A 72,089-nucleotide genomic window follows, 5' to 3' on the forward strand; every position below is an offset into this window, starting at 1 on the left:
AGAATTTTGTATCTTAAAGTAGTTTTTAAGGATTAAGGGCAACATCAAGTCCTCTACTTCAAAAGACTTCTTGCAACTATTCCAGCCGTACCCCTTCTTCCAGGTCCTTTGGCCGTTGGTCATACTTTGTTCTATCAAATGTGAGGTGGGTTTTAAAACACCATATAGCACTCTGAATACATGAAGTTCCTCCTTCAATATAGTGCTGCTTCACAAAAAAATATACACTGAGATCTGAAGATTTCTGTTTTTACTGTCTGTATGGGTGTCTAAACTGATGAACCACTTAGATTCCTGAAGTACCTCGTAGCAGACGGAGAGTAAATGAAGTGATAGTGTGCTGTCATTGCAACCTTTTTGTTTGCATATATTTTCAATTTAGGCTTAAGCATTTTGGTGAAAATTTATTTCTGGATAATGGGAGGCAATTGTAATAATTTTATAATTACTTAAAAATTAGGATCATAAAAGTTGTCTTTTCAGTTCTTATCTGAAAGGACAAAGCACTTGCTTTAAGATATTAGGTAGCAGAATTTCTTGCCAGAATTAGAGGCATCTAGCCTGATTCTCCATCTAGCCTGATTCATGAGTGCACTCATAATGACCATGAAGACCATTCAAAATGGCTGTTCAACCATCTGAGAGAGGAACTGAGTGGGGCTTCCCTGGAAGCAAATACGCTTTTCAGCTTTCGAGATCTGGTCATGAAAACTGCAGCAGTCCTTCATTACTTCACCCTGCCTGCTAGGGTGAAGAAAAATAATTTCTTGAGCACATCAGAAACACTCCTGACCTTAACTGAGAACAGTAATGTGCTAGCTGTAAAAGTATAGCATGTGTCTAACAGTTTGCAGGTCTCTTTCTGACCACCCCTCTCATCTTTGAGGTTTGTCTCTGCACAGACACAATTTTCCCTGAGGAATTTCTTTACTATCTCAGGCCTGCAATGGCACTTTGAGACAAGGTCTTCTACATAAAAAGAGTTTTGTTTCTGACACATAAAATCTTCTTGTGGCACAGGTAGTCTCATGCAGCAGGGATGCTCCTTACACCATATCTCCTCTCCCAGTATTCGTGTCAGCGAGCGGATCCTAGTCTTTAGCTACCTCTGGCTTGCTGACAGTGGCAACTCTATCTGTCATCCACAACTTCTCTGTTTTTAGCCTTTTTATGTTTACCATGGAAGAAGTCACCATTTCAGGCAGCATGCCTCCAAGTAAGTAGCAACTCCCACTAGTGAGAGGCCCCTACACCTTCTCATTCAAGGATAAATACCTGCTCTTCCCCAGCTGATTTCTCCAAGTGTATTGTCTTAATAACACTCCCCATTCTTTGTGATGTATTCCAGGACTGTAAAAGCTTCTGTCTATTCTGGCTTTTTCCCCCCCTCACAGTCCTATGTTCTACACTCTATGTTCTCAACGGGCACGTTACGTCTTGCTTAACTGTCATCAAAAGCAACCAGTTGTTTCTCTGTGTGCAGTTACACATCTGGCTGTGACCATTCTCTTGGTTAAAGCAGTCTTTAGCCAGGCAAAGGACTTTTAATTCTGCAAATTCCCTGTGCTATCTTATCTTTTAATCTCCAGCAGAAACATGCTGGTTGAACCTTACTCTTTTACCTGTTCAGTAAAGTGAGTCCCTCTCCTTGACAGTAACTTCAAAAAACTTATTCTTGCTTGTTTAATAGGCTGATATTCAAGTGGCTGGGTGGTAGGAACACAAACACTACAGCACTCTTGAACAAATCCTTTGGGACCTTCAGGCTTCAGTTGTCCTTGTCACTACAGTGCCACACACTTACTACTGAAAAATATTTCTTCCTCTCTTAATTCTCTTTTCCATGCATCATAAATGGAATAATAGGTTTTTTTACCTTTTGAATTTCTTGCTTCAATATTTAGGGAAGATATGAACTTGATAAGAACCCAATTTTAAGGATCACCACATCTGTTGATGTATAGTAGCTTGCTGTTAATCATATGTATCTTAATGGCCACAATCTGAACCAGATTATGATAAAATGCAAATAAAAATATTTAACCCATTCAATATACAACAATGTTACAGATGGTTGTAAAGAACAGGTAACAAAAGGGCGTTACTTTATTGAATTATACAAAAATCAGATTTTTCTGTCTTTTGTCAGTATTCAGTTGGAGACTCTTTCATTCAAGATGTGTCTCCATCTTACTGCGTAACTACTTTCTGAGGACTTCCTCCTGGACAATCAGATGTTCTTTCTAAGCCACACTGAGCTTTGTTTGTTTGCTTTGGTTTTGTTAGTGCAAATCTTTTCATAGGAACTCTTCAAGCCTGTAATTTCTCAGGATCCTCTAGGGCTTCCCTTCCCAAATAGTTTTTTCTTCCCAAAGCTTGTCTACCTGTAATGATCTAGAGGTAGTTTTGACGTTCTTCTTATTAAATTATAGACTGTTTTATTTTTTTCTTTGGAAACGCGAAGTCATCTGTTCTTGAATTGCCTATTAACATCTCTTGAACTCTCTTAGTAGTAAGGTGCTCTCTTCCTCATTTGGTTACTAAATGTGTGCGTTCCAATGTAAAATGTCTCCACATACAAAGCCTTAAATTTGACACCAACCTGTAAACTGAAGAACATACCTAATTCAAGGTTATAGACGGAAAAAGAATGCCTGCCATTCATTACTAGCTCTTAACTGAGATCAGTCATGACATTAGTCAGCACTTTGGAATGATAATGGCCTGGGATAAATGTTGCCCAAACTAGTCTTTGAGGAATACTGTAGCAATTCCCAACAAGCATTTGATCAGTACTTTCCTATGAGGGAACAGACAAAGCTGTTTTGTAGGAAATATTATAATTAAAGTCATAACTGAACTATTCTACAACTACTGAGGATAGGTGCAAGTGCTTAGATTAAAATTCCTGAAACAGAACTTGAAATGTGTGGATATAATTATTGCATCACAGAAAATTAGTCTGGGAAGGATGTTCTAAGCCCTCTAATCCTTCCCCCTCTTCTACTTCATGACACTCCAAATAAATGTCTGTTCAATGCTTTATATTTAGTGATAAATACTATGTCCCAGGGAATTGCATCCGGAGTTTAGTTAAAGTTTCCCAACACATTGTCTAAACCCTTGCTGAAACTTGAGTCCATTATTAATTATCTTACTAGCCCTGGACATGGAGAATGAAATAACATCTATTATTTTCTTCTACATGACCTTTTTGATTTTAAGTACTACTTTTTCTAACCTCTGCCATGTCTTTCTTGACTAAGCAAGGTCAGATCCTTTGGTCATTTCTTGTCATTCATGCTTTTAAGATCTTTTCTTTTGCTTCTTTTCTTTCCTGATGACTCTGTCCAAGCAGTTACTTGTTTTTTCAAATGCATCACAACAAAACTACATATAATAATGAGATGCTAAGGAAATCAGAATTATATCGCTCTTTCATCTGTTACTCCAATTTGGCATTTTCTTTTTCATAACATAGCAATACCCTGTTGATTCCCATTCAGCCTGTGATAACATCCTCTCCTCACGCTTTATCGATGTGTTAAGTGATCTTTGAAAGATCTCTGGTCTGACCTTCCCATGTATATTATATTCACTATTAGTTCTATATATTTTTGTACTTTGTCTTCCAGCATGGAAGTCAGACTTGTTGGTCCTTTGCTGTGCCAGTCCCTAATAGCCCTTTTTTAAACTATTTGTATTTATTTCTGTGAAGCACATTTTAAAATTATTAGATTTCTTACTTCATTTCAGAAATTTCATTTCTGAGTGTCTGTAGACCTCAAAAGTCAATATTGCCTGGGTTGGCTATTTATTAATTTTATGTTTATTCTAAAAACTCAGTTTGATGCTCAGTTCAAAAAAGTTCTGTGGTTTGTAAGAAGCATTCTGAACTCACATGTTCTGAACCTTTTAAACTATTTTCTTGTCTGTGTGTCATGAATATGAATATGAAACATCACTACATTCATGCAAGTTCCCATTCTGCCACTTCATTCCTCTCTGCTGTCTGAGTTGTTGATAACTGAGTGTGGAACCAGTTTTGCATCTCCCCGCAGTAGTTCTTTTATATTTCCCTAATTTGTTGATGAAAATGCCATGTGAGATAAAAGCTTCACAGAAAACAAACTGTATGACTTCTACTGTTTCTCCATCTGTATCAACTTTTACAACATCATAGACAGAAACTAGATTGCCTTGTTACAGTTTGTGCTTGACAGTCAAAGTTGGCCAATATTCATCATCGTGTTTTCCTCAAGCGCTTACAAATCTGATTTGTTTGCTGACACTTTTCAGATTAATTGAAGTTAAACCAATTGTTCTGCTATTTTTAAATTCTCCTTTTCCACTTTGTAGTTTCAAGATGTGTGGAATGGAATCGGGTTAGTAAGATTCACAGATCCTACAACATATATCTAACGACAGGAATTTTAATTTAATTTTTCTACATTTATGTCCTTTCACAGATATCTGGGTGTCATGACATTTTAAATGATTGTAAGTACCAGACTTTAGTTTTAGGTGTTATCTCAATATTGAGAACTCAGCCAGAACACTGCCTCTTAATATCTGAAGGAGCTTCAACCTCATAGAGTCAGATAATATTACCAACTACACCTTTAGCAAAGTTTCATTGCCCTCTCCTGTGAGCTACCTGCAGGAAATGTATACCACAATGGCACGGTTGTCTCTGGAGACAGAGACCAGATGGAATGTGGACACCCTCTGCACCTTTAGCTGTCTCTTTTAATGAGTTCATGGAACATGGCTTCTTCATAATACTCTTTAGTAATGGACATGTGAGATGATGCCCTCTTGTTCAGTCACTGCTTTCTGGAAGTAGGATCAATGAAACTTTAAAAAACTGAATAAATATTTTTCTTCCTTCAGAACCCAGCTCTGGCTCTTGTTTCATTTAGTCACCTGGCATCTAAAAACAGAAGGGTAAAGTCTGCCCATTAGGCAGAGTTTCAAAACAGACCCTCCATGTATAGGAGGTAAGGCCTCTCTGATTTTTCTACAGGCCTGGTAGATGGGGTTGTTATTCAAGCTCTACTGATCTGAAGGGGGAAAAATCATAGTTCTGAGGATCTGTTGTCTTATTTGCAGCAAGAATGGTGGTTGGCTTATTTTGCACTGAAGAAAAGGGAAGTTTTCTCTGGCCAAATCTGACACTGTAAAAAGTTGGAGTGAGATCTTTATCCCTTGGAAATCAACAAGATTTTCATACACAGAAATTTTGTGTTATGTCCTAATGGATTTTAGTGGAAATAAGATTTCGTAAAGAAAATAAAATTCAGTTATTTTTTTCTGGAACTGAGCTACTCTTCTAGATTATATTAATTTATTTTGTCCATTTCAAAGGCAAAGCTACTTTAATCAGAATAGTCTTGAAAACAGTTTAAGCTAACATATTGTCTTTTAGTCTGTGATAGGATTCCAGTGGACACATCATCTGTTACCACCACTCTGTTAACTTCCATTAGAGGCATAATATCAGACAACCATGTGGGCCATGACAGCAACATTTTAAACTGTTGTAGTAATGGATGCAGCAGCACATAAAAGAGTTATTACTGAGTTTTTGCTAATCATGTTAGGACTAAGACTTCAATTAAATCTGACACAGAACTGAATCCATTTGAAAATGCTGATCCATGTGCCAAAGTTGTTTGATACAGAAACTGAGGAAGGCCTAACTCTTTTCCTTAAAATACAGCAGTCTCACAGGAGACTGTTCTAACTTCCAAAGACACAGTGGTCAGACTCCTTCCTGAGAGAGACTTTTGGCTCTTCAAGGGCTAGAAATAGCTTAGTGAAGTTTTTGGATTCACTGATTTGGATGTTGGCAAGTCTCACAGGCATTAGGCAAAAAGTAGACCCCCTAAGCTGTTTTATAGCTTTCTTTGAACTATGCTAATTTAACTTTATTCTGTCTTAAAGAAAGCCATTTTAAAAAAAAAAACAGCATTAGCCGCAATGCATGCTTAATGCTTATATAGCTACAAAAAAAGTTCCTCTAGATAAGTGATGAAATTTCAGACGCAGTTTTTAAACTGCATATTTTCATTATAACACATTTTTATTAAATACAGATGCTAAAGTTCCACCATGTAGCTTTAACACAATAATTGGCTAGAACTGTGTTAGTTTTGTCTTTCTTAAGATTATATTTGGGGACAGTTTAGCAGATGTCTGAATTACACTTTTTTAATAACAGGAACAATGCACAATTTGAAGACATGTCTTTAAGATTCATTTTTGGATTAAAACCTAAACAAACAGAACACAGGCCTTAGGCAAATCCAAGAAATAAAAAAGGAAATAAATTGGATGCAAAGGCCCATATGCTGTGTACAAATCAGGTCTATTATCTGTGCTTACCTTATGGCAGAGATATCATTTATAAACCATCTTTATTGCTGAGCAGAGATAAAAACAGTATGTTAACAGTACATTATAGCTTATCTCTCACAAACAGGTAAGGAATCTGCTCTTCCTTTAGGAATAAAAAAACCACCAGAAAACAAAAACTATGTGTGTATATTTACTGTGTTTATTTAATTGCAGCACAGTGCAAACATAACTAACAAGAAATATCAACTTCTTCTTCCATACACGATGTATCCCATCTGCTCCGCCTGAGCAATACCAGCTCAGCACCAGACATCTCTTCCCAGGCACCTCAATATTAGAATTCAATCACACGGTAAAATTATTAAATCAAAAGGCCAAAAGGGTCAAAACTAATATCCCTTGAGGTTGAAAAATGTCCAGGCTAGCTCAACAGCTGGTGGCTTGAAATATATTTTGATGATTAGGATGAATGTTGGGTTGGTTTTTTCATTTCTTTGATTGTTTTAATATAACTTCTCTGTGATTGCAAAAGACTTCCTACTTTCAGATATGCTGTTGAGTACAGGAAATGCTCCTGCTCATACATATGGGAAAATCAAATTAATCTAAGCTTTTCTGATAGTGTTTTAATGTGATCCTACTCTTACCATCATCCTCATTATTTAAAGTCAATCAAGGTTGGTGACGTTGTGATGTACATTGGGGGATTAAATCTTTCATATTTTCATTAGCAGAGGCAGACCCTGTGGTTAAAAACAACATAAAAAGTAAAAGAGAAAGGGAAGGAAACAGAAAAGAAATGGAAAAGAGATGGAAAAGAAATGGAAAAGAAATGGAAAGGAAGGGAAGGGAAGGGAAGGGAAGGGAAGGGAAGGGAAGGGAAGGGAAGGGAAGGGAAGGGAAGGGAAGGGAAGGAAAGGGAAGGGAAGGGAAGGGAAGGGAAGGGAAGGGAAGGGAAGGGAAGGGAAGGGAAGGGAAGGGAAGGGAAGGGAAGGGAAGGGAAGGGAAGGGAAGGGAAGGGAAGGGAAGGGAAGGGAAGGGAAAGCAAGAGGGAAAGCAAAAAGCAAGGAAAAACACTGGAATATCACTCTGTTTCTCCTACATACTTTCTGTGTTGGTTTACTCATGTCACTCAAACTGTTACTGTAGTATGAAATCTACATTGATGTAATGATCTTTGGATTCCTTGTCTTTGGATTCCTTGTCTGTAAAATAGGGAGAAGATGGTGACATGCAGTGTAAAAGCGCTACAAAGCTAAATCTATTAACACATAAAATTATTCTAGGTCAAGCAAAGAAGGATATACCTTCATTACATCATCTGTTTTTGTATATCTTTACTATACAAGTACTCGCACCATCTGCTGCTCACAGCATAATGTAATACTAACCTTGTAAAAGAATCTCTTCTGATTTGATGTAATACATCTTTTTCAATGAGAGTTTTGGAAAAATTCCCAGCTTAATCTAAGCACACCGGCATATTGGAAAGCTAGCAGTAATGTTTACCAACTACACCTAACAGTCAGCAAACATTATTTGTTCTTCTCCTGCAATACATTGTTTATATTATGTTCCATTAAAAAATGTGACTGAACAGCAGGAAAGAAGATCACCTGTTTGACTTTTTGATGCAAAAGTCTGGATCCTTTTTGGAGATGGAGGGAGATCTTATGCGTTTTTAAGGGCAGGAGTTCCTGTGAAAGTGAGGGATGTCACAGAGTGTGTGAGGGGTCAGCAGGGACTGAGGCAAGGGGCAAGCTGGGAGCATCCAGCAGGAGCAGAAATGAGGAGGATCCTGAGAGCAGTAGGAAGCAAATACATAGCCCAGTCAAACAAACACAGAGTGAGGACTGTGTGGAGTGTGCTACAGCTCAGATACCCTGGAAATTGCTGGAGTGACAGAAAGAAAGAAGGAAAAAATCCACCCTGCAAAAATATGCATGTGTGGTAGATTTTAAAACTTTTATTTTAATCTGTCACTACTGTGGGTATCATATGTTCTTCACATTCTTAAAAAAAACATGCATTAGGTCTTGTCAGTGGAATCTAGTGAGAGGATAAGAAGCAATAAGCACAAATTGAAATACAAAAAATTCCATTTAAACATCATAAAAGTAGAGTGTTGTTTTTTTTTCCTGAGGGTAACTGAACAGCGGAACAGATTGTCCAGAGATGCTGTAGAGTCTCCATCCTTTGAGATATTCAAAACTAAACTGGACAGAGACCTGAGTAACCTGCACGAGGTGATCCTGCTTTGAGCAGGGGGTTGGACTAGGCCAACCTCAACCATTCCGTGATTCTGTCTTGGGATATGTTTGGGAGGAAGGGGAAGTTGCTATGCTTATTTCAATTAATTTCCCCCCCCTCCCCGTGTTTATTTAAGGAAAAAAAGTGTGGACATATCTATCCCTAACCCGTGGCTGACTTGTGCTTCCACAGCAGACACCTGACAGTAGCCAACATCCCTGTAAATATGCTGCTCCATCAGTAGGTCCAGGTGACTACCACAAATTGAAGGTGCAGGTGCAGAGAAGGCAGCAAAGGCCACTAGAGGTCACACAAGCTATTTAAAATAATATAAAGCAAGTCATTTATACTCCATTTGGGAGTCTTTTCCCCTTCCACTGGCTCCCCTTGCTTGGTGGTCTCAGGTTATATCCCTTCTTGATACAAGGCCATGGTCAGGTAAGTTTAGCTTGTTTTCTTCCTGAGCCTGTTTTTCAGCTCTGATTTAGTCATGTGGAGATGGTATCACTTTATGGAGAAAATTCCACTGTGATCACAGGCCATGGAAATGTCAAACATTAGTAAAAAATATAATCTCATGTTAGCTGAGAAATGTTTTTCCTGCATTCCAAATACAGACTCAGTGAGTGAACAAGACAGAGTACGGGAGAGCGAGAGTGAGCAGCAATAACAACAGTATTCATCTTCCCCAAACTGATGCAGCAATCAGCTTTACAATTTCCAGGATCCATTTCACTGGGTTTTATAACAGGAGCTGAGATGAAAAAGAAATGAGAGTCTTTAATGATGAGACTGCTCCACCCAAAGCTTTATCATTACTTTCTCTCTACTCTAATATCCAGTCTCCTGACTTACAAATTTGCATCTTACTTTCTCACTACTGTCCTTTCTTTACATTTGCTTTACTGTCTGTCACATGCACATGCAGACAGAGAAATAAGGTTTCAAATCCAGATACTCCTAAGGTTAGGTTGCATTTCTGTTTATTATTATGGTCTCCCCTTGTCCCTTCTCTTACTGTCTATTTTTCCTAGAATGTCTATCTATGGATTTTTATTTGAATTAGTGTGTCAAACTGCTTCCTTCAAACAGGGCAAAGGAACATATGTGTGGAAGAAAGAAGGCAGAGCTGTGCAGAATTGCTAAGAGATGCAGTGTTCAATTCCTGCATAAAGCATAAAATAGCTAAACATTCCACTTGGAAAAAAACTCAAGCAAACAAACATACAAACAGGATTATTTTAATCCTCTACTTTGTTTTAGCTGGAGTTATCATTCGTAAAGAACATCCCTCATAATTAGTTCTCCAGAAATTAATTCAAGACACTTTTGATTCCTATTCCTTCCTAAATACTTTTAGGCAAGTTACACCAGCTATCCCCATGTCTGGTATATCAACTATGCCATTTCTCTACCTCAGTCCAATGATGACAATGACTCAATGTGATGGTACTGATGATAAGGGTCATATAGGTAGTGGTGAATGAGATTTGGATTTACTGTTATATGAAGATACTGGTTTGGAACATTGCAAGTTATTCATTAGGACAAGGCATTTTTATTTGCACTGTTTTCAAAGAACAGGGAGAAAGAAAGAGAGCACCTGCAAAAATCAGAGGGTGGTTACTATAGAAGAACACCTGGTAACCAGAGGGGACCCTAAGTCACTTCTATGGTCTAAATTAAGGCTGGGGCCTGAGCTTGCTGCTGTCCTTAATGAAGGCAAAAGCTCTAAATACCAGGCTCCTTAAATTAGTCCCTTTTTCTCTTCTCTGCATTGCATTTTGTAGAGGCAAAGAATAACTTGGGTATAAAAACATCTGTGTCATATCCCTTAATATATTTTGTGCTCAACAGTGACCACAGCAGAATATTTCCTTTGCTGAAGCCTCCAGTAAGAAAGCTAATGATCCATTAAAACATCTCTGCTTTAATGCATGCTCTGTCTTGCTCTACAGAAATTCCCAGAGGAGGGAGGAAGAAGCACAGGATTTAGTTTTATGCAGCAAAGAACAATGGGACATGGATTAATTTCCTTTCCCCCATAACAATGGTCTTTTGGATATCATAACAACAAGGAATTTGCAATGAAAATCTGAAGAATGAGCTGATTGCATATGGCAGGTTACCAGATGGTTTTTAGTTAAATAGTTAATTAAGGAAAAAGGAGTTATATGACTTATGAGTTGCAGATTTGTAGTTTCCTTCATAACCAAAATAAACAGTCTATGAGAATATATATGGATGAAACTTCTTTAACATAAATCACTTAATTTATGAGTTCACTGGGTACATAGGACCCAGTTTCCTGTACTTTACAGAATGCATTTTGCATGCAGATGCAAGTTAGACAATTCTTGTTACCTCCCTTCCTTCATCTTTCTCTCTTTTTCTCTTTCTGTCCATCATTTTCCCTCCCTCCCTTTTCCTTCCTTCGTTCCTTTCTTCCTTTTTGTTCCTACTCTCTCCCCCTCCTTATATCTCTCTTTCTTTCTTCTGCAAAACTTATTTTTATGTGCAATGTAGAAATTATATTTTGTATCATTTTTCAGAAAAAAAAAAGAAAAGAAGGAGTTAAAAAGTCAGGAAATAATTTTGGAAACCTCGATTGCTTACAGTAATTATTTTGTTGATCTGTTGTGGCTTGTAGACGAGTGTGTTTTAATAGGTTTTAATAGGTTACTAGGACAGAAGAAATTAACTGTTTCGGAACTAACAGATGGGCATGGGCAAAATGATTGTTTCTGACTTTTCACCATTTAGGCTGTGCGCTTCATGCAGGGCAATGACTTCAAAAATTCCTGCTGATTCTGAATCTCGTTTAGTTTTGTACAGGCACATGAGTTTTAGGATAGGGAGGCTGGCAGAAGTGACTCTGCGCAATCTGTAATATCAGACAGCATTGTGTGAAACATGCTAAATGTCATTTCTGTAGAGGCAGAGTGATGAGGGGATGAATGTTATTTGCACAAGGGATGGCTGCAGATGATCTCATTAATCTTTCATTTTATGGACACCGTTTCAAAGGCAGAGAAAAGTGACTCAGAGTGTACAAATGGCATAAAGTCTCGTCTCTGGCCACTCAGGGTACAAGCAAGCATGGTTCAGAGTATGCTTAAATGTCACATTTAGTTGTTATCCCTGGCTTTGAAGAGCTTTGCAACTCTACTGGAGCCTGGAAATAAGGCTCGCATAAATACAGAGCAAGATGCTCACTTTTAAGTCCAGGTGAGAAATATTATTAGGACGCTCCATTAGGATGTATTACTAGGGTTCCTATATCACCGGAGGATGTGCACAGATGCATTGCCACCTGAGACACTCTGCAGCCAGAAGTCCAGGAACAGCATGAGACAGACCTTTATGCATTAACGGCAGCATTCTGCTGCTGACGTTCAATTATTTCTGCATATTGCACACAGAATAACTCCAGGAATTGACATATTATACTCTTATACTCCTGCTCTTGTGCTGGTGGTGAGAGCTTTAATTTTACTTTTATTCAGACCCTCTGCTTTTTTAAACCTGAAAATAAGCTTGTGCTTGAGCCTAATAGTTTCTCCCCTACCCCCCAACCCCAAGCCCATCCTATACCACTGAGTTAGTTACTGGCTCAAGGCATCTCTAGAGGTAGATTGACCACTTAGAATCAGAATTGTAGAATCACAGAATCATAGAATCAATCATTTGGGTTGAAAGGGACCTTTAAAGGTCCTCTAGTCCAACCCCCTGCAATGAGCAGGGACATCTTCAGCTAGATCCGCTTAGATAAGTCTGCTTTGGCACAGCTGAAAGTTCATCTCACTGAAACCCTGACTCTTATGAAAAGCAGTGAAAGTTTCACAAAGAATCCCATGTCCAGTAAACAGCTCACTCTCTTAAGGAACTACTTTAAATGATCCTACAGGTTTCTAGTAGGATTTTAGCTGACCTTTACCTAAGGAGCACCTCTACAGAGCAGCACATCTTCTGGTTCTCCAGGGTAGGACTTAAGACACTGTGTACCTAACTGTGTAAACAGCTCAAGTCAGCATCACTACATATACAGCTCAGGTGGACTATATAAATCCACTGGAAGTTCATAATTTAAAAAAAAAAATCAGATATAGATGAAGCACAGACTTTAAGGGAACAGTAGCTCCTCTTCTTCACCCCTACTCACATTAGTCTTATTTAAGGAAACAGTGAGGTTTGTCACACAATGCCAGGGCAGACTTTTCTGTTTTCTCCTGTTCTGGACACCTTTGGAGGCCCTTCTGAGTGCTTGGTGTGACACAGTCGCTCTGCCCACATTTGTTGAAATATAAATATGTCCAGAAAGAAAATATGTGTTTTCTCTATGTATTTCAGCATGTATCAAATTTCTTCTGAATTTGCACCTGTTACCTGAAAAATAAAAGCAATCTCTAAGATTTAGTCTCCCTAATGTCTTAATCCTATTTTAACTTCTAGGATGGTTCTACTGAATAACAATTTCTGTTACAAATTTTCCAGTTGATACATAGGACAAAGATTTTAGAAATTTGAACTGAAGTTGCCAGAGGAGATCTAACATATTGCAGACCTCAGTAAGAATTACATTTTTCTCTGTGTCACTACCACCTAAGCATTAAAAAACAGTGCTAGGTAATTATTTTCCTTATAACTTTAACTGTACTTCAATAGAAGATTCTTAGAGTCTTTTACTTCCCTTACAGTACCACCCAAAAGATTAAAACTTAGTTGGAAGTTTGTCACCCACAGCATGAACTCAGCTTCCACACTCAGACAGGTACAATATGTGTATATATGCACAACACTGCTAAAGAATAGTGTGCTATTTGCATTGTCAGGGGACCAAGCCAGCAGATTTTTTCTGGTGTGAACAGAACAGAAAATATTTTTAAACATTTTTATTTTTTTTACTTTCCCTACTCCTCCAAGCACAATATTTACCTGCAGCCAGATAGTATCAGTTCTTTGTGTGTGCATGCAGCTTGGGAAGAGCACACAAGGAATCTTTTTACTCTTTTAAAGCTTGTATAAGTCCAGGTGGAATGACTGCTCTCTGTAGGGAAGGAAAGTTTCTATATCAAAGATCTTTGAACCTCAAGGTGGTCAGAGCAGAAAAATATTGGGAATATGACCTGCCAGAAATCAGCCAGAAATGTCTGATTTACCTACAAATAATCCTCCTGCAAGTTCTAGGAAGCAGCCAGGCTCTCGTAAATGTCTCTAGAATTACTTTTATCTCACTTTTAGTAATTGGTTAGATATCGGGTTGACAGTGTTCCTTTACTTTCATTCAGCTCAACAACATCTTATGTACTTTTAAGGACTTGCATCATTTCTACACCCAGATAAGAGACTGCAAATTTATGAACTACTTTATTAACCATTGGCTTGCACCTCTAATACAATAGAAGCGATACCCAATAGGACTGTTGAAACATTTTTTTAGAGCTATCTTGGCATGCCCTATTTACAGCAGGGCTTGAGAGACCATATTCTGCACTCATCTCTAAAACATAATTCTATTCATCTGTATGGTAGGAATGTAATACTTTATTATAAGCCCAATGAGGCTGTGAGCTTTAATCATTGTTTGTAAAATATTCAGAGAGAATGGCTTAAAGGAAGCGTGTGAAATGACATTGGCTCCTATTATGAGTTGTATCTCCCTGCTGATGCATATACCAAGTCCTGCTAACATAAAATATAGCATACAGTGAAGCAAGAAGGGTTTCCTTCAATTACTTATTATTTATTTCATATTTACTCAAGCAAAAAACATATACAGCATAAGAGTGGGTAATATTAATGCACCCAGCATTTTTTTTTTTCAAAATATTTGAAATTACTTTATGAAAAGCACATTGGCTGATTTTACTTTGGATGGAACTAAATCTCCTAAGTTACTAACACTTGACTTATTTTTATATTTATATATTTATATTTATTTATATTAAAGAAATTTACATCAACAAAACTTTGACAGTGTGACTATTCTGGTTCAAATCCCTTCTGCAGATGTTTTTATAAAAGAAGAGACAGGCATTTTTGTGAGAACACATGGCTGAAAATGTGATAAAAACAAGATCATCAACTTGTTTTGTCCCTCTGAAGAGCATCAAACAGTAGGAATTTGCAGGAGGTAGTTAAATCACAGTAGTACAGAATTCATTAGCAAAGGCAGAGCTATAAAGTAACTATATTACAAGCCTTTTTAACATGTATAGAGGGTGCATCCCTGTCTCCTGTGTACATCCATTGGCTTGAGTCACACTATATGTGCAGATATTTTGGATATCATTATCTGTACCTTTTTCGTCTGGTTGGCTATCATGGGAAAATGAATGTGTGAATAAACAAACAGGATTCAGCTGCTTGCACATATGCATACAGAAATCAGTACCATCCCTCCTTCCCCAAAGGAAGAATTTTTATAAGCATTGTTTATAAGCTTAATAACATAGACATACTTCTTGTACGACTAAAAACTGGTAGTATTATTATGCCTTAAAATCACTCCAACCTTTAAGCATCATTAGATAATATATCCTTTTATTCTGAGAGACACAGAAGACGGAAATTTATTTAGTATATAACAGCGTCCAGAATCTGCCTTCCACTCTCATTGTGGAGTATTTCACTCACAGGAGTGCCACAGAAAGTCCATTAACGTCAGCTGTTTTTGTAGCACAATGCTTTGCTCACCGGGAGGAGGATAGTTGACATCTGCCTGCCTCTTTGCCATCAGTCACAGTACTTGAGAGTTATCAAGACAAGGAGCCTTTATAGGCTGAATGCCCACACAAACTTTCCAACTAGCAGCATCTACAGGTATATATGCATAAATATACATTGGATTGTGCCTAGTGCTTATTCAGTACCTTATGATTTTCAAACACTGATCATTGTTTTCCTGCAAAGCTATAAAGTGATAATTAGATGAATGAAATGTGATAGAGAAAAGAATCTACAGATAATAAAATTAATAGAAACTCTCTCTCTCCTTCTTCCCCCCTCTTCTTGTCATACACACATGCGGTCACATACAGTCTTTTCTGGCATTCACTGAATTATAAAACATATATCTTATGCTCTGAAAGCAGACTTCTTTTTTTCTCTCTGTCTTTCACTGTGGTAAAAAGGGCCACTAACAAAATTAATTGAGTACTTTGTAGATATTTATAAAAAATTCTGCCTGGCAATAATAATGGATTAGCATAGTACTCTACCTGTCCGAATGATGTCAGTGTGCTTTGTGTGTTATGTAGAGACATCATATTTTTACTGAGAAGGTGCTTTTTTGCAGTGTTGCTGGATATTACAGCCAAGCGGACAACCTGCAGAGAAGCTTGTGTGCCCAATTAACCCCTTTTAACTCTATGCAATTACTGTTCACATCCATTACACTTTTGATGAAGAACAAGCATTAACAATCACGCCATGAGCCAGTGCAAAATTACAACTTTAGCAGCAGTGGTGCAACAGCTGCCAGGGTATAAGAAAATAGTAAGAATAAGATACTGAGTCATTATACCACCCATCACAGAATTTTTACAAAATGAAAGAGATTATGCACTACTGGGCTGATTGTTTGGGCAAGTGAACAGGGGATATAAGGAAACTGAGTTTCAGTCTATAGCTCAGGCAGAAGCTAGATTGCTTGCTCTCATAAATTCAGCTATATTAAATGTAATTTCTATCTTATATTCATGCACTGTTAGGTAAGTTGTACATTGTCCCTATCAGAATCTGGAACAGAAAATGCCCCCAGGGCATGGGTTCTTGGTCACTCTCTCTGTGTGATGAGTTGAGCTGCTGAGAATGAAGAATATTAAAAAAAGAATCCTAACAAATCCACGTCTTGTTCTTTCCAGCACAGTTCTTAGTTTCTGAGGAGAATCTAACCAAAATACTATGTGTTTCTGAAAGCAAGATGAACTCTTATGTAAGACAATGTTAGAAACATATTGCTTGCTTCAAAACCAGAGTACAGCAAAAGAGTATCAAGAAAATAAAAATTTAGCTGTTGTTTTCTAATTTCCAACAGTAAAAAATGAGATATATGACCTAGGAATGGGAGTCCAAAAGCTTTCTACCTGGAGAATCCAGGCTAGAAATTTAAGAGTCTTGAGTTTAAAGTTGTTGGACTGAAATCTTGGGTGCTGCACACATGGATACTAAAGAACAAGGCAGAAAGTGTGGCCATCTGAAGGACGTCTCTACTGTGACTGGTATGTTCAGTGTACGTCATGCTGGCAGGTCAGGTCAAGGAGAGCCACAGCTGGCACTTTCACTGTGCTGTCAGGAAATGATGCTGCAGGAAAATCTGCAGGAAATCTGCAGGAAATCTCTTCCACACAAAAGTTATACAGATTATGAAATTTCAGAAGGTCATGCTTGCCCTGTAGCTGCCTGATCATCAGATGTGACACAAAGGTAAACTGCAGTAGTATATGCTTAGGAGCATGGAGGGGGGTGTGTGTGTGTGTGTTAAATTTTGTTTCTGCAAGTCCCTATTAGATATTGTATCAAACCGAATAAAGTTAACATTTTAGAAACAAAAAAAAAACAGCGAGTGAGAAGTCCTAGCACAGCAGTCTGCATACAATACTATGCAAAGCAGAAATGTTTCAGCCATTCTACAAGTAAAACAAACAATTAAAGGCCTAAAGCAATGCGAGTAACTTGGTGTAGTAGAACTCCACTTGAATCCAGAGAATTGGTATCAGCTATAGAATTATTGCATAAAATAAAAAAGAAATTGTTTGTATGTCATTTTCTGGTTATCATAAAAAGAACTGGTAGGTACATAGAAACTGCAGTTACCACTGATCATGCATTCCAGAGTGCATTCTTGGTAAACCACAGCTTCTGGTCTGCTAAAGCAGCATTGTAGAGCCAGAAAAGTTTTAAGAAAACCACACATAGAAGTGTAATATGAGCCTGGAAAATAAAGGCATGCTTCACTTATCTCATACAAATTTTCAGAAAACAGCAATAACAAAGAAAAATAAAGAGAAGGAAGCTTGGAAGAAAAGCTGGCAGAAACAAAAAATGTTACATTTTAGTTTGTAAAAAGAAAGAATAAAATGTAGGTGGCTCATTCGCTTGTTCAAAACCAGTTTCTGATGACTTTGGAATGTAGATGGCAAACGGCTGACTGGGACTGGCTTACATTCAAGAATAAAAATGAAGGGTCCCAGTGAAAGTGTATCCAGAGAATCAGGAGAAGTTTGATCAGAAATAGTTTATTTCCCAACTGTAGTGAACTTGGACAATATTTAAGTTTAAATAGAAGTTATGCTTCAAGCTTTCATATACTAATCTTTTCACGTAGATTTTGAACCTGACCTGAGTAGCTGTAGGATAACTATACCTTAGGATAGTCTTTCTGTGTACATGCTTGAGTATTTGAGAGCACTGTATGTTTGAAATTTGTTGTTGATAAAACCTGGTTAATTTGTGTTATCCCAAGCGGCCAACTCTGCTGTGAGCCACCAAACCAAACCAAGAGGAAAACCATAAGTAACTATCAGAAGATGAATTATTGTTAATTATTTCTTTTTTATTGAAGGGTCTGCTATCATTCAGAAAAAATAAATTTCCTACCACACAGTTACTATAAAAATAAAAAACAATCGCCAAACTCTTGCCAGTCAACACATAAGCAACCTGTTAGTACAAAACTAAAATAAAATTTACAAACCTGCATATGCATTGTCAGGGAAGGTTTACTTGATCATCTCTTGTATAACTGTGCCTTAATTAGATTGTAAGAGCCTCAGGAATCATGTTAATTTTTTAATAAGTTTGTAGAAACTGGCCTGCATACTAAATAGACCTTTGGTATAGTACTGTAATAACAGTATTAGCAAGTGACATCAGTATTAACTACCACAATAAATGGAAGCTTTCCTCCAATTATATTTAAGAGCTTCACTAGTCTGAAGGAAATCGGTAGAATCAGTGACATGGGAATTTAGACTTTTGCTCCCACTGAAATAAGCCTATCCCTACAGGCAGGAGCCCATGTTCCTTAGGAGTTACCAGGATGTAACTATAATGTAACAATACTCTCTTCTTCTTAGACATGCTCTTTCTTTGAGTGCTGTCACTTGACAGAAAAGGTTATTCTGACAGATCAGTATCACCACAGTATTTTCACTCCCAGCTAAGCTGGTATTCAGGGAGCTTGTGATTCATGAGGCCAGCACAAAGTTACCTTGACAGCCACAGGAATGAGACTTACCCAAGTGTGAGAGATCACAGTAACGTGAAAAGAGTCTCCTTCTTCCTCAGTGACTTGGACAACAAATAGGTTATGTGGAGTAAAGTGCAAGCCCTTTGGTGGTTTCATCATCTCAGAGTTGCCCCACCAACTGCAAGGGTGATGTGCGACATGTTACGGTCTTGGCTTCTTTGCAGCTGCAGTTACATTTCTTTACAGAATTTGTACGTTGGCACTAGGAAAAGATTATAATAAATGAAGTGTTGATTTCAAAATTTCAGACACAAAGATCTTTTTTTTTTTTTTATCCTGTTTGGCAAAGGTGGCTTTAATTTGATTTTCACAAGTGCAAAAACCTGCCCCCTCAGAAGTTGGTCAAACTATTAATTTTACAGCAAGGACAACAGAGTACAGTAAAAGCTTTTCACAAAGCCAGACAGCTTAACCTAATTAAACGGCTGTTTTGACAGGTGGTTTTAAAGTGGAATGAATGTTATTGAGAATGGCTACAGAGTCATATATGATGAGTGTCTGCGTGTTTATGTGTGCAGGTGAAAATATGACTGTGCGGGGGGTGACAATAGATCTGTGTCCATAAAGCATTTTTTTTTCCCCAAAAGCTGCAGCTGTTCAAGATTTATAGATTTATTTCAATTAATTGTGTTAGATATATTGACTCAGGTGAATAACTACACCTGGACTATAGTAAAAGAAAGATGTTTATGAAGGTCTGTGATGTCATTCATCAGGGAAAATGAGATGTGCATTTTACAAGGGGAAACGAACCTTGTAGGAAATATATAAACATTGTCATAAGGGATCTGATTTCTGGTTCTGCTCAATATCACAAAATGTCTCTGCCCCATTAAAATGGTGCATTTGTAGTAGGAGGTAGTGAACATTCAGGTCTCCAAAAGCATGCTGAAAGGGCTGTGAATCCATCAGAGTTTCAGCATTTTGCACAGTGAGCCAGATTAGCTGTCTTGATGCTGCATGCAGAAGTCCCCTCCTCATCCACCTCCTGTCTGCATGGATTCCCAGGCTCTCCCTTCTGCAGCTGCTATCTACATATGCAAGTCTGGCTTGCAGAGAGTTAGCCAGATACAGTTGCCAAAAGAGTGAGGGCCTTAGGGTCTAAACTGCTATGTAGTCTCTCTATCCACTTCTGTTTAGTTCAGATAAGATCGTTATTAGTTTAGCTTCACTTGTAAAGTCTTATGTTCTCAAGTATTTTGATACTGTCTTCATTGTACTCTAATGGCAAGGAAGAAAGTTTGCTCTACTGTAACCTATGCACACTTTAAAGGAATATTATCTGTTGCCATAAAGTGATGACAATGAAGTTTTAGTCTCAGAACAAACATACTGTAAACAAAGTAATCTGGCAAAACTATGGTATGTTTTGGGCTGAGTTTATCTATCATGCTAAGAAAGTACATTTCCTTCTAGAAAGGTAAAGCTGTTATACCAATTACTTTTGTGCCTTTGAAGACTTTGTTTGGGTTTGGTGGTGTTTGTTTGGTTTTTTGCTTTATACAGTGCTTGCTAACCTGTAGTTATGCAGTGGACACAGTACAATATATACTTTAAGCTCTATTTTTTTAATATCTCCTAGGAAATTACTGGCAACAAGTAATTCTGAAGAATATGCAGGCTGCCTTAAGTTCACTTTCAGTCTTCAGTACTCTGATTATCACTCTGTTGATATTTCCAGACCTCCATAGCTCATTCTCTATTAGCTGTAGGATCTATTATGTCACTGAAACTGAAGAAATCCTTAATTACCTAAACATTGCTCTGGTAGGTCTGTTGGCTATTTCTGTTTTCTTGTGTGAAGCTCAAAAGAGAGTTCTGCAATGTGGTCTGATGGATTTGAAGCAAGGAGATCATCTCTAGTTTGTGACTACCCACCTGGGCAACCTCAGGTCCACCTTCAATGTCTCTTCCTCACATTTCAGTTAGGTACTTTCATACTTTCTTCAAATTTAGAAAGTATTCTCTTTAAAGATGACTTCAGCGTTCTCCCACTTACAGCACACTTGAAACTATTTTGTGCCATGATGCCTACAAGAAACTTTAAAGCTCAGGCAACCACTATCAGTGAAACCACCCACCATGTTATTCAATAGTCTCGTGGTTCCTTTGTGTTCCTTAGTCTGGCTGAACCTATTAGTTGTGTCTATGGCTGTGTCTCTCCCTTCTGCTCTGAGTTGTGCTTAGCACAACATTGTGCCAATGAGCAGATCTCTGAAGCTCTCAAGGGACCGAGAGAACAATGAATTAGCTTATATGTGCCTTATATGTGCAGTTTTGCCCATGCAAAAGTGAGAATTATACAAGATCATTCATAAAAGCATTCTGAAGTGTGCTGAAAAGACAGTCTGGTATCCTAGTGACAATTTTTGATCTGATCGACCATAAAAATCCCATTTCCACCAATCAGTCAAAATTCTTATGTATACAGACCCTACTTATGTAATATTTAATAAGCTAGACAAATGTTTTGCTGTATTATTTCCAAAATAACTAAAACTAAAGTATAAGGAAGTCTATCAGGACAATTTCTTATAGAGAAAGGTATAGTAAGAGCAGTACCAGCTCATCTAAAACATTTCACTATGTTTCAGAAACTTTGCAAACCATGTTAAAGTAGCATAGAAACCCAGGCTCCCCGGCCACTCAATTCTAGGTCTTCATCAGTTCTGTCAGATAAAGGGAGAATTGTAATGGTAGATATGGCTTGTGAACTTTTAGCCATTCAAAACATCTGAGAACTCTTCACTCCTTTGCGACAACTGTATCACATGTTAAATGGCTGTTATGGTATTGTGGGTTTGAATCAAGTTGGTGATTAAAATTGAATAAAGTTCAAGCAGACTAAAGAAATATTTAGCGATCAAGGAGAGTTAAGAAATATTTTGTACAAATCATCAAAGGGCGACAGAAAAAAAATTAAGCATATTAAGCAAAACATAGTAAAATCTCATATGATAGAGGAAAAGGATTCTACATTTTACATATTTCTGATTTACATGTACACATAAAGCTACCTCTTTTTCATAACTATGTCTGAATATTTTGCTCTTGGTCTGACTATTAATCATTTTGTTCCACCTCACACTGCCATTTGGCTTTCCTCCAAGACATTTCAGCATTTTTTTCTCTGTGAGTCTCTGTCTGTGAAGATAAAAATAATTTGTATTAAGAGGCAAAGTTTCCACATTCTTTTCATGATAATTGGCACCCTCTATTTTTCACTCAGTGCTGCGAGACCCCTAAAAATAATGTCTGAAGAAAATCCAAGTAGGACAATGAGATTAAGAATCTAAGTTTTACTGCATCCTTGGCTGGTCGTATAGGTGAACACAAGCCAGCAACAGGTTAAAAAGCCCAGGTACTCACTTTCATTATACCTGGATCCAGGAAACTATGTTGTCCACTTCAGCGGCTGGAGAAAACTTTCATTTTTTGTCCAAACTTGGCTGATACTCATGGGCAGCAAGTTGTCCCAAAAGAGTCCTTGCCAGAACAGGCTGTTAGCTATATAGTATATCCACAGGTTTTTAGGTATAACAGGCAATCCAGGGAAACCAGAAGTTATGACAGAAAGAGTGGGTAAAAAAGGGAGAGAGGGCAGAGTCACGGTTTTGAGATCTTTCCAACAGGGGTACAAATCAAGGTTACCAACAGGACCCCCTGCTTTACTGACAGTGTTCAGGGAATTTGAAGTAATCTCAAAATATGAGCACACTTCCAAGGAGCACTGAAGACTTTCAGTTCTTACAGGTTTCAAACAATAACAGAGAAATTTCAGGACAATATAGACTTGGAATCTACTGCATTTAGTGACAAATTAATTCAGAGAAAAAAAATGTTTCTCATAAAGAAGAAAGCTGTCTTCTGTTTTCTATAGCTTCAGGTTCCACTGGGAATGGAAACAAGAGGTTTTTACTGCAGAGCGAAAGGCTGAAATCCACTGGAATCTTGGCATAAAAGTAAAGAAAAACAAATCTAAAATGGGGCAAGGCCACCAAGGCCAGAACTGCAGGTAAGAGATCTAGAGAAAGGACTCTCAGGGAGACAACACAAATCCTTGAACTTGGGCTATGTGTAACCTACCCAGGAACTGGGCTGTAATCAAACACAAATGCCGTAATTTGTCTGCAATTAACTCTAAGGGCCAGAGGTACTTCAGTTTGAAAGGAATTCACTGGACGTCTCCCTTCAACATAGTTTCAAGTGTGTCCTATCAGAGTAAATCTAAAAGTCCTTAAAAGTTTGCCTCCATAACGTATTTTCTTGAGGAGAAATGAACACCCACCCTACACTATATTAACATTATGCATTCGGGTTTTCATTTTTCATTGTGAAACAGCTATAACTGCTCTACAGTTAAGAATGGTCACTGGTTTGATTTTCTGCCAGCCATCTTCCAGTCGATCCCTTTTGTCTCCCACTCCAAAACCAATCTCTCTGATATTTAGCATGCCCCATCTCAGCTTCTCAGCTGAGAATACTGAAAGAAAAACCAAGCAAGGCATTTTTAATTGCTTGCATTTCATAAAAGGCACCTATCTTTTACTGTATTTAAAACAGAATAATGCTAACTTTTCTCCCCTATTCTAACTTCAAAACTTATTTTCCTTTAAACCCTAGATTTTTGTTGTTGGAGTTGATTAATGCCTTTGGACAGGGTAGCGTAGGGGTTACAAAGATACAAAGAAATGCTTTTTCATACATACAGTGCAACAGTTGAAAGAAAAAAAAACCTCCAATGTAATGGACCTGATTTTCGTTTACACAGTTTTGGCAGCATAAAAGATCTTAGAGTGGGCATAAATTTTATTTAAATACACTTTAGGGTTCCTTTCTGCTGCCAGAATATGTAAAGGGGCCTTTATGTAAATAAGGATCAGGGCCAATGTATTTCAGGATTATGTTTCTTTGGAAATCTTTGCTATACCTAAACTCCATATTTTGACTTCTGGGACTACTCACAGATTAAGTGTACAAGATTCGTACTCTGAATCAAATGAAATCAGCCATATACATCCAACAGCTTATTTCCATTACAGAATAAAGGAAAGGGAGAAAGACTGGGAGGGTAAAGCCCAAGTAGTAGTTTCAAGACAGTGGGAAAATGCAAACATTAATTTTAACAAAGATTTTGATTGGGAATAATTAACAATTCTGAGTTCCTTCTTATACGCATTTAGGTACTAATGATGTTTCTGCCATTTCTTGCACTATTACCATATTAATGTCTTCTAATGACACTTTCATGATGACAAGTGGGAAAAAAGAGAAGTGGAAAGAATGGAAAAGTTTCCCAGAACTCATAATTCTTTCTGGGAATAAAAGACGCTTCATAATAACCCTGGAAAAAATTATTATTTTGATGAAACATTGAAGGATACATGGTGAGCAGCTACAGTGACTAAAATTTATGAAGTAACTTTTCTCTATCACCTCATAATTCAAATTGTGAGGTAGCCACATTAAGTTCTGAAGGTCTTTCCTCTGTCACAGGGGACAAGGCATCTGCTGTATCTTTCAGATAAAACGCATTAGTCTTGAATTCTAGTATATTTAGCTTTAATGACACCTGAAAGTATCACTAATTATTTTCTTTATGGACTTAATAATTTACATGTTGATTTTTATTAATACTGACCTTTAAAGTGTGCAATTAGTTACATTTTTATAAAGTTTTCTTCTCCAGGCAGATCTCAGTAATAAAATGAGCAAGAATGTTTCCTATGCAACAGCAACACTAAACTATCCAGTTAGAGTTTTAATATCACAATTCTTAAATGAATCATGTCTAAAAGGCTGGTATAAGAACACTTTAACCCTTTGCAAGGAATAATTTTGTCAAAATTTTGGAATAATTTTTATTAAAGAGAAATGTGTTGTTATGTTAAAAAAGAAAAAAAAAGGAAAAGGGGGGGGGGTAAGAAATGTAGCTAAGAATAATACCTGACAGAGTTAAGGTCTTAATATATTATATAAACTGTTAGCAACGGAGTTCCTGGGAGTACATAATGAAACTGGGAGTTTTTAATTTCTAAAGCCACAGTTCTGAATCTCAACTATGGTTTGTAATGTCAGTGATGCCAGCAGTGGTTACAAGAAGGTAATTCAGATAGCTTATCTGAAATGAATCATGCAGTCTCATCACGGAGTAAATTCACAAGTGCCCTGGATACCTGCATTCCTACAACAGGCTTATCTACCTGAAAACTCTTCAGTCAAACATCCAAGTGTTAATCACCTCCAATAGGATCCCAAATGCTGGATGATGGACCTTGGCTTCCCTTGCGGAGCACAGAGAGACACATCAGTCACTAATTCACAGTGCAATCTGCCCTCTCCTTCCACAGTGTTCCCTCACATACAAAGTGGGGAAAGCCTGAGATAGCTAATAAAAACTGATAAAAATGGGGAACAACTACTTCTAATCCAAAAGCAAGAGGAATTTCTGTTTTCATAAGATTCAGAGCCCAAATTCTGTCTTGGGAATAGGCATTGATGCCTGTCCCTTTGAGAAGACTGACCATGGACCTCGGTATAAAAATGGAGCTATCAGAGGAGAGAAGGCTGGTACTACCATATCACAGAATCACGGGTTGGAAGGGACCTCAGGGGTCATCTAGTTCAGCCTTCCTAGGAAGAGCACAGTCTAGACAAGATGGCCCAGCAGCCTGTCCAGATGACTCTTGAAGGTGTCCAACGTGGCAGAGTCAACCACTTCCCTGGGGAGATTGTTCCAATGGGTGACTGTCCTCACTGTGAAAAATTTCCCTCTGGTGTCCAATCAGAATCTCCCCAAGAGCAACTTGTGTCCATTCCCCCTTGTCCTCTCTATGTGACTCCGTGTAAAAAGGGAGTCTCCACCTTCTTTGTAGCTACCCCTTAAGTACTGGTACATGGTGATGAGATCCCCTCTGAGCCTCCTTTTCTCAAGACTGCACAAACCCTGTTCTCCCAGCCTATCCTCATATGGCAGCTTCCCAGTCCTTTGATCATCTTGGCGGCCCTTCTCTGGGCCCCTTCCAGCCTGTCCACATCCCTTTTGTACAGCGGGGACCAGAACTGTACACAGTCCTCCAGGTATGGCCTGACAAGCGCTGAGTAAAGCAGGATAGTGACTTCTTTATCTCGGCTGGCAATGGCCTTTTTGATGCAACTCAGCATCCTGTTGGCCTTCTTGGCTGCAGCAGCACACTGTTCGCTCATGTTGAGCTTCCTGTCCATCAGGACCCCCAGGTCCCTTTCCACAGAGCTGCTCTCCAGCCAGGTGGATCCCAGTCTCTGCTGCACTCTCAGATTATGTTTTCCCAGATGCAAGACCGTACACTTGTCCTTGTTGAACTTCATAAGGTTCTTGCTGGCCCACTCTTCCAGCCTATCCAGATCTTCCTGCAGAGCAGCTCTCCCTTCTGGAGTGTCTACTCACCCACTTATTTTGGTGTCATCTGCAAACTTCATCAGGGTACACTTGATCCCATTATCCAGATCACTTATTAAGATATTGAATAACATTGGGCCCAGTATTGATCCTGGGGGACTCCACTTGTGACAGCTTGCCACTTGGAAAAGGAGCATTTGGGTGCGGCCTGTCAGCCAGTTCCCCACCCACTGCACAGACCACTTGTCTAGGCCATAATGCATTAATTGCTCCAGGAGGAGGCTGTGGGGGACCATATCAAAGGCCTTGGAGAAGTCCAGGTAAACAATGTCCACCACACGCCCCATGTTAACCAGGCAAATCACATTGTCATAGAAGGCCACCAGGTTTGTCAAGCACAATCTTCCCTTAGTGAAGCCATGTTGGCTTTTTCCAATCACGTGCTTCATTTGACTTGTGATGGCCCCCAGCAGGATTCGTTCCATAACTTTCCCACAGATTGAAGTAAGGCTGATGGGCCTATAGTTACCCGGATTCTCCCTCAAGGCTTTCTTGTAGATAGGGGTAACATTTGCCTTCCTCCAGACCTCTGTGACATCCCCCATTCTCCACAACTTCTCAAAGATTATGCAGTGATGTCACCCAGCTCTCTCAACACCCTCGGGTGGATGGTGTCAGGACCCACTGATTTGTAGGGGTCAAGCTCCCGTAATAATTCACGTATTAACTCTTCCTTCACTGATGGTGGGTCAGTGTTTGGATCAACCAGCAATTTCATTCCCTAAGCCTGGGACGCGACAGTGCTGGTAAAGACAGAGGTGAAGAAAGTGTTGAGGACCTCTGCCTTTTCACCATCGTTGGTGACTGACTCTCCTTTTCTGTTTAACAGTGGGCCTATGTTTTCCTTCTGTTTCTGCTTGTGATTGACATACCTGAGGAAACCTTTCTTGTTATTTTTGGCATCTCTGACCAGTTTCAATTTGAGCTGGGGTTTTGCTTTTCTAACTGCATCTCTGCACGCTCTGGCAATGCCCTTGTAGCTCTCGACAGATAAACCTCCACTTCTCCATCTCTGATATGCTTCTCTCTTCGTTTCGAGCAGACCCAGGAGCTCATGGTTGAGCCAAGGGGGCCTCTTGCTCTGCTTACTTCCCTTTCCTTTATAGGGGATATACTGGTTTGTGCTTCCGTGAGAGAGTTCTTGAAGAACTCCCAGCACTCACTATCTCCTTTATCTTCCATGGAAGGATCCCAGGGAATCCTTCCCAGCTGAGCTCTGAGCAAGTTGAAGTTTGCTCTTCTAAAATCTAGAACCCAAGGCCTGCACGGCCTGGTGATTAAAACATTTGCTTATGGGCTGCAGGCCTATATTCTGTATCTCTAGCTCCAGGCTTAGAATTTGGGTTAGAGGTAGGGTTGAGTTGAGAGCATTAGAAAGCCCAGAGCTCCAGCTGGATCAGAGCTGGAAAGAGAATGCCAAAGGAAGGGGTTGGATGAAAAGTAAAATATCCTCTTGGAGCCCGTTTTATGCCCCATTCCAGCTGGAGTTCTTGGCTTCTCTCTCACAACCCAAGCCCTAATCCTAAATCTAAACCTAACTGAAGGCTGAGGCAACATTTACCCAGACAAAAAGTTTAGATTTGGATTAAGCGGGGGAAAGATGTGAGACCCATAGATAGAACGGGCTAAGAAGATGTTGCCAAAGTAAAGTGAGGGCTGTTATAAGAACCCTCTCAAAACCAGTCTTTGCAGCAGGAGCTACAGCCTGTACTTCCTATGCCAGAGCCTCTGTCTGGAGTCTCAAATCCATATTTTCCTCTTAGAAAAATATTTTAATCGTTAGACTTCTCTGTTTGGAGGCTTTTAATCCATTGCAAAAAAAAGGTTTGATTCATGTGTTGAATGGGAGCATAAGCTGCATGTCAACTCTGTAGCCTCTCAGTTGGCCTTATTAGTGTAGACTTAGCTAAACACCCATGTGGCTTCTGGACTAATGCTGGCTTATGCCAGTTGGCTTAGTGATCATCAAGTGGACATACGATGGCATTCACTGATCCTTCTATACCTGCCTTACACAATGCCTCATAAAGAGGTCATCTTCAACATTTCATAAAAATATGAAGAACAATCTCACTTTATTGCACAATTAATGCAAAGTAACTTTTTTAATGGAGTATTTTACCTAGGGCAGGTCTGCTATAATGGAAGTAGTTTTCACAGTGATTTATGTTCTTCAGGAACCCAATGGACATGAAGAATGAAGTGGAAGACTGTAAAAAGCTGAAGATATAGAGAACACAGAAATTTGAAAAATACCCTTCAGACAACTGTAAAACAGTGAAGAGTACTTTCTACCATCCAGGGCAATATAATTACTGACATCAAACAGATTTTTCTGTGGTGGCTAAGACTTATACCACACAGATCTCTTATGGAGGTTATCACCTCCTTGACTGAAAATGGTATGTCTGGTTTTGTACCTCCTACAGTTCTGTACCTCTTACGGCTGAAGAAAAAAACCAGACAGTTTACCCTAATAGGTCAGTCTTAAGCTACGGCCACTTACTCTGTTGTACAGGGTATAACAAGATTAGTTAGCATCAGGTAGAAGAGCAGGGAAGATAGTTTTGTAAAGCACAGATAACAGAACTCAATATGTCAGTTCATATGCCGTCTTTCTCGTTCGCCAGTGCAAACTTATCTGTCCTGATATACTTTCTGTATATTTTATATATATGTGTATTCACACACACACATATAGTATGGTCTTTTTTTTGCAAAGTGTGTAAGCTAAAGGAGTTTAGGGCTTCACCATGATTTGCCTTCTACTATTTTCTGAAATCTTGTGCCTGTGAACTATTCTGGTACAGAGTAGTAGAAGAGTTTTCAAAGTGGAATTGAGCTTATGTGTTTAAGGACTGTTTTTTTACTTATAATAGCACATATCAAAAATCAATAAACATCATATTAATATTAGTTTCTTTTGATTCCTCATGTCTCAATTTGTTAGGTAACTATACTTACTTGACAATAAACAGGCACACATACTGTATGCAGAATGCATGAAGTTACAGGTCAAATAAACTTATACACCTATCAATAGGATGACAAAGATTAAAATTCTGAAATAATTCTTCCAAAAATAGCTATGGTACTTTTAAAATAAGCATTAGTTCATGTTTGCGTTGTGGTTTTTTCTGTTATTACTTAATCTATACCTAATCTATAACCTGCTATAGGTTACTTTCCCAGACAAGAGGCTGAGTCATCATATTTTTGTTATTGTTTGCCCTGTACAAAGAGGCCTGGCAGATATTTTTGGTTCAATTCCAATCACAAAAATTCCCTCCTTCCATTCCCCCATATTTTTTATTTCTTCCTCTCAAAATTTATGAATAGACAAAATAACTGATTTGTGCCTGACAATATCTCTGGATCATCCAAAATTGTAAATTAGGAGTTTTCACATTATTTTCACACAGAGACAAGACGTCAAATGTAACCAATAGTTACATGCAGACTTCTTTAAGTGAATATGTGTACAGTACTTGTAGCACACTGAAGTAAGTGAAAAGTTATTTTAATCAAGCTCCCTTACAGTACCTGCAAGACATTGAAGAGTGGGATGCATGGGGCAGTCCAATGACCTATGGATATTTGTTTTCTTGTGATAAATTTCTTAATAAGTTAGTTGAAGATAGAGGATCACTACTACTTTTTTTTTCTCTCTCTCTCTTAGACATTGCTGAGTGCTGAAATAATTTCTGTCAGACAGGGTAAGAAAGGACAAAGTTGCCTATGTATGTAGCAGAGGTAGGTGAAATCCCCTGACAATTTCAGGAATATGCGTATCCTGAAAAAGATCCCTGACTACATTTCTTCATAAAGCCTCATTTCTGAACACGCACTAAGGCAGTGGTGTGGATCTGTTCTTCTTTCTGCGCAAGCTTAACAGATTTAACAGATACATAATTAATGCTTGGCAAAATGCTGAGAGTGAAGCAATCATTATTACACCTATTTCAAACTGAGGTATGCAATGTTTAAATGTCTAGTCAAAGGTGAAATTCAATGACAGACCTGGGAGCAAAATCCAGGGCCTTGGATGTAAACCGTTTGCTCCAAGTATAGAAAACATTTCTGCAATAATTTATATCCAATCCACTCTGTATTGACATTGAAAGAAATGAAGACAAAAATATTTTCACTGAAAGCAGGCCAAAAGGTGATTGTACATCTATTTCAGGAGACTAAATTTTGTCATATCTGTCCAGAATAGGGCCAAGAGACTATGAAGTCTCTCAGTGTTGTACTTGAAGTGATAAAAGAAGAAATGCAATTAACTTGTCAGACATCAGAGAAACCCAAGGTTATTTCCCTTTGCTGATACAGAGGCAAAGGAAAAGAGAGAATGCTCTTTTCATCTCTTTAGTTCTTAAGTAAATACTCCATTCTGAGGAGCAAATGATATCCATTTTGTATTGAAAATGTAACCACTAGAGGGTATCTCTTTTCAAAGTCACTACACACAATTTCCAGGGCTTTGAGCAATGCTAAATGATACAGACAAATCTTGCCTTCAGATACACTAGGTTAGAGGAAGAAGGAGAATATTAAAGTGTCATTGCCTCAACTGGTTATCCTCTGCATATATTCTTCTGCAGATTCTTGGCAGTGTTGCCAAAATGAAATTGTCCCTGTTAGAAGAAAAATAAATGATTTCAGTATAAAAATGTATTATAATATATTGATACATATTGATTCTTGTCTGCTGTATTGTGCAACATCGCAATGAAGGATTGATACAATTTACTGTATTTCTAAGTTAACCCTTCATATATCCACAGCTCTCACCAGTCAAGGCATATTACTATTGCCTTGAAGTTAAAGCCATTTAGATGGCCAGAGTTATTAGCAAGGTCAAATAGATATGCAGGTAGAATTCATTTGTCAGATATTTTCTGCTTCTCACGTGCTCTTTGGAATTCTGATTTTGAGACATTGTTTGGATTCATGTGCAGCAAACTAGGGAGAAGCTGTAAATGATGGAAAAATAACACCGTCATGATGATTTTGAACCTATCCCCATCTAATAAAGAGAATGTGGGCACAATATCCACGTTCTCTGTAATTTGAACTCTGACTTCTTATAGAAAACCATGAACGTATAAACTGCTTATCTCTACCTCTGTTTCCTCAGCTAAAAAATTATGTCATTTAATTAGTTTGCAGGTTGGTATTATAATGTGACAGCTGATAAACCTTCAGTCCTTTGAAGACACTGTCTGCAACAATGCACATTGTCAAAGTGCATTTGTGCTTAGAAAACCATACAGCATCCTAGTTTCTCTTACCAAAGTACTCAAGGAAGTCATGTGCCTTTCTTCATTTTCTGATCACCTTTGGCTTCCCAGATCAAATAACACTAAGGCTATTTGTAGATGAACAAACTGGATACAGCTGTTACACAGATACAGATCAAGGCTTAAAATCAAACAAACAAGGATTTCTAGATGGTCAGGTTGTAAAATGGGAACATAAGACACCCAAGCTGCAGTACAACTTGCTAAATACTGCACCACAATGTTATACAAGATGCTAGGATAATTATTTTTCTCATTTTGAAAGTGAAAAGCATTTACATGAAACAGGTCAACCATGACATATTACACTGAATTTCTCTCCCCAAGTTATAGTGATTTGAAGAATCTGTCCTGAACATTTTGGCCAAACACAATTCTGAAGAATCTGGATCTGTAAACACAAGTATCTTCCTGACATGTTCCCCAGCATAGCCCTGTTTTGGCCTCTGTGCTCCAGAGAAGCTTTGGCAGAAGGCAAATTCCAAGTCCTTTGTCTGTGGGACCACAGGACATTTTGAATCCAGCTTTAGGGAAACGACTGACTTTCCTTGTAACTATTTAGGGACATTTACATCACAAAGTTGATGTGCTTTGTTGCAGTGTGGCTGGTTTAGCTCCAGCCAGCAACTAAGCTCCTCCCAGCCCCTCACCCACTCCCCCCAGCAGAATGGGGGAGAGAATCAGAAGGGGAAAAGTGAGAAAACCTGTGGGTTGAGATAAAGACAGTTTAATAGGGAAAGAAAAACAGTAATAGTAATATTAGTAATAATAACAACAATAATAATATAATGAAAAAGAAAAGCAAAAGCTGTGCGCACAAACAAAGCAAAACAAGGAATTCAGTCACTCCTCCCCATGGGCAGGCAGGTGTTCAGCCATCTCCAGGAAAGCACGGCTCCATCACACATAACAGTTACTTGGGAAAACAAACACCATCACCCCAAATATTCCCCACTCCCTTCTTCTTTCCCCCAGCTTTATATACTGAGCATGACATCATATGATATGGAAGATCCTTTTGGCCAGTTTTGATCAGCTGTGACCCATCCCCTCCCAGCTTGTTGTGCTCCTGGCAGAGCATGGGAAGCTGGAAAAGTCCTTGTCTAGTATAGGCACTACTTAACAACAACTAAAACATCCATGTGCCATCAACACTATCCTCATACCAAATCCAAAACACACTACAGCTACAGTGAAGAAAATTAACTCTATCCCAGCCAAAACCAGGACACAGCAAATATTTGGCTTCACTGAAGCTGAACTATCTGAACTCAAGCTCTTTCATGACCCAAACTTGATCAGGGTTGTTTAGTTTTTTCTTGTATTGTTACATAAAATTGCTTTGCTATGGCTTAAAGAAAAGCTCCTGGAATAATATATTGACAGATCAACATGAAGTTCTCAGTGAGCAGCCACTGAAATTTAACAGCCAAGTGCTTTCCTTTCTTTAAACCTAAAAGCAACTGCCTCTGCTTCCTAAATTGTAATTAGCCATAACTGATTTTTAAAAGGAAACATTGTGGAAATAATCATGCAAATCAAATGAAATATGCCAGGATCTGGATCCAGTCTTATCAAATTCCTTTATTTGATATAAAATAACGTCATTAGGGGCAGGTGCATCCTGAGATGGGTTTTGTCTCTGCTAACTCTTGATGGTTCCTTTTGGGTGACTGGTATAAATACTAATGTAAGACATGCTGAGCATTAAGGAAAGAATGGGATATTTAGGAAACTGTGGTAGCAGTTGGCATCAGATGATTGAAGTTAAAAATGTCTTGCAGACAACCAGCTATAGCTATACACTATAACCAAAAGTAGAGAGTAAGTGGTAATGCATAGTTAAGAAGAAAGAGTAAAGAATTTGTTTGGAGTCAGATTTATTTAGTACACTAATTTCATATTTGAAAAAGGTAATAAAACACATGGTTCAAAACCAATTTTGTGGTATTGCACATACCTATAAAGTCAAAACTTAGAAAGTACTCTGGAATGGTTAGTCAGTGTATAGAACAGTGATTTAAGACTTTAGGTTAAGACATGATTATCAAAAATCCTCAGGTTCCACTGAGATCATTGTAAATTTTGCTCCACGAGTACTTTGCAAAACCTAAACAATTCATGTTGATGCCCATATGAGACCTGAGCTCTTTTGAAAATATGACATTTACCTCAGTGGGGCTACTTAATTGAATTAAGATACTTAACCCACCCTGGAACAATGCAGTGTAATACACTTGCAGAGAAACAAGACAGAACTTAAGTGTTCAATACAACAGTGCAACCTTGCAAGCAGAAAGTCCAAGGAGATCTAGTAATGGGGACAGGAATAAAAATTGCTGCTTGTAATGCTGTATGGAGGCTGAAAAACATAGGGAAAGCTGAGACTTTTTACAGGGTAATACATTGTAGAACCTCCTACAATATGTTTTAATAATAATAATTATACTCTATTTATAAACCATCTCACCTGGAAAAGCACTTAGGGTGCTGAATAACAGTCATAATGCCGTGCCTGACTGACAAAGCCCTGAAGCCGTTACATACACCTCTAACTCTGATGAAACCAGAGCTGCGCTGTTACCATGATAGGGAGAACCTCACAGTTTTAAACTAGTAAACAGTAAATGTTGATGAACTATTCAGATAAGAGAGTGACAGACGGATATTGTTACCTAGAAAATCATGAATATTTATTAGAAAATGCATGGAAAATTACTTTAGATGCAAGTAGCCTTCTTAAACACTGATAGGATAATACAAAAAATTGGGATAACTTCTTGTTTCTCATATCCTAATTCCTTCATGGCTGGCTTGTGGCAATACAGGTCAAGGTCTAGTAATCAGTGACATACAGATGAAGCACAATTAGGCAGAAGTATATTTGCCTTTCAAATTGTCATTGATTCAAAACAAACTTAACTGTAATCCCGTGCTTTCAATGTTGCCTACCTGCATTCTGTTTGCTTAGAGTTTCACAATGGTTTATTGCTTCTTTTCAAACTAATTGCTGAGGTCTTTGATGCATGGTTTATGTCCTTTTCCCTATTAGTTTTTCATCCTTACTAAGAAGGATTCAAGTCTTCCTTTGTCTTTCTGGAATAAAAGAGAAAAAGGTAATTAAAGGTTTATTTGTTTTTACAAAAGGACATTAAGCATCTTGGCTAAACCCAAGAACATAAGAGCGGGGAGTGAGATGAAAATAAGTGAAGAAAAATTTAGTTTGACTCTGAGGATACAATTTCTATAATTGAAATTTATGTCTGCAGAAAAATTTCCCAGGGGACTCAATAGAAATAATGCAAAACTCATTTGAGTTATTTGTGGCTGACCTAAACCAGATGACCTAACAACTATTCACCTCAAATTTATATGACCTTATGAAGTTGTATTACATGGTCTTTCAAAATAAATATATCAATAGTAACTTCATTCAACACCGTTTTTCTTAAAATTTTTACCAAACTGATAAAGAGCAATTACCTCATCTATCAAAGAAACACAAGAATTGTACAATGATAAACAACTCTACAGAATTTTTGAAAAAGACTTTAAAAGTAATCTCTCAGATAAAAGAATGTTATTATAATTAAATCTGAAATGTGGGGAAGATACAACCATTACTACTCCTAACAATAAAAGATTTTCTTTTAACAAATGTTGCCTAATACGTAAAAACAGTACAAGGGTCAAAGCTTTCTTGCTTTGTAATTGCAGCATAGTAACAACAGAGTACCATCCTGAAATACAATACCATTGGTACTAATGTCAAAATAGGGCAATAAATGTTAAATATTTGTCATGGTTCCAGTTGAACATTGATGCCCTTGGTCTTCTCATTTTAAATACTTCAGAGATATGCATCTTGATTAAATGAAGCCATCTGTGAGAATAACAAGGTAAGTTGGTATGATTACACAGCAAATTTTATATTGGTAGAATTAAGATCAATTAAACCCATTAAGCTTGAGTCTATATTTAGTTTACTTTTAAAAAATTCCATATGTTGTATTTAACTGTACAAAAAGTTCCATATATTTGATATAGGTGTAGTGGATTTATTTGAGTGCAAAAGCCAAACATTTCTTTAGTGTGCCACCATGTTTGGAAAAAAAAAACTTCTATGGGAAAACACAGAGATATTAAAAATATTCTTCTAAAGGTCCTTATTACTTGCAAAAGTAGTACTGGGGTAAAAAAGTCATGTCAATTGTTCTGTCCAGAGGAGCTGTATTCCTGTATCGTGATGAAGAACTACCGAACAGACCCCAAAATCCTTTGATATTAGATTGCAACATCATCAGATTATTTGCAGATATCTTGTAAGAGATTCCTACAGATGACACAGCTCTAGATGCTTCCTCAGCATAAGCTGATTAAGTTGCAGAGTATTGACAAAACTGCATGTTGAGCTCGTCCTAAAGCTTTGCCTATGCACTTTTTCAACAACGTGTGTATTTTTGGGATTTGCAGAGAGGCATACTCTGCAGACCAAAGTTAGATCTGAGAAAAAAAGGATTATCCTATGCATTCTTTAGGGACAGGATAGTAGTGTAGGTGCAATGTAAGTCTAGCCCAATAGAACAATTCTCTTTATCTATTTTGATTTCTGTCATTCCTTTGTTCTTTTTATTAAATTTCTCCTTGTATGCTCTCTAACTTCCCAATCAGCAAAATGTTACAGAAGACAATTATACTTGATACTTTGTGTTTAATATTTGTTATGCTGTAGTTAATCATATTCCCATTAAAACCTTATAATTAGATCTTGTCTAATTCTGTCTCCAGTATTCTGTTGAAAATTCACCCTGTTTTCGTTCAAACTCAATTTATTGGCATTCTCTGAGACTTCCGTATTTCCTGTGTGAGGGGCATTGGATGGATTATTATTTATGATCGCAATTTTCTCTGCCTAGGGTGTGGGTTTGTGACCCATATTCCACAGGCATAAGCTGGAGGTACAACAGTTTTTCCTCCTGCTAATTCATTTCTGCTTTTCATATGATAAAATACATTATTCTCACATGGGATTAATTAACTTGACATAATGGAGCTTAATACACAAGCATCTTGGCTAAAACATTCAATACATTTTTCCATCAGCTCTGTTGCCATGGAGGGAGAAGGCATCCCTTGCATCACTCCCTTTCCTTCATGAAAAGCATCCTGCTTTTTCTGATGGTACTTCTCTGTCACCTCACATCATACCCAAACTACACCTTGTCCTATTTTGCTCTGTTAAATCTGATATTGCCATTAAGCATAATGAAAGCTAAAGTCTCAGAGGCTGTATCTACACTCACAGAATCACAGAATCACAGGTTGGAAGGGACCCTCAGGGATCATCTAGTCCAACCTTTCTGGGAAGAGCACAGTCTAGACAAGATGGCCCAGCAGCCTGTCCAGCCTAATCTTAAAAGTGGCCAATGTGGCCGAGTCAACCACTTCCCTGGGGAGATTATTCCAATGGGTGACTGTCCTCACTGTGAAAAATTTCCCTCTGGTGTCCAATCAGAATCTCCCCAAGAGCAACTTGTGTCCATTCCCCCTTGTCCTCTCTATGTGACTCTGTGTAAAAAGGGAGTCTCCACCTTCTTTGTAGCTGCCCCTTAAGTACTGGTACGTGGTGATGAGATCCCCTCTGAGCCTCCTTTTCTCAAGACTGCACAAACCCAGCTCTCCCAGCCTATCCTCATATGGCAGCTTCCCAGTCCTTTGATCATCTTGGTGGCCCTTCTCTGGACTCCTTCCAGCCTGTCCACATCCCTTTTGTACAGCGGGGACCAGAACTGTACACAGCCCTCCAGGTGTGGCCTGACAAGCGCTGAGTAGAGCGGGATGATGACTTCTTTCTCTCGGCTGGCGATGGCCTTTTTGATGCAACCCAGCATCCTGTTGGCCTTCTTGGCTGCAGCAGCACACTGTTCGCTCATGTTGAGCTTCCTGTCCATCAGGACCCCCAGGTCCCTTTCCACAGAGCTGCTCTCCAGCCAGGTGGATCCCAGTCTCTGCTGCACTCTCGGATTATGTTTTCCCAGATGCAAGACCGTACACTTGTCCTTGTTGAACTTCATAAGGTTCTTGTGAAGAACTCATGTCCATACCATGTAATTAAGCAACATATTTTGAATAATACTGTAGAAGGTATTTTTACTATTAACACTGGCCTGCCAGCTATGTCAATAAGCATCTTTTAGACAGTTGTCTATTCTGCAGGTGATGCAGCTGAAAATATACATATCTACATAGCCTCACCTTTAGTGTTTTATTTAGGTATTTTTTGCAGCTCTTTTGTAATTGTTTCTTTAAATGTTTTTTTGCACTTGAAATGTCATTATAGTTTTGTCAGTGAGGGATAGATAAGCATATCTGTCAGCCTGTCTGCCCTAGAAAATCACTGTGTAATTCAGCAATATTTACTGGACATTAAACAGGATTTACAGGATTTTAAAGCAAGTTTAGAGCTAGAAACATTTTGAAAATGTAGAACAGAAACTTATTAAAAAGCATCTCAGATACTTTAAGGGGTTTAATTATCTATTTGGTCAACATTTCAATTACACTGCTCACTATAAAGCACCAGGCAAATAGGTCGCATGTGGCAAACAAATTGTAGCCATGTGTACTTACATACTTTGTAAATTAAATGTAAGAAAATCCCGGAATAACTGAATAGTCATTAGCATATTATGTTTCTTTATTCTCAGATATATGAAAAATAGCTGTGAGTGGGAATCACAAATGTGAACAGCATGGTACGTAATCTGCTCCTGTGGAAGTCATTGAATGTCTTAATATTGAATTCAGGCCAATTGGAGAACTCCACTTCATGCTTTTGAAAATCCAATCTTGCCTATATGATTTTTTTCTCTACTTTCAAATTTTTTTTTTTTTGTGTGCCATATCTCATTTTATATGGAGTGCTGATTCAATATCCTGTCACTTGATGCAGGACCTGTTCAGAAAGAGTTATTAAAATAATATATATATACTTAAATTAAAACCCCTTTGATATTAGATGCAGGTTTTAGCTATGCTACTGCAGCCCAGTGTCTGATAGTTCTTATTACTGACCTTATGCAAGGCTGCTCTGGCCCTGGTTCGTCTGGCATTGTGCTTATGACAGCAAGCTTCACACAACATGTGAAGAAAACAGCAACCCTGATTTTGAACTTGTGCAAATTACTTTCCACAGTACTACCTGATTGGTCCTGCTGCCTTTGATAGATTGTGTTTACTGGATTCAGATGTGAACAAAGATACAGCTCATTGGCCCTTCATCTGATACTCTTGAAAAAAAAAGGCATGCATTTCTATTGTTCCTAGACCTGAAGATATTTGGTAAGTGTATTTTGAGCTTTTGTGTGACACAGTCAAGAGCTTCACCTCCACAGTAACTGCAGGATACAGAAATAATAGAAATAGGAAAAGAGATGCCTTAACATCAGGAGGACTGTAAAGTTGTAAGCGTTCAGTATGTTATAGCTCATATTTCTGGATGCTTTCATTTCAGATAAAATTATAAACTGGCCTGAATCAAGTCCATAGACCCAAAGGTCCCTAACTTCAGAAATATTCAGAATTTGGAACTGGGTTTATGTAAACACCCTTCCTTTTAGAATAAACTAAGATAAACCAAAAATCTAGACTCAAAAGCTTCTTACTGGTCAGTGTTCAGTAAATGAAACCCATCTTGACAATAAAATTGATTCTTGGTAAATATGGGTAAAAACAATCTGAGAACAAGTAAAGCAAATTGTCCAAAGTACACTTCAAGTAAATGACTAAGTGACAAACAAAATTAAAACAAAAATCACATAACCATTCCTCTGTTCTAATCATGAGACAGTTGAATGCTGTCTTCATATTACAGTTAATATTATTTTACGTGCTGAAGGAGCTGAAGGGCTGTTCTTAAACTTTTCAAATTCTTGTCACACATTTCATATGTGATATTAATGTATTAGTGTCACTAACCTGATTAACACGATTAACTTACACATGGCTGGGAGGTTTACAAGTACAAGTGTTTGGGGAACTCCCATGTGTCATTTTGTATCACATCACACAGCTCACTGGAAGTACAGGGTGCAGTGGTGAAGAGATGGACACATCACCAAGAGCAATTCCACCCAGCTGCCAGTTCAAGTGCAACCACAGCGTGGAGTAGCCAAAAAAAGTTTCATCATCAGAATGTTGGGAAAGGATGCAGAAAGTGCAGAAGTGAAATATGAGTATGCTTGGAGTATATTTTTCCACCATGTCAGTGATGCAGGGCCAGGATAAAATTAGATTTATCACTGGAAAATTCCTTAAATTCCACTGGCAGCAACAGTGAATGAAGCATTAAGGGTACCTCAGATCTCAGCAGCAGCTATCTTTTTCAGGTTCTTCTACACAGTATCAGAAGTGACATTATGTATGAGGGAGGACAGGCAGCTAGAAGAATACCAGAAAGACTTGATGTGGAAGAGTCAGGGAACCAGAGTCCATGCTTGTGCTTCTCTGCTGCACATGTGGAGTCCACATTTTTACAAAATGCTCTATGCTGCAAATTCCTACAAGTCAGTCTCTGCAGATGGGAGATACAGGATAGAAAAGAACCAGACAGGAACAGAAAAGATAAACTTCCCTTTCTTTAAAACTTTAAAGTAACATTCTATGAAAAAAAACTACTGGGTTGTTCAAAAGGATCCATATGTATTGGTTCTTTTTTCTGAGGGTATTTTGTGTGTCCCTGTTTTTTTAATACAGTAATGTCTTGTACAGCTTCCTATTCTCTGCATTAGAATGTCAGAAAATATATTGTTCTGTAATGCATCATTCTGTGATTTCTTTTCTTCTTCCTGAAGTGGAAATAAATAAATAAAATTTCTTCCTGTATACATTTATCCACCAAGAATATTATTCAAGATTCTTTGCTTGATAAACTCATAAAGCTCCATTCCAGTGCTCAAGATTAGATGAATATAGTAATAATATTACTTCTTATCTTTAATATCAGAGAAATATTAGAATTGAAGGATCCTATGATGTCAGATATGCCACTCCTCTTGTCTGAGGCAGGATCAATTATTTCCACACTACTTTTGTCCACAGTTTATCTTTTCTGCTTTTAAAGATCCTAGTATCCAGCTTTGTCAGTCCACCGTAAGTCCAGCACGTAGCTACAGTGAAAGTGAGAGCTTTCTTTATATACAGTCTAGCTTTCTTAATACACAGCCTAGATCTTTCCTCCTAAAAATCATGTCTACTGTGGTAGAGATGGATAATGATTGACTACTATCTTTTATACAATAATATGTAATATTATGTTAAAGTTCCAAGCATTATCGTGCCCCAATGTAAATGTTTCTCTCTGGACTAAGCAAATACATGTCTGTCAATTTTTTTTTAATATATCTTTTTCCTTGGAGATCATGTTTTATAAATTCTTAAACTGCTCTTTTTTTTGAGTTCTTCTATAATTTTGCTTCAGGTGACGAGCCCAATGCTGGAAACAATGTTGCAACTCGGGCTGTGCTCCGTCTGAGTAGAGAAAGATAATTATATGTGGTAGCTGGCTGACTACGCTTTTACTCCTCCGTTACATAATAACATTTGTGTTTTATTAATTCAATTTTACAAAAACACCATTGCATTGACACGTTTTCCTCACGCTCCCATTTACTTTTTTGTTAATGCCTAGCAATATTTCCCCATCAGCACACTCCATTTTTCAGATATCCTTTCTTATGAGGATGTTTGATTGTTTCTTCCTCAGTGTAGATCCTCTGTAATGTTTCCATTGAATTTCCTCGTCTGTGTTTTAGACTCATTTAGCATTTTATTGGGTTTTTTGGGTAGCAGTCCCTGAATCTTACAACAAATATTTTAGGTGCAATTTACTCTATTAATAGAGATATTGAATAATGTCATGCTAAGGAAAGGGCTCTGTAGAATTCACTAATGGCCGTAACCTTTTTTTTTCCCCAAAGGTTTTCAAGAATAAATTTAATCATAACCATACCTTAATGCATCTAGCCTGTCTATGTTTTATTTACCTTTCTAATTTTCTACTGTCTTATGCTTCAACCACTTTGTTGAGAGTCTGTGTTAAACATCTGATCATAATGATTTTTATAAAGACTAAAACAAGACGTCAAAGAACTTTTCATTACTGCATTTTTAAACCTGTTTGAAAACTCGTCCTAATGTTATCCTTTTACATGTGTTACTAATTGTGAGTTATTGTGCTCTTAACCTTTGTCATACTGGTCTATGTTATTTTGCATTTACTCAAGGACATATTCAATACTGTTTTTTCCTTTATTTAATTCATCTTCTGGTCTTTAAGGATTGCCTGATATGCCAAATTTATATTTTCTTATTGTTATGTTTACTCTCATGTGCAATAGGAAAAATAAAATAGAAATTAAAAGTAATATTGAAAAGAAAAGTGGATGAAAAGTGGAAACATACTATTCTGAGCACATTTCAGATGTCTGTATTTTCATTGTTCTTTTTTGATCTTCTGGGGTATTTTTTATTTTTAAATTAAATTTTGTTACACAGAGTTGTTTATATTAAAAACAGTTTCATTTTTTCACCACAGTATTTTGTAAGAGGAAAACTGTTTCATAGAGTGCAGTCAAATCTAGGTGTTCCCTAAAAGGACACAATTTTAGCACAGCTTTCAAGTGTTTTTTCTCCTGCTTTGCCTTTCAACACCAGCTGCTTCTGCACCCTGTTTAAATATAACTTAATATGTCCTTTGCACACAAAACGTTTAGACATATTTTATAGCATAAGAAGCACTAAAAACTAGACAAAATTTGACTGAAAAACAATGGCATGTATTTGTTGGACTTTTTATGCACTGTAAAATCTGTTTTAAGATAAGATGATATAGTTGAACTGCTAGTAAATAAAATGATCTTACCAGGACCTTGTAGCCTGTAGGACTTTTTGAGATGAGTATTAAAAACATAACACGCAAAGTTATCTCAAAGTTATTTACCTGTTATGAGAATTTAAATAATTAATTCTGTCAAATTGTCTGTAGAGCTTCTTATACACTAGGACCGGAAATCTAAATAATTTATTTATTTAGATTTTTCATTTCACATTTGTGAGAGTCTGGAGGTTTTCTTAAACAATACATAGATGAAACTTCCTAAGCAACCACTCATTTTTTTTTCTAGCTTATATAGGGAAAAGAAATCAGTAGCCAGACAAAGTACCTGTATTTAAAAATGTGCCAATTATAATTTAAGACTCATAAGCCAGGCTGCCCCAACCTCCCTTACAGTTGCCCTTGTGGTGGTGTTGTCAACAGCTGGTGCATCTTTGGGTAGCTCTCAGTCAGTAAGGCTCTCCAAAGGTGATCTTAGAGGCAGAATTCAGTTTTATCCATGATGATAGACTCCAGGGTAGTGTTATCTGAGGAGTACATATTCCCCATCTAAATTCAGCAAATTCGAAACAGTCTAATGCTGGTGAATTTCAAGATGAAAATTTTCTCCCTTTTTCTGGAGTTTACAAATTCAGTGGTTTGGATGGGCTACATGGCCCCGTCTGTGGTATGGCCACACCTGCAAGCATGTATGCCGTTATGATAAGAGTAGTCTTAGGAGGAATCCAGCAGTGTGTTTCCCTTGCAAAAAATTCCTTAGAGCCAGTGTCTGCAGCCACTTATCACACTCACAGTATATGTATGAGTAACCAGTGAGCCTCTGGGAGTTGTCATGCCTCACATGGGAGACCAGTTCTCTGATCACACTATCACAACTGCTTTATTTCCTGCTCCTGGGCAGAGAATTTGGATAATGTCCTGAAGAAGCACTGCCATGAGTAGTTTTCACCTGGCAGTCAGCTGGGAGACAGGGTCAGAAGCAACTGTGCCTGTAACATGCTTTGAACTTGGACAGCAACTCTTTGATTGCTCAGGAAAGGATATTCAGCAGATACATGGTGAGATATAGTCTCCAAAGTGGCAACTAAACTAGCAGCTGAGAGCATTCTCCCACTTCAAGAGAGTAATAGTTACTCCCACACCTTGTGCTCCTACTTCCTCAGAGACATAAGGTGTCCTGGTTTCAGCTGGGACAGAGTTAAAATTCTTCGTAGTAGGTAGTATGGGGCTGTGTTTTGGATTTGTGCTGGAAACAGTGGTGATAATGAGATGTTTTTGTGGTTGCTAAGTAGTGCTTACACTAGTCAGCTCCCCGTGCTTTGCCAGGGGCACAATTAGCTGTGAGGGGACACAGCTGGCACAGCTGACCCCAACCATATGATGTCATGCTCAGCATATAAAGCTGGGGGAAGAAGAAGGGAGTAGGGAATGGGAATATGAATATTCAGAGTGGTGGCTATTTGTCTTCTGGAGTAACCATTACCCATGATGGAGCCCTGCTTTCCTGGGGATGGCTGAACACCTGCCTGCCCATGGGAAGGAGTGACTGAATTCCTTGTTTTGCTTTGCTTTGCTTACATGTGTGGCTTTTGTTTTCACTATTAAAATGTCTTTATCTCAGCCCATGAGATTACTCTTCTGATTCTTTCCCCCATCCCACCAGGGAGGGAGGGAGTGAGGGGCTGCATGCTGCTTAGTTTCCAGCTGGGGTTAAATCATGACAGGAGGACAGCAGAGAGTGAGTAAAAAGCAAGAATTTAATATTCAGAACACGCCTTTAAAGATTTTGGGGAAGGCAAGAATCTGCTGAAATGAAGATCTCAAGGATCTTCTATGATTTGGGGCAGACAGAAATGAAGTATTAATTACACTAAAGAGCAGACTAATTGCCCATCCTGTTAATTCACAAGCAACAAATCTCTTCTCATTGTACAGAATTGGAAAAAGTTGAAATCAAATAACACTTTATAACATTATTAAACCTTTAGTGGGCATCTGATTTTACTTAATTTGTTTACTGTAAAAAGATTTTTCTGTAATTTCAGTTGAGGTGACAGAACGGCTAGTAATACTTTTTTGTAATATGATGTAATTTTCTGGTATTTTATGACAGGGAATAACTTACCTGGTGTTGTCTCTGAGGGGAATATCTGAGCTTTGATTATAGTACTTTTTATTAATTATTATGGCAAATAAAGTATTGCCAAGATGAAGGACTGAAAATACCAGAATCATTCCTTAGAAGGTCATGAGACAAGACTTCACAAGTTTTAGCTTTTATTTCTTTCCCAAATAACATAAAAAAGAAAGGTAAAATATATCTTATTGCAGGATTCAAAAGTGAATCTCTAAGAAAAATGTCAGCCTCATGTCAGGTTCAAAATAACAAGCAGTGAAACAATTCTGTGGCTAGGAATCTTTTGCCTCATTTCTCTTGCTAAGAGGGCTTTTTCAGGATCGTCGATTGTTTCACAAACATGCTACTACACGTAAGTGTCATACTTCAGTATTCATTTTCCTAATGTCGATTTCTCAGTCACCTAAAAGTAGTGAAAGGCATTTTTATTGCTTGTGGAAAAGGATAATCTTTTTCTTTCAGGGAGACCCTTACCATAAATCTATTGAAGCAAGTAAAATTAGTGCAAAGTTGGTCTAAAATTAGCGTTATGACTCCTCAGTCATTTCTATGGAAATAATTTTGTAGAACACATATAGACACATGAAATGGTATTATCTACATAGACAGGTACCTCTGTGTATCCCTATTTGTCCATATAAAAATTCAGCAATTGTCACTACTTTTTGAAATAAAATTGACTTGCTCTTATCCCTTTGATTAATTCAGCTCATATTCCTCATTACTTTGGAATTGCTGTGTCTAAAAGTATAAAGGGTGTGAGCTAACCTCAGTTAGGTAGAATCCAGAGTGTCACTGTCAGTCAGTTCTCCCTGTGTCAGTGGTGCCTTGCCTCAGTCTCACAGCAGGTTCAACCCATAGAGCAGCCCAACACAATGATTTTACTTGTACTGCTAGAAGTGTTACACTTACGATAAGATGCTCAGGATACAAGTTGTAGCTTTTGAAGGGTCAGGAGGTAAAGAATCATTCTGTAAAGAGAAAAAATAAAGTCTGTGTCTGGCTAAAACCCTGCACAATAAAAGGTTCATCATATAGAAAGCTGTATGAGCAAATACCTCAGAGCAAACAGCCGTAGATAAACCAATTTTCATTTGCAAATAGAAAATACAAAATATAATAATTATTTAAATTATTAACTTTTTTTTTGTTTTGTTTACAACTATTTCTTTTTTGCTAAACCCTGAGTAACATTGGATGCAGTGAAAAAGTTCCTGCCTGTATTTCCTGTTCCTCTACTGGATGATACATTTGTATATTTGATGCAACATTTTTTTTATCATACCTGCATATCTCTGTAAATTTGAGGATAGTCAGCAGGATCTCAAGCATACAACTAGTTACAAAATAAACTAGTTTAAAAATATAAGAAATTTCCACAGGTATTTTTTTGTTTGGTTGGTTTTGGGTTTTGGTTTGTTTGTGTTTGGTTTTTTTTAACTAAGGCTTAAACATATTATAGAGATCTTGTGCATTCAGGCACCTACACCATGGCATGCAGTGAGGATCTGGTTGGCTATCCACAAGCTCACCTATATGGTCAGTGAGTGAAGAAACTGTGTGGGACAAAGTTTTAAGGTATTTATAAGGTAATGGCCATAAAAGTTGAAAAGTCTCTCATTTAGGAGTACCTTGATAATGAATGACGTATTCTGTTCTTCATTTGTACCATACGCTTCTGAAAGTTGTGTTATACACATGCACATGAAAACCAAGTTTATTCCAAACTTTCAGTGTTCTTTTTTTTCAGTGCCTCCCCAATGCTAAAAAGCATTACAGACTTTGTTTCAAAGAATCAAGTACTTCTATAAATACTGAAGTTTTTATCATGTTGTGAAGTAAATGAAAAAAGACTAAATCAGCTGATTTAATTTATTCATTACATTTAGTTCACCGGGTTGATCGCGTTAGTGTGATGTTTATAAATTTTTTCTGTTAAGCATCTCTACAAACAACAGTGAACAACCAGGAAGGCTAAGAGGTTGATACTGACTTCAAGGGAGCTCATAAAATCCCCCTTATCTTGATGCTGATCAGCCTCACATTTTAATCCTCTAGCAAAACCTTCAGCCTCCATCTCTTTCCAGTGCAGCTGTTTCTGTTTACTGATATATTTTCTTTTAGATGTCTGAACTGGCAATATATTTATTCTTGCTACCATTGTGTAGGCCTTAAGAAAATATATTTTGGTTGGATGAGTGGACAGTGAGATGGATAGACAACAGCAGAACTCAGAGGGTTGTTATCAATGGCTCATTCTGGATAGAGGCCTGTAATTGGTGGTGTTCTCCAGGGGTCTGTGGTCCAGTCCTGTTTAATATATTCATCAATGACCTGGAAGAAGGGACAGAGTGTAACCTCAGTAAGTTTGCTGATGATACCAAGGTGGGGGGAGTGGCTGATACCAGAAGGCTGTGCTGACATCCAGTGAGACCTGGACGGGCTGGAGAGCTGGGCTGAGGGGAACCTGGGGAGGAACAACCCCATGCACTGGTAGAGGTTGGGGACTGAACTACTGGAAAGTGGCTCTGTTGAAAAGGACCTGGGAGTGCTGGTGGACAGCAAGCTGACCCTGAGCCAGCAACGCACCCCTGTGGCCAAGAAGGCCAATGGTATCCTGGGATGCATTAAAAGGAGTGTGACGAGCAGGTCGAGGGAAGTTTTCCTCCCCCTATACTATGCCTTAGCATTTGGAGTACTGTGTCCAGTTTTGGGCCCCCCGGTTCAAGAAGGACAGGGAACTGCTTAAGCAAGTCCAGCAGAGAGCTACAAAAATGATCAGGGGACGGGAGCATCTCTCTTATGAGGAAAGGCTGAAAAACCTGTGTTTGTTCAGCCTGGAGAAGAGGGGACTGAGGGGGGATCTCATCAATACTTATAAATATCTAAAGGGTGGGTGTCAAGAGGATGGGACCAGAATCTTTTCAGTGGTGCCCAACGACAGGCCAAGGGGCAATGGGCACAAACTAGAACACAGGAATCATAGAACCATAGAATCATAAAATCGTTAAGGTTGGAAAAGACCCTTAAGATCATCAAGTCCAACCACTAAGCTATCACTGCCAAGTCCACCATATTCTCAAGCACCACATCTATCCTTCTAAATACCACCAGGGACGGAGACTCAACCACCTTCCTGGGCAGCCTGTTCCAATATTTGACAACCCTTTCAGCGAAGAATGTTTTCCTAATATCCAACCTAAACTTCCCCTGGCACAGCCTGAGGCCTTCCTCTCGTCCTGTCACTTGTTACTAGGGAGAAGAGACCTTATTGCTCACTACAACCTCCTTTCAGGTAGTTGTAGAGAGCAATAAGGTCTCCCCTCAGCCTCCTCTTCTCCAGGCTAAACAACCCCAGCTCCCTCAGCTGCTTCTCATAAGACTTGTTCTCCAGACCCTTCAGCAACTTTGTTGCCCTTCTCTGGACACGCTCCAGCACCTCGATGTCCTTCTTGTAGTGAGGGGCCCAAAACTGAACACAGTACTCAAGGTGCAGCCTCACCAGTACCAAGTACAGGGGCACGATCACCTCCCTGCTCCTGCTGGCCACACTCTTCCTGATACAAGCCAGGATGCCATTGGCTGCCTTGGCCACCTGGGCACACTGCTGGCTCATGTTCAGCCAGCTGTCAACCAACACCCCCAGGTCCTTTTCCTCCAGGCAGCTCTCCAGCCACTCCTCCCCAAGCCTGTAGCGCTGCATGGGGTTGTTGTGACCCAAGTGCAGGACCCGGCACTTGGCCTTGTTGAATCTCATACCGTTGGCTCTGGCCCAGTGATCCAGGCTGTCCAGGTGCCTTTGTAGGGCCTTGCTGCCCCCCAGCAGATCGACACTTCCACCCAGCTTGGTGTCACCTGCAGACTTACTGAGGGTGCACTCAACCCCCTCATCCAGATCATCAACGACTGGCCCCAACACTGAGCCCTGGGGAACACCACTCGTGACCGGCCGCCAACTGGATTTGACTCCATTCACCACCACTCTCTGGGCTTGGCCGTCCAGCCAGTTTTAACTCAACGCAGAGTGCACTTGTCCAAACTGTGAGCAGCCAGCTTCTCCAGGAGAATGCTGTGGGACACAGTTTTAAAGGCCTTACTAAAGTCCAGGTAGACAATGTCCACAGCCTTCCCCTCATCCACTAAGCAGGTCACCTTATCATAGGAGACCAGGTTAGTGAGGCAGGACCTCCCTTTCATAAATCAGGAAGTTCCAGCTAAACATGAGGAAAAGCTTCTTTACTTTGAGAGTGCCAGAGCAGTGGAACAGGCTTCCCAGGGAGGCCGTGGGGTCTCCTTCCCTGGAGACATTCAAAATCCGCCTGGACGTGTTCCTGTGCCCCCTGCTTTGTGTGTCCCTGCTCAACTGGGGGGGGGTGGTTGGACAAGGTGATCTCCAGAGGTCCCTTCCAACACCTACCATTCTGTGATTCTGAGATATTTTGCATCTTCGTAGTTCTTTTCATTGTGAATTGCTTTGTCACATGAAGTCAAGAAATTTTCATGCTGGAAGAGACCAGGGTAAAACTCTGCATCACTAGCATTTTTATTTAATCCTGTTAAACATTATATAAGCTAAATCCATGCTTGCAGTTTTCCTCTCCTGATTTTCTCTCTGGCAAAAATATTGCGATGTCTCTAGAGCTCCTTTAAAGCATAACAAAAATAATAACATAAAAACCCTTTTCTTATGTCTTTACTGCTCTGAAAACAACAGATACTATCAGTTTCCACTCAAATCATTGAAATAAAACATTCTTTCAGCTTGGGGTCAATGCACACATACCAGTACAATTCCATGCAAACCTCAGTCCAAAAGAGCTTATTTCCATGATCTGATCCGACCAAGCATTTGTCTGCCAGGAAAATTCATTGTTACTGAGCTGAGATCTATGCCAATTGTATAGCACCACACATTACAGCACATTGCACACTTAAAGTGGTCCTTGGAAAAAAAAGAACAAAGAGACGAAAACCTTGCTAACACTACCTACTGACTAAAATGTGCAGTTTCCTTTTAAGATTTGTTTCCTTTTAAGATTCAAACGTGGTTTTAATTCTGGTGTTGGTTTGTAGTAGGGGTAGAAAGAGGTTTGACAATATTCTTTCCCATGTGTCCCATAGCATACATTTCTGCTAATGAGCTTTGATTTGGCTATGCCAGCTTGTACGGTGCAGCGATCTAACATTCCTTGTTATTAGATATGTGTGTGTTCCAGTTTCTGCATAACAAATTCAGTGTACAAGGCTTGATTTCTGGAAAAGGCAGGTGAAACTGTACATCACTGAGTCTTTTAATTAGCTATCCATTTTTGAATAGTGAGGCTAATCTTTTATTAAACCTCTAACCCAACATTTTCAAACTCAGGTTCTCCTTTGTTTGGGATCTACAGTCTTCACTTACACACATAACTTTAGGTAGAAATCTGAAGATGTTGCCATTAACTCTAAAAATGCCTTTGCCCTCACCTACACTTGCTCATAGCCATATTACTCCATGGACTAAATCTGTGGGCAGGAAGAGTACCTGAGAGCCAGAACTTGTCAAATAAGAGCACTGGGATTTTAGTGCTCCCCACCTCTGGTACAGATTCAGACTGTGGATTGACTCCTGTTCTGGCAGTGTATCCTCCATGTTATTAAGATTCTTGCATGACTGTTATTTTTTCTAATCTTTTCCCCTTTTAATAAATTTTATTTTATTCTTCCTGGTGCATTTATCAGTCTGTCTTTTTTCAGTGAGCAAGTCTTCTACCTATTATTCTCTCACATCTTTTTGCTTTGGTTACCAAGACCTACAGTTTATTTTTCTGGAGCTTCAAGAGAAAATGGTAGTCATTCTTTCTGAATTCCTCTGATAAACAGTAATGAATTATATGCTTCACTTAATTATATCTTTTCTTGGGTTACAAGTTAATACATTTTTTCCTTAACTTATCTCTTAGTGCAATCAGCATTTTCTTTCTTATTTTCCATCAGAGTGACTAATTATGAATAAATGGGATGAGGAAGCCTCATTCCATATAAAGGGTGTGTAAGAAGTAAGCCAGGGAAGGAAATGAATGTCAAAGACAGAATTTCATAAGTTATTCTTGTAATTTCTTGGTTCAAAAGAGGAAGAAATTTTGTGAGAACATTTACTTTCATACAGGTTCCACAGTCCAAGTCCTGGCCATTCTCCTAAATTAGCCAAGATTTCAGACAGTTCTGATCTTGAATCCGTTGTGTTGGAAAAGATATGTAAAAAAGCCAAACCAAACTGTTAAGGTCTGTTACAACCTAAGGATTGCTTCAAAAACAAGAAGTCTAAAATGGATTTGGTCTGAGTCTGAAGTTTTGCTTTTTCAAAAAAAAAAACAACCATCAAAATACCTTGTGCATCTATATCTTTCTATATAGACCACTGAATGTATTTCAACTTCAGATTTTCTAGAAAACAAAAATAACTACCAGTCTCCCTCCATTTACCTCCAAGCATATAATGCTGTATTGTTAGAAAACATTAAAGTATGTATTTCTTTTTCTGTTCTTTGAGAAAAGTAAGATCTGTAGGGACAAAAATTAACTTCTCCTTCACTTATAATTTTGTCTAATAAAAGATATTACCACTTCCCTGCAAATATTGTTCTCCCTAAAAAACAATGGAACAACAACTATTATATTTTTCCTTTTATTTAATGTGACTTAAATTTGCAAAGACTAAATAATGTTACTGTTCCTTTTATAATAATTTATAAAATTACTCAAGAAACCTCTCAGGTCTCTACATTCATAAAAGGTTCTGGCTGAAATTAAATAGCATGAAGCGTGTTGAAGGCATCCTAATAGCAGGGGAAACTCAAGAGTGGGAGAGACATACAAAGTTCTTAGACTAACTCTGAGCTATCTGATCAGCCATGCAGTGTGACCCACTGTGTGCCAAATACACATAGCAGCTTGCGCAGCTTATCTCCACCATGTGCAGAGCAGTCTGTGAGCCAACTGGTCAATGTAGAGTAAGATGGAAGAGGACCCTGGGGAGAGGTGTAGAAACAAAATTACATTTAAACAGCAATGCTTTTCTGCTGCTGACAACATTCCTTCTGTCTGTTGTTTCTGGCTTTTAATTTTAAATATAGTTGCATTAACTTCTGATGAGATAATACTTGGTCCATCTCCAGATAGTTATTCTGGAATGATATCTTCTGTTTCTGAATAGTTGACTCACAACTTTATTTTGTATAGGGGAATGTGAAGGATGGCAGATTACCAATTGAGTAACGTATTTCAGTCCAAGCTCTGATTTTTGTCCTTATTGATATAATTACTGAAGGAAATAAGGACTCAAATTGGACACAGCTTGTTATGGAGAGTAAAAGCACCACTTGGCCTGGACTATTTATCTTTCTTATTTTGCTTGAGGCTGTGATGTGAAGAAGATAGGGGTCTTATATTAGAATAGCTAGACAGGCCCGTATCTATGACTTCCTCTAGAAGATGATTGACTGTGCAGCTCAAACTTTTTTTATTGTGACTACATTCATCCTTGGTCTTTTGTTATTTTTCGTAATGTATCTATACTTTGCAAACCATATGTATATTTCCACAACAATACAACCAAAACAAAGGAGATTTTGTGGAGAGAGGAAGTTGAAATTAAGTTTCAGCCAGAAGATAAGGCCTGTACAGCCTTGTACTTTTATTTCTCCCACTTATTTTTGGCTATTTACAAGTTTGCTTCCTTATCTATTCTAGAACACTAGGTGCCCTAAAGATGCCTTAAATAGGGAATAGGAAAATATCACCAAAGAGCAGATAATCTCGGTTAATTGTTACTTGTTTTTAAAACTAGATGAGTTGCCCTTTGGATACAGAACTTTGATCAGTGTTGAGTACAGGAAATGATAACTTATTTACGTAGACTAGATATATAAAGTTTAGGTAGCTAAAGTTAGAAAGAAAGATTTTTATTTAGGAAGACTGAACACCTCTCACTCATGAACAACACGGGAAATTACAAGGCAAGTTTTCCATATCCTGTTCTTCCAGATTTTAGAAAGATTTTTATTTAAAATTGAACCAGAAATTCGGTGTCTATAGACATAACATCTTTTGCAATTCAGGTGATATTTTCTGCTGGTGTACGAATAGTACTACTTGCAGCTCTGGATGTGGAGGTCTAGACAGCTGTTGATTTTGAACACAGAGACCTGCAGCTCATTTTCTACCAAGCGCTATTAAATTACATCAGCCTTCTATTTTCTACAGATTTGAATTTTAATAAATCTGAACTAAAAGTATTTATACTCCAGTATTAAGCTCTTGGGCGTTCCTGTTCATCAGCCACATAATTTACTTATTCATTGTGGATGCCAAATTAGATGGTTTTAAGTTCCTGGACAGTTGTAAAATATACTATCAACAGTTAAAGGAATTTCTTACCTGAAAACCAAAATAAATATTAATTAAACTCCTGGGAGACAAATGCTAATCTCCCCCATCTGCTGCTAGCAGGAATCTCAGCAACCCATATGCTGCTGTGGTAGTACATCTAGCCAGGTTATGGGCTTCCTACCAGTAGCTATGATAACAAGACCAACTTTTCTCCTCCTAGGGGAAGGCTAAGGAATAGAAAACCAGCCAGTAAAATCCATGGGTTCTACCTATGAAAACATGTGCTAAAATCTGGCTTTTACTTTTTCAAGGAGGGTTTTTCATCCCAGAGTGGGAGTTGTTGGCTGGTTGCAGATCATTTCCAAATCATCTATCTGGAGCAAGACTGGCCTTTAATTTCTTTTCCTACTTATGGGTAGTGAATTTTAGAGATGGAAACTCCATCTCCAAAAAGGCAAGCCTGCAGGTTCAAATATTGCTTTCAACACTTCCAATTTTATTTTTTATGTGTTTGCTGTTATTTAAATTTCATAAAATACTTGAAGCAAGAAGACAGGATTAGTTTGTCTGCAACATCAACAGAGGGCAAGCAATGATACATAGATACAAGTTAAAAATAAAGAGAATAGATGACTGCAACTTCTAAAAAAAAATTAACTGCTGGATGGAACGTGCATGTGTGGGAGCTCATTTAAAAGTTTTCTTCAAGAAAAAAAGATATGACCCATTCTCAATGGCATAAATATCAGCCTATTTTTATGATCTTCTCTGACCAAAGCAATGTTCTGTGGCATTTGACCTATCTACTAGAAGAGGAAGAGGTAATTTAAGCAAGTCATCTAACCCCTTAAAGACAAGACTGAGCGACAGGGAAGGGGAGACCTTTTCCTGAAAGGTTCACTACCTGTCTGTAAAACAGGAATATTCAGATATTGCTCCCATTACATTTCTAATCTAATTTCTCACCTGCTTAAACATATGGAAAGGTATTAATCTGTTGAAAGAGACACCTTTGCCTTGGCCCATAAAGATATTGATATTTAAATATTTTTTCCTCTCAAGTTTTTCTTGCTGGTTCATATTTTATGCATCTCCCGAATAGATTCTAAGTCTAATTAAAAGAATGGTATGGTACAACATGAAAGATATTTCAGTCTTTACATTTCATTGCAAAGCAAAGGAAAGGAACAAACAAAAAAAGGTCTGAAGTAGATTACAGTAGATTAATCAACTACTACATGAAAAACTATCATCTGACAGTAGACAAAGTCTAGATTTTAGCAAGTATTAAATAAAATGTTTTCAGAAACACTTCCTTGAACAAAACTTCCATCTACTTGAAAATGTTTATTCGCTTTCATGTGTAAAATATTTATAGAAATGTTCACTTCAGAAATATTTGTTACATAAAATAGAATTTTCTTGTTTGGAGGTCATCTAGTCATGGAGTAAAAGTGTATTACCGGGGTGACACAGTCCTGTTCAAACAGTGAGTCATTGCCAGCAATATTTAAATCATTTATGAGCCAAACAGAACTTGAAATTTGTTTTCTTAAAGTTTTGACATAAATTTATGAATGATGAAGTAACTCACTCTGATCAAAGGTAGATAAAGATCATCCAAGCTGCTGTAAAATTACGTCTGTGATTAGGGGAAGTAAAAACCAATGACTGCTGAAGTAAAGTATAATACTAGTTCACAATCTTAATTCCTGACTGCTAATCTCCCACTCAAACGATACCCATGGTTAGGATGACACGTAGGATAACACATTCAGGACACTTGCAAGTTCTCACATGAATCAAGGTCTATCCTGAAAATAGTTTCCTTATTTTATTTAACTTTTCTAGCAGAAAATTTTTCAGAACTTCACTACAGATGCAGTTAAAATTTTACTGGTTTTTAGCTTAAATGTATTAATGGCCATATTAGTAATTTCTTCACTTTCTAATATTGCCTGCTAGAGCTCTTTCCCATTGCCTGCTAGCACTCTTCCCTTCATTTTACTAAATGCCTTTAAATGTTTTGTCAAAAGAAGTCTCTTTTGCATCTGTGATCTACTTCTTACATTGCAACAAACATTAATTATCCTCCCTTAGGTGAATAGCTAAAGAGACCAACATGGATGAGGTGGTTATAACAAATGTACTGTTGCTGTCGCATGATTGAGACTGTACACACCATCATTAAACTGCAGCAAATGTAGGAGGCTAATGCCCCCTTAGCTGTCTTGATAAATCCAGGTCTTGTCACCTCCACCAGTGACAAAGTAATACAACACTCCAGTTTGTTAAACTCCTGACCTTTCCTAAGGATGCCAGAGTACTTTTGCAATGTCCAAACCATTTAAAATGTACAGAAAGGGAGTCATCAATCAGCTTAAATAGACCATGCAACAGCCTCAAGTTAGTAATGTTGCCCACCAAATATTGTCTTGACTTAGAAATTATGTGTGAACAGTCTAGTGCCCATCCCTTTGAGACCTTCTTTGCAATAGGTCACACCTATGCATTTTTTTTTAAATCTAATAAATAGTCTGACTGTTTCTTTCCTTGATACATAACAATTTGAAGAACTAAAATAAGTTAGAGGGTAGAAGTAACAATGAAAAATGACACAGATAATTTCCTTGTCCATCAGGAAGATGTAAAATAATCACAGCTCAGCTACTGAGTGTTCATGGAAGGCTACATTTCATAGAAGACCTCCTTTGGCAGGACAGTATTTGGGACAAACCATGTTTTATGTAATCACCAAGAACTGCTCACAGTCTTTAATTTAGCAAAATTGGTTCATTTTGACACTGTCCAAAGGCAGCTTCAGAGGCTTCTACATGAGTTGATTATTTTTTTCACTCATGATAGATTCTCATACTGTCTGGTCAAGGCAAGACTCACTTGCATTGGACTATACTGCTAAAATACTATCCTGATACCATTCTTACAAATATGCAATTACTATCAGATATATTTTCCATAATACTATTAAAGTTCATTCTAATACCCAGACAGTTAATTAAAGATAACAAAATCAGGTGCATTTTTCTTGTATATTCCTTTGATTAATATGATCTCAATGATCCCTCATAATCAAAACAGTAAATATTCCTTTGAACAAACTTTTTATATGAAATTTGCATCAATTCTCATAAAGCAAAACAGTTTCATGAAGTGGTTTGATATATGAAAATTAATATAATGTTGAGCTTATTTTCTCCTTTATTTAAAATAGTTGAGGGTTTGGCATAAGAAATATTCATGCCTATAAGTTAAAATTAATTATAAAATCAGAAATTATGAAAACATGAATGGTTTTCATCATATTAAATGAGCGTTCACATCAGTGAAACACATTAAAATAATAGTCTACTATTTTAGCATCTTTCCCACTTATTTATGAAAAGATAACAATTTCCTCCTAGTCAGTCATTTTCAAGTATTCTCACAACTAAAAAGAATAAATTTTTAATTATCACAATTTTTGTAGACAATGTTGGTATTCATATTTTATTAAGCTAACGTTGACCAGAAAATCATATGGTCTTGTTTCTCTTCTGTGGGTGGACACATACAAAAGCATCATTACTGTCAGTACTTGATTTCTGCAATTAGTCACCGACAAAGATCTGGAAGCTATACAGACAGTAAAATTCAAATTCACAAGAAAATTAGAGTCCAAAGGGTGAGAGTATCACTAAGAAAACCACATAAAAACCTCTTTTGAGTAGTACAAACCATATAAAAATAAAGAATAGTGTAGGCCACATAGGTACTTGTAGCCTTTAGTGTTAATGGAGCAGAGCAAGAGAGAGTAAAAATTTAACACACCTCTCCTAACAGTAGAAGACATGTAGGAAATATCTCAGAAAGCAGTGACTAGTGACTTATACTCTATACTTTTGCAGGAAATCAGATTTCTACCCTGAAAACAATCTTTTAGAAAAAGAAGAAAATATTGGTATATTCCAGAATAGCGACAAGAAAATCACTCATTACGTGATTTAGATTCAAACCTCCCTTTATTAATAGATAAAGAAAAGTCAAGAGAGATAAAAAAAGAGATCCTTTCCTGAAGAACATTAAAAACCCATCTCTGATATAGGGAACTGAGATTAAGTCCTTGCTAAGTCAGACACAACAAAGATTTCAAAAAGTTTATCCCCTTCCAGGCTACTGACTTAACTGTCTCATCTGGACCGGATTATGATTTCCTGTTACCTTTAGAGCAAAAAAACCCATAACTTTCAGAACAGTCATGGCATTTCCTGCAAAGAAAGGTGTCTTTGAGAGGAATCACCACTTTCTGACAGCAAAATATACTGTCCCAAAAAACTTCAGCTATTAGTTGATCTCAATAATTATTTACTTCAATCACTTCAAAATTGAGATTTCTTTGGTTGTTTGTTGTTGGGGGTTTTCCATAGTGCATAATAAAGTAGTGCTTCACTAAAATAGGAGAAAATATCTTTAAAGTTTTGGGTATTAAATTTAGAAGACTAGATTGACCATTAGACTTTTCTGGCATGTTAGTACCTTCTGTAGCGATAAAGCCTTGAGCTGATCATGCCAGAAACAATATCTAATAAGAGGGTGAGGCTTGCAAGGTAATAATCTTTGATTATTTTGTTCTAATCAGGTTTGCTATATGGAGCATTGCACTGCTCACTTACCTGCTTTGAGAGGAGGACTCCACAAAAAGGGAAAACTAACAAACAAAATACAATATACATCTTGCATTCAAAAAAGCAGTTCCCAGGAACAGTTCTCAGTTAAGCCAAATGGAGACAGTCAAACGACTGAGAGAGTGACAATTAAAATTAAAATTTAAGGAAACGAGGTAAAGAAAGTTCAAAGAAGCAAGAAAGTAAATAACAATAAAGATAACTGTGATTAAAATTTAAAAATGGGAAAAATCAATGTATTTTTCTGTAGTTTGTATGGAAACTACATTTATCTCAATGATTCTGGACTCAGGTCTGCTCTAGGGAAGGTCTCACTGCATGCTATTCCTCAATCTTCACCCATCACTAGAGTTTTTCAAAGGAAAAGAAATAACAGATTGCTTCCTCGAGGGCCCTGAAAAGAAGGAGGTGAATCTCTCTGCTTTTCCTCCTGTGTAGTGGTTTGTGTGCTGATTGAAGTAGACATGAGGAAATTGGACCAAATGGTGGTGTTAAATCCATTAGCAAAATGACATGCCCGTGTGAAGAAAAAAAAAACCCAGAAATTTACCAGTTTGCACAAGGAAAAAAGGTACGACCAGGACACTTTGTGAGTTATTATCCTACCTAGTATTTCTTTAAAGTTCCACCGTAAGTAAAGACTTAGCACATGCTACAACTTGTGTTCTGAAGTTATTTAACAGGTACCCTTAAAACATCTTATAATTGGAATGTTACCTACTTGATAAATAGAACTGATTTAAACGAAAAAAAACCAAAAAACAATATTCTTTGACATGGATTTCTTTGTGAGCAACAGTATCTTAAATGCATAGTATGTGGTCATTTGTAACAGAAGAGACATTAAGGCATAGAAACTACTTCAACAGACCTCATTACTGAAAGAAATTTAAAGAAAGACCTGAACCTTTCAGTGCATATATTTCCAGAATTATTACACAATTCCAGAAATCTGTTTCTGGAATTAAAAGATATAGTTGCTGAGGTGGGAAGAGACTCATAAATACTACAGATTGCCTCACATTGGCTTACCTTCTCCAAAGCAGAAAATGTTGCAGTTTAAAGGAGTGCTTTAGAGTATCAGCCATAGGAAAATATTACTCTGAGTCTGACATTAGATTTGAAACTGCAACACTGAGGTCAAAGCAGGACAGATAGCCTGTGGTGTGCTCCATGGCCCAGAACCTTTTCTAAGTAGTTAGTTAAACCCTGTCTACTTGCTAAGCTGTGAGCTGGTGCATACCCGCATGCTGCTGGTCCCCTGGGGAGGAGGCTGCACACATTGACACCAAGGGAGTCACTAACAGTGGGCTGTACAAAGGGACCCTGCAGTCTGGGCGGTAAAGGTGGTGAAGGGGCTGTGAGTGCTGCGCATACTCTCTACCAGCCATGCAATATGAACATTGTCAAACAGAGCTATACAATAAAAGAAGTTTGGAAAACAAAATTCTTAGGATCTAGGAGCAAGAGAGAATAAAAAGATTTTGAATGGGGGTGGTGGGAGGTTAAAATACAAGAGCATAAGGATGGTATCTCCATCATTCTTAAAAAGGGGTTCCTCATCCTGCAAGACTGGCAGACTGACTCACGGTCCCCAAAGGACTCTTGCTGTGGTCTTTCCCACTGTAACAGCATTAACGCTCTCTCATTGCTGCTACAAAGGTAAGAGGCCTTGGTGCTTGACCAGAGCATCATCAACTCCTGTGATCACTCTTGGTCACCACGTTGTCAGCCACAGAGGCCTGTGTAACCCACACCATTGCAAGACACCGCAGCATGATTGTGGTTGGCGTATTGAGTGGCTGGTGTGGCAAGGAGAACTACAGCTGCTACAGTCACTCTTGCAATGTAAGCAGTAGAGGTGTGTTGCTGAAGAGCTCCTCAGGCTTGCTGGAAGCCAAATCCAGCTTTGGTCAGAGGTAAGAACAGGAGATTTGCTGTTCTTCTATCAGGTGCTCTCGCACCCTGCCAATGATTTTTGTTAGAATTATGCTTGGGTGCAAACTCTATGCCTGAGAGATTTGAGGTTATTTTTAAGAGTTTCTCCAGAAAATGCACCTTGTTCAGTTGTGCTCTCTTTCTCTATCACTAGCAGTTTCATATCTTACTGACACTTGACAGAGACTTCACAAAGAAATTGAATCCCTAAGAATTTAGTGAAAATAGGCAACCATGTAAAAGAAGAGACACTGCCTCTCCACTGATGAAAGGTTCTGACAATAATGTTATTGTAAGATACCAGAGAATCCATATGGGAGAAAGATATTATAAATGAAAGCCACAGAAAAGGACAACCCTTAAGTTCAGCTACTCTTGGAGCTACCTGTTATGTGTGACATTCTGGCTTGCAGTTAGGTCACTGTAGTGTAGAAAGAAGCAGAGGCATTGCATTTTGCAGGATTTCTCTAGAACTTGACACTTGACCGAACTGCACTTTTTGGCAACTTACAGTGTAAATGATCTCCTAACATGAGCTCACCCCATGCTGTCTCAGTCCTGTTACTAGCAATTGCCATTAAAAGGAATAAGGTGATTGCTGAGGCTGAGTGTAATGTGGTGTAAAACATTCTTGTTATTATAATGCTGGTTTTGAGGTTACAGCTTAAAAGTCTTTGGCAGAGAGCCTCATGTGGTGCATAAACAAAATGTAGTATTCCTAGAAAACACAGAATGTCTGCTGTCAGAATCAGCCTATCAATACATGAACAAAAATGAGGTAGGCATAATTCAAAACAACCTGTCATCTATTGTACAGTAATGCTGCAGTATCCCACAGAATCTATGAAATAGCACAGCTGACAAAAAGAGGGGTTTCACACAATGAAAAAGGGCTATTTCATTACATTTACTATTCTCTGTAGAGGATATTATATAGTAGAGGTATGATTATGCACAGGGACTGTGGAGAAGGTGATCTACACATGCCAGATTGCCCTGCAGTAATTTGTTTATGCATCTACACCTAAAACATATAATAGCTGATGCTGGAAGAGAAATGCTAGCTGCAAAGGGTTACTTTCTCAGAAAGTTTTACAGCATTCATCAAAGATTGTCCAAGACTGAACCTTCCAGGTCATTCTTTCAACTCAAAAATGTTCTTGCATATTATATAGCACTCATACCTGTGGCACTAAAGGGAGTAAGCATATTGCTTCTCTGCACAGAGAGTGTATGATGATTTTTTTTTTCTACACAAGCAGAGTTAATTTTACTATAGTGATTTATTGTTGCCTTGCCTGTTATGTGCATTCTGTCTTGGAGGCTTGGCATGCTCCACAGATCATCTGTACTTGAGAAGCTCTTGTATACAGGAGATTAAGATGGTGAGTCATGAATTATAGTCCCTCACTCGCTCCAAGTGTGATATGATTTCCAATTTTATCTAAAAAGTACAGTTTGATTTGGAAGAAGAAATGCAAAAATGCATTCAAAAAGTGAGAAAATGTCCTCTTCATATCAAGTTAGACAGTGACTATAATTTCAGAAGAAAATAAAGAAATTACGACAGAAGGATTCAAAACCCCGTAGCAATACCCATGTGTATAGTACCATACAATTCCAAGCTGAGCCATTAGTGCCACCTGAGGCAGACTTGAAGCACAGTGCAAGCATTTACTGCGTGATGCTTTCAGTTAAGCATAAGAGGCCCATTAATATATAAATATATATGAAAAAATAGGCAAAACCCAAAAAAACCCCAACCACCCATAGGTTTTCCTTAGCTGTCATAAACCCTCCTGACATAATCATATCAATGAAAATTATGGTAGTCCAGTGAGTTTCAGGCAGATGACGTAGATAGTACAGTACCCAGCCTTCACTAAGGAGATGCTTTATTGATGTTTGGCAGTGTAGGAAGCATGCCTGATAGCAACATCAGTCTGAATTTTCCTGAAGTCAGGAGAATCTCCAGTAGAACTATGAGAATTTTACCTTTGCAACACACATATGCACACACACCCCACAAGACAGAAGTATGCAGATGGCTACAATTATCTTATTGTCTGAAATTTGAATATCGTGTCAACCGGAGTGGAAAACCACAATCATTTTCCAGGGTCTGGATACAATTTATCAACTGAACTTCAAAGTTACCTTTGGACTTTGAATTCTGCTTGCTATTAAGTAGACAAGAATGTAATAGTTTAAATGTAACAATTTTCCCCTTAAATAAAGACCAAGTGTCTGAAATCATCCTTCATTCCTACCTTCTTGGTTTTTTAATCCTCTCACACATGCACGTACTCAGTACTCCTTAAGTTTGCACATATTTAATTATTAGAGGCACCTAGGTTATAAAGAGGTCAGCTGAAGCTGATTGATAGGATGTTTTAAGGCTAGATTGCACCATTATACTCATCTTGTTGAGAAGCAGTGTGCTTGCCATCCCAAAGACGGGTCAAAGGCTCCCAGCAGAAAGAAAACTCTCTCCAAGCTGGTATGTTGTTTTATTCCTCATTAAGCCAGTTCATAACAACACATGCAACAATCCTGCACCTTTCCAGTACCAGCTTGACTTGAGAACAGTAAGATAATACAGGTCTCTTACCAAAAATGGACCTTGTTTTAGATTTCCTGTTCTCAAAGTTTTATCTGAAACCATAATATTTAGAAATCCAATTAATTACTTCAGTGAGAAACGTTAGACCTTCCCATGAGCATTCCCAATGCTGTTTGAAATGCTGTTATTTTACACCTAGTGGTCTCCTGTGATCTGTTACTTTTAGGGGTTGCCACCTTACTCTTTGCATTGTGTGTGCAGGTGTGTTCAGAAAAAAACCATTTAATGTAGCTGTGCAAATGGTGTATTCAAAGGGAAGAAAGTTAAGGAAGTAGCAAGAAAATAAATTTGCAAGATAAACGGTGGGATTTGCAGTCCCTTCACTTTAGGTCACAAACAGGATATAAGTTTGCTATCTTGCTCTTTAGATATACATGTCTGCCTTTGAAAGGCTCAGCCCTGTGACTTCCCATTTATAGCTGACAACCATTAATAATTGACTGGTTAATTCTCCATCCAGACCTTAGAAAATTATGTAAGCTTTCAGGATATTTTATGCATTTGAGTATATTTATATGAACAAATGTACTCACAGAAAAGAGTATTTTTGTCTCAAAAAATCTGTGGATGTATATTTAGGAAGTCAAATGTCTGTTATTAGGTTTTCATTACTTCATGTCAAATGGGATTGAATTAATATCTCCAAACATAGCCCAAATCTACTGGATTAAAGTATGCTTGGTAGTAACAGACAGTTGAAAGAGTCTATGCAGGTTTATATGTTCCAGGTTTGCCCCATGCAGTTTTTAGTCTAACTCCCAGAGCATTATTCATTTTGTAGCTGCTGTTAGCTGTTAATAGTGATCATATAAGTATACATGTCTTGGAGATAGCTAGTCAGATTAACCCACCTAGTCAGCTGAAAGCCAGGGATGAAGTCCATAGCTGTCTACTCCTACTGACAATTGAATAGATTCCTTTAGATTCATTTTTGTTCCCTATAAAAATGTAAAAATATAAGGTGTTGATAATAAAGTGATATTGCATGTAACTTTTTAACACGCAGTAGCACAGAGGCTGGGTAATTGTCATATCTAAAGGAATGAGGTTTTAATACAATTCTGCAGTACAGGATAACCACCCAAGAAATACGTTCCAGCAGAATTTTCATATCCCTGCAGATTCTGAAGAAAAACTGTTACTTAATTTGTCTACAATCTATATTTCTCTGACATTTTTTCCAGGTGCAATTAGAAGTCACAAGACCTAGTCCAGAAATCAAAAAACATGGACTTGTTTGTAATTACTTTTTGTAATTAAGTCAGACCACCATTGTGTGTGGCCAGGAATAGACCCTTTCCATAACAGAAATGGTCTCCAAGCCCAGATAATTTGATTCTGACTATACATTCGGGAAGACTGATATGGTTTTATGTTAAGACTGTGTGTATTTGCGAATGGAAAGAATACTAATAAAATATTTGTACCAGTTATTCAAGATACAGCTAGTTCTAAAATACAAAAATTCTCTGTGAACCAAAGAGAATTAATTTGAAAAATATTCCTCAGTCATAACTCACACAGGGAAATAAAAATCCATGCAAAGATATCACATGAGCTCATTTTCTTTGTATGTTTCCATAAAATTTAGCAAGTTAAATCATGGCTATATCTTATCCCCCTGCTCACCACTGACTTCCATTTAAAGCTGGAGAGAGTAATTTTCAAAAATATTTAGATAAAGACAATGTATCCTTCAACCTCAGAAAACGACAGGCAATTTTATTACCTCATAAATATCACTGGTTAATATGTGAACTTAATTAGACCTCTGTTAGTTTTAACTTTCACTTTAAGTAGAAAAGTATGTTGAAATTCAACAACAAACAATGGAGAGCGCTTAAGACATTTATGAAATCAGCCAACATTAACTGCTTTTTATTACCACAGTGGCATTGCAGTCAAAATTTACATAATCTGGGTCATAACACCTCACCACTGTCTGCTGATCTGCAACTTACAGATCAGTAATTGAGACTGCAGAAAATTGATGCACACTTTTTCTTTAACTTGTGGATTTTTCCTTGTCTTAGTGCTAGTAAAAATGATGGGCAATGTTATACACCAATAGCTGGTGTTACCTAGTAATTTCTGAGTTTATTCTCCCTTCCCTGTTCTCTCTTAAGCAATGCTAATCAGTGTCAAAAATGAAACTTGCTAAATGTGGCAAATTGGAATGGATAAGAGAAATAATCAGTTGTTTATCTTTATTTCCCTTCTCAAAAGACAACAGAACAGAAAGCTACTGATTTCCAATCTACATGCTAGATAGTGACTCCCTGAAAACTCAGTGCTTAGCTGGTAAACTGGCAATGCTGGCTAAGTTAAGGAATGTGTTTACCAAGGTACACGACCTGCATTTAACATGTTAGCCCTATGTATTCAGACAGAACTCCTGGCTTCTCTGAACACTTCCTTCTTGCAGTCATCCCCACTTGGCAACCATGAGACCGTTACTCCATTAGGAAACAGGTTTTGATTCACAGGGAGATACCCTACCCTCCAGATTCCAAAGCTGGGCTGAAGAAGCACCAACCTTGTGGTTCCTTTGATGGGGCTTTCTATATGCCAGCAGACCTTTATGGCTGGTTGGATGAATATACATTCTTTTATTCCTTACCACAAAGGTGCATAAAACAGATTAAATCATGCCTACAGAGTATAACAGTATCAACAGTTACAGCGACTGCGAGTTGGGTCTCAAGCAACAAAATTAGTTATATTTTCAGTAGGTCAAGCTGTCTTGTGCTCAGAATGAAAAAGCACCATTTTCCCGATGAAGAGAAACCATTCTGACAAAACAAAGAAGTCTAAGAGGCTTTTAAAATGAAAGCAAACTACAGAACTCTACAACTATATACAAGTGCTTGACAATGTCCCTCCCATTAAAAGGTAATTTAATGTATGTTCAGTTAATAATGAAATCTGTGCTAACACAGCAAAACTGGTGAACTGATAACTGCAGTTCTCTGTTTTCTGCAGCCATTCTGTGTGTGTTGAGATGTGTTTGCATTCACTGTTCTCAGCATGGAGAATATCACATGTATATCCAGCCCAAGAAGCATGTTTGCTTGTCATGTATGACTACCCTACGGATGTTTAAAGATGTAACATAAACAAATTAATCATATCTGGTTAGGTCTGATAAGCCACAACTTAACTTCTTTTTAATTAATTTTCTGCTTTTAAGATTTTTTGAAAGAAACAGTTTCAGATCTGAGTTACAGAAATAAGGACTATTTAGAAAGTGTCATTAACTAATTGCAGTAGTCTACCAGTTTGAGAGCAATCTCCTATTTGTTGTAAACAAAAAAAGGTAGGCCATTCCAAAGCATTTGCAATGTCAAAACAGTGTTTACATATCTCCAATTACATTTGCTAAGAAAAAACTTGTAGGCACTGATTGTACTGAAACCTGTCATAGATTATCTGGATCAACAGTTCTCAACATTTTTAGCACTACTACAGTCCATGCAGCATTTTTGTGTGCTACATGTAGGGTTGACTTTACTGTGTCTAATCCCACCACAGAGCTGGGATGCGGCAGGTGCAGAGAAATACTGCCACTTTTAATAATCAGTATGTATTCTGTGTGGATCTAGGCTTTTATGTCTACAGAAGAGATAATCATTCAGCACTCTATTGGCCATGCAAAGCACAGCAGTAAGGGTTGGCTTTTTTCCACTGACAACAAAGTAAGCTTTTTTTTCATTTGACAGTGCCTGCTGTACCCATGTATGCATTTCTATATATGCATAAGAGAGCACGCAGATTTCTAAGAGATTAATGAATTCTAATGTACTGTATTATTAAAACTGCATCTCTCAGACATTATGTCTGTTTCATATGCTTCAAAGCAAAACATAGTATAAAATTCAGTATCCCCTTTCACACAGTTACACAGAATAAATGTGTTGATTAACCAGTGCATAAATGAAATTCATTCTGTTGTGGTGTGGCCACGGACAATAGCTTTATAGCAATGATTCATGCAACTTAAAACAAAACAAAACCAGACCAAAAACCACACACAAAAGAGAGGTGGATTATTCTTTTAATTAAAATTTTCCAGCCTCATTTAAAATAAGGAACCCTAGAGATGCTTTCTTAAAAGAGGTCTTTGTATATTCCATGCCACAGTCTTAATATGAAGGATTTCAGATTTATTTTCCATCTGGAGTAGACACTGCCTCATGATCCCTGAGCTCACCAGAGTCACCTGAAAAAATCTGAGAAGTTAAAAGATCCCAGAGGGTGCCCCTCTTTGGATTTGCATTTATTAATATAACACTTGGAGAAAAAAATTCAAACATGTTTACACGTGGTATCAAAGTATCTGAGATACAGATCCTTAGTTCTGCTGTCTGCTTTCCCAAGGGTACTGTTACGTTTCAGTTTTCAGGCCTTGCCACTCAATGTCAGGCTCTTAAACTAACTAGAAGGGGTTTAGAGAGTGACAGCAGGCTGAAAATAACATTGTACATCTCCTACAGCTTTTTAAGAACTGATAAAGCTACTGTTTTAACAACCTTATTACTCCTATGGTCATCAAATATGGAAAACCATGAAGGTTTTTAAAACTACCCTAACTCTTCCGGGAAGTGTCCATTAAAAATACTGTACTTGCTTTCTTATTTCCTTTAGTTAAATTCCTTAAAGAATTATCAGCTGATATTTTTGCTTGGCTGAAGGCATCCAGAACTTTTTTTAGGTGAGAACTGATTTAATTTCTTTTCTGGACAGAGTGGGGAATTTTTGTACTGAATATTCAGTAGCTGCATGCCTTTTCTTCACTTTTACCAAAGTCCAAAATTCCTTAAAGGAAACAAAGTTATAATTGCATAACAGAGGGGCGGTTAGTAGGCATAAACATGCTGAAGAAACATAACCAAAAAACCCAGACCTGACAAGACTCTGAGATTTTGATCTCTTCTCAGGTTGTTTATACCAGTATAAATTAATAAGAATTCTACAGATTCCTGTGGACTTTAGGTGACATAAAAGAAACGTTACATTAAAGAGTGTCTAAATATTTTGTTTAAAGTAACTAACTCCTGAACTGGAGTTAAAAGTGGGTGACCACTGAAAAGATCATTCATTCATTCATTCATTCATTCATTCATTCATTCATCTTCACTGTTCATTATATAAAAGAATGTTTGGTTCCCACAAATATTTATGGCATGACTGGTCTTGAAATATTCTTGTTATTCTCTGTTCAAGAAAGGGCTTAGTGGATTTTTCCTGTGTGCTCAGCTGAATCCCCAGGTCAGTAATGCTGCCACCCACAAAGTCCTTTCACCTCTGTGGAATCAGTCAGGTCAGCTCAGGTTCTCTCCTGACCTTAAGAGCTGAAACCATGGCTATTTCCTCACTCTTCCCTGCCCAAAGACAAAGGTTGTGTATTGCAATGGAAAGGTGTTTAGTAGCAGTCACACCTTCATAGGCATCGTGTTCTTTGTAGTCCTTTTTACAGGTAGAAGGAAAACCCTGGTGAGCAGTGGCAACTCTTAGTATGAAACTTTTCCCTCCAGTCATTCATGCCTTCAAAGAGAAGTTGCTGATATGCTGTCCCTGAGATTAATTAGGCATAGTTTACATATTTACATATTAAAAAGGACCGCTGTACTTTTATCAGATAGGGGTTCAAATACTTGTTCCACATAAAAATGTATCATAGAATCATAGAATGGTTTAGGTTGGAAGGGACCTTTTGAGGTCATCTAGTCCAACCCCCCCTGCAGTGAGCAGGGACATCTTCAACTACATCAGGTTGCTCAGAGCCCCGTCGAGCCTGACCTTGAAGGTTTCCAGGCATGGGGCATCTACCACCTCTCTGGGCAACCTGTGCCAGTGTTTCACCACCCTCATCATAAATTTTTTTTTCCTTATATCCAGCCTAAATCTACCCCCCTTTAGTTTAAAACCATTACCCCTTGTCCTGTCACAACAGGTCTTGCTGAAGAGGTTGCCCCCATCTTTCCTATAGCTCCACTTTAAGTACTGGAAGACCGCAATAATGTCTCCACACAGCCTTCTCTTCTCCAGGCTGAACAACCCCAACTCCCTCAGCCTTTCTTCATAGGAGAGGTATAAACATTTATATTTCAGATTTATGTGTATTTTTTTATTTTTCATACTTTATATTTTGTATTTTTTTGTAAGTATAATGACCTTCAGATCTGAAGTGGGAAACTATTTAGCCTTATGCTTAATCCAATCTTTCCTACAGGTGAGCAGAAGTTATTTCTGGAACTCTTGCTCCTGGCTTATTCATATACAATACTCTACTATATTTCCTATCCTCTCAAATGATTTTCCAGATTTTCTGGCCCTCAGCAGTATTGTTTTAATGCTCTATTGGCAAATCCTTCTCAGATGGCTCCTTATGTTTCTAATTATTTAAAATAAGGAATTTATTTTCTTGTAAAAATTATCCTGTATGTCCAGTGATATGCTGTTAATAAAGATGCATCTTACTCTTCAATTTTAAAAGTAACATTGTTTGTTGTCCACGATTACCATGAACTAAACTGAAAGATACTTTACGTTTACTGATAATGCCTAGAGAATGTCTGAATGCATATAAAGTTATGTACTGTATGTTGTATGTACAGTTATGTATGTTATGTACACATATATGTGTGTGTATATATACACAATAATACATTATTATGTACAGAGGCCTAGTTCTAGTTAACTCAGGCTAAAATCAAAGGTAACTATACAGAAGACTAGTACACATAGTCCTAGTGTTATTATACTGACCTACAGTAGAAGAGCAATTAAAATAAAATAGGGGGTGGGGGGGATAAATATTATGCAGTGCATTTCAGATACGTAGCCTTTTATCATTACATTGTTTTCTGATTGGTTTTGATTCTGCATTCCATTTAGCTGGGTTCCTAAACAAAGTGCACCTTGACTATAATAGCATAAAGAATTCATCTATGCAATAGAAACGACATGAAGTACCTTGGTGCATGTCTTTGAAGATATATGATCCCAGACACATCTTGGATGGATCAGCAAATTTTCAGTAGAATAACAGAAGTAGTCATATGGAGGCACTATCTTATCCGTTACTGGTTCAAATTTGGCTAAGTCATACCTAATGGCTAAAATTTCATGACTATCTGATGTGATCTGTTCAAAGCCTTCCACGTAATTTGTTGCTGATTGCAATCCAGGTCCCAGTGGAGCTGTGTCCAAGTCACAACACACATCACTTTAATTGACACTAAGTGTCACTTTCCTTGGCAGATGTGAATGGAAGGTCAAGGATTAACTACAGCATGGAGATTGAATTCCTTTCACAAGAAACAGTCCTGACAGAGGATACTTTCAGTGCTGCAGGGAAAGTCTTGTCTTTTGGCTTTTGTGAATGAATAGAGCATTTACGTCAATGACATGTTGATGTTCAGCATGTGGTTCTTCCCACAATAGAGTACGTTTTAGGAGATAAAATAACCTGTCCTCATGTACACAATGATATCTTCTGATTTTGAATCACTGTTTTGCTAACTGAGGTGCTTCACCAAAAACTGGTTTCTCAGTTGTTTGTTCCAAATGTTTTCTCTGAAATATATGTTTATTATTTTTTCTCATTACCAGAATCTGGGAAGTCACACCGTGGAGATTATCGCAGTACACTTACACTGTTTTTATACTTTCTTCTAAACATGTACTAAACTGAAGAGATGTTCCTGAGTTTGAAGATCTAATGCATATGTTTTCACATTCTTTATAAATTAATATGTTTTGCAATTTACTTAATGATTAGCCAAGCTGTTACCATTTTCTCAAAAAAGTAACATAAACTAAAGAATTAAGAAATCAGAAGTCAGGAATCATGAGATATCATTAAAATTGTGATATTTTGAAAGAAAAGACACAATTTCTTTTTATTATTATTCTTTTTAATTGGCTTTTGGTGTCCCTGCCTTTCTGACATACTGGGTCATCTTTCCAAATATTTTTTCCTCTTTGTGAATATCAGACACGAATCCATTATTTCAAATGAGTTGTTTTTGCAGTTTATTCCTGTGCCTGAAGATTACAGGTCACTAGGAAATCAGCGATCACCAAATAAAATAATAAAAATTGCCACCCATTGCTCCCAAAGTTATGGTAAGGATACTACAGAAACATATTTTAACTATTGGCTTTTTCTAACTGGCTACTTTTTGTTGTTGTCTGTTAATTGCCATGGGTCATGTAAGTTCCCGGAATATGGTTTCTGCCTCCTGATAAGATGATTTAAGCAAAACACATCCTTGAATAAAATTACTTGAACATTTAGATGTGAGAAATTATTCATTCAAGAGGTAAACTATAACATTTTTATAGTAGTCCTGTTCAGAGAATCACACTAGTGTATGTATATATTTATCTGCATGTCTGCTGATTCTTTTGCTTTCTGCCCAACCCTCAGCTCTCTCTTGCCTTCCCACTTGTGACTTTCAGACAAAGGTAGCAGCTTGATAGATTTTCCAGTTCTTTACCTTTTGCCTGAAAGCCTGACACTGCCGTACAACATACAAGTTTTCACGGGGTGTGTGTTTCAGCAAAATGGAGGCTTTTTTTTCACTTGGATAGTCACAAACAAATTGTCATGTACATGCTCCACTGGAAACTGAGACAGCTGCAGGTAAAACATGGTCTTATTCCTCCTGATTTCTGTAATCATAGGACTTCATGAAAATGTGTGTTGGGAGGGTAAAGGGGAAGAGGGGGAACTCAGGGAAGATGCAGGAAGAAAAGTTTCCTCTTTCAAAGTTTGGAGCAGGAAGGTAGGCCATTTCCCAACCTTTCCCTTCACAGTTTGATAGAAACCTGCACCTGTGTGCCCACCACAGTATGTATTTTGGAAATACTCCTATGTACCTGATTGCTAGTGTTTATAAGAGATATGTATGGCTCATGCTTCTGAAATCCACACCTCAGAAGAACTAATAAGGTTCAAAATTTCTAACTCTTGTAGTCAATGTAGTACTTCAGCATACCTATCAGACAGTGTAAATGTGGTATGTATTTTAGTAGCCAATGCTCTGATGTTGGACACAAATCATCAATTCACTGTGAAAGGACTCTGCACACAATGATCCTTAACATGAGCTGGAATTAATGACCTTCTTGGCTTACAGAGGTTAAAGATGTTTCAGAGGTTTTAAGAGATACCCGAACTTTTTCTGCTACCCCAAATGTCCAGTTTTTGTTTTCAGAGAGAGAAAATTAACTTTCTGCATTCTTATCCATTGCCATAGTAGTATTAGGTGAATTAACCTTTTGATTGTCTAAAGTATCTCAGTGTGTAAGCTATGAGAATGAAACCTTAACTTCTTTATGTTCCCCATGCAGAAAAGCAACTGCTAACAAACCATTTTACACTAAATCTCAGAATAAGGTGACTCTTACCTGAATTTCTACTTTCTGTTTAATATTAGTAAAATCGTTGGCAATCTTTGTCAAACAGTTGTTGGACTTCTTTCAGCTATTACTTATGATGTTGCTATTATGTTTCATGCAATATGGTTCACAATTTAATTAATTTAATTCATTTTGGTCCTTTTCAACAAAAATAGGTCAGTGATTTGAAATCTTATGCAGTAAGAGGTAGCACTGGCCTAAAATACAGGAAAGATGAATTCTGTTAGAAACTCCAAGTAAATAACTTCTTTCTTTGTGTCCCATCCCCCCTTCTATCATTTGTATAACTTTGTCTGATTTATAAAGTCACTTAGGCAGATACTCTATTATGTTGTGAGTATGCATCGTAGAGCAAATAGGGGTCCTCATGTTGCTTGGATAATGCAATAACAGTAGAAACAATAGCAACACTA

The 72,089-nt window shown here is 37.8% G+C and overlaps 1 long non-coding RNA gene across 2 annotated transcripts; it reads right to left on the bottom strand.

The window, feature by feature from the left end:
• Positions 1–7,356: 7,356 nt before the first annotated feature.
• On the bottom strand, positions 7,357–49,133 carry LOC142061944 (uncharacterized). Of its 2 annotated transcripts, XR_012662313.1 has the most exons (7): positions 49,052–49,133; positions 45,547–45,605; positions 34,556–34,699; positions 18,851–19,064; positions 13,546–13,657; positions 12,773–12,996; positions 7,357–9,364 (listed from the first exon to the last, which is right to left on the bottom strand). It is a non-coding gene; the product is annotated as an uncharacterized LOC142061944 (long non-coding RNA). The 2 variants fall into 2 exon arrangements; XR_012662314.1 differs by lacking the exon at positions 13,546–13,657.
• Between the last annotated feature and the right edge of the window lie 22,956 nt (positions 49,134–72,089).

The sequence above is a fragment of the Phalacrocorax aristotelis genome, chromosome 9 (genome assembly GCF_949628215.1).
Source record: "Phalacrocorax aristotelis chromosome 9, bGulAri2.1, whole genome shotgun sequence".
NCBI lineage: Eukaryota > Metazoa > Chordata > Aves > Suliformes > Phalacrocoracidae > Phalacrocorax > Phalacrocorax aristotelis.